This window comes from Camelus bactrianus, chromosome 27 (genome assembly GCF_048773025.1).
Source record: "Camelus bactrianus isolate YW-2024 breed Bactrian camel chromosome 27, ASM4877302v1, whole genome shotgun sequence".
Classification (NCBI taxonomy): Eukaryota; Metazoa; Chordata; class Mammalia; order Artiodactyla; family Camelidae; genus Camelus; species Camelus bactrianus.
Genome location: NC_133565.1, coordinates 19,913,210 through 19,985,298, shown reverse-complemented (window position 1 = coordinate 19,985,298; position 72,089 = coordinate 19,913,210). Strand labels below are relative to the sequence as shown.

At 37.5% G+C, this 72,089-nt stretch overlaps 1 long non-coding RNA gene across 1 annotated transcript; it reads left to right on the top strand.

The window, feature by feature from the left end:
- Window positions 1–37,600: 37,600 nt before the first annotated feature.
- Window positions 37,601–51,102, top strand: LOC141575239 (uncharacterized). Its single transcript, XR_012502678.1, has 3 exons — window positions 37,601–37,754; window positions 49,168–49,301; window positions 50,511–51,102. It is a non-coding gene; the product is annotated as an uncharacterized LOC141575239 (long non-coding RNA).
- The last annotated feature ends 20,987 nt before the right edge of the window (window positions 51,103–72,089 follow it).

Here is a 72,089-nt window from a genome sequence, read left to right as displayed (position 1 = left end):
GAATTCTCCCAGGTTTTTTTTTTTTTTTCAGAAAATGTTTTTCATTTTAATAATTCAGAAAGACACACGCACCCCAATGTTCACAGCAGCACTATTATATACAATAGCCAAGACATGGGAACAACACAAATGTCCATCAATAGATGACTAAAGAAGACATGGTGTGTATATATATGTGTGTATATATATATATATATATATACACACACACACACAATGTGTATATACAATGGAATACTACTAAGTCATAAAAAGAATAAAATGATGTCATTTGCAGCAACATGGATGGACATGGAGATTGTCATTCTAAGTGAAGTAAGCCAGAAAGAGAAAGAAAAATGCTGTATGATACCACTTATATATGGAATCTAAAAAGAAAAGGACACAAATGAATTTATCTATAAAGCAGAAACAGACTCAAAGACATAGAGGACAAACTTATGGTTACCAGAGGTTAAAGGGGGTAGGAAGGGAAAAATTAGGAATTCGAAAATTGTACCTCTTGGAGAGTGATGGAAATGTTAGTTATCTTCATTGTGGTGTTGGTTTCATGGATGTATACATTTATCAAAATCCATCAAATTGTACATCTGAAATATATGTAGTTTACTATACAGGAACCATGCCACAATAAAGGTATTAATTTTTTTTTTAAAAAATGGAGTTTCCATCATTAAATGTTTAAATGAAGGAGTGAGAAAAAAAAGAATAAACATTTTATTCAATGAGGTAGATAAAAATACTCAAAAGTAAACTCAAAAGTAAAGCATTTTTTGAAGTGTCCACATATTATGGATTTATAATGTATCTTCGAATTTAGGCAATGTTAAATATTCTCATAACTCTTGTCTATTCAAGTGATTTTCAATGTTAAGCATACTTATTGAAGATTTTCCTTTAGCCGAAGTAACCACTAAGAAGATATAACACAAAATAATTCATTTTATTTCTTAAATGCCTATGTATTTACAATCATAAAATTTTCATGCATTATAACTTATGAGATATCAAATATCAGACACAGCGTAATGGAATATTTTATGCTCACCACAGACTAAAAATATTCCGCATTCCACAAAACCTTCAGAAAGTGCTAAACCACGTGGACTTTTCTACTTGTCTCCTGAAATTTCCATTTCCTTATGCCTCACCGGTGGTCCTGGTTACAGGTGACACTGAAACCACCCTTTCCCCTGTAGAAACAGACTTGCCATTTTTGTTTTCGGGGCGTGGTTCTCTCATTTTTGTTGCAGCCACTTCAGGGAATAGACAACATCCGAGTTGGAAGAAGGCATTTTGATCCGTGGTGGTTTCTTTAAAAAGAAGGAATCAGTCTTTGGCTTGTCTATGAAATACGTTGCTGAAAATCAGGAATCATGGTCGTAATTAGAAGTTGAGTTTCATTATTTCGAGCCACCTCATTGATGGGTACCAGTTGTAGAACGTGTTCTTCCTGCTGGGCATGGTGCCAAGCCAAACTGTGCATTCTTTGTTTTGCTTCCCACAACTTTCCCAGGTGGGTGTTTTAATCTCTGCGCAGCTGAAGAGGTGGTGCTTCGGGGAGATTATTTTACTTGCTGGAGGCCCTGCTGGTAAACACAGGACCTGAATGTTAAACTTAGGTCTGCCTCTAAATCTTGTGTCCCCTCTGGTCATCGCCTCTGGGCTTGAGTATCTTGTACTATCTTGCTACTTCCTGTATCTTTACCCAAAATAACCATCAGAACGCAAGAGAGTATGGAGTCAATCAGCATTTCCTGAACATTAGGTACAGTAGTAGCCCTGACACAAAGACTAGCTCATTTATTTCTTCAACAACCCTGGGAGGTTAAATATTATTAATCCCATTTCATAGGTAAGGAAACTGTGGTTCAGAGGATTAAGGAACTTTCTTAGGCTGCAATCTTTAAGAGGCAGCATACAGGATTTGAACATAGATCTTCCGGCCCTAATTCTGGGACTCTTTCTATCTCTCCTCAACTTCACTAGCTAATAAAAATAATTAGAGAGATAATAATTGCCTCCCACTGTAATAAGCTCTCCGTTAGTGTTTCATATACGTACAGAACAAATGAATGAATTTACCTCCTGCATCTCCTGGTGAACTAAAGTTGTCACTAATGTATTTATTTTTTCTGCTTTTCCTTCATGCTCTCCCTGTGATTTGTGTTACTCCTCATTGGGAAGCTTGATAAAAGAGTTTCCAGAGGAAGAGAAAATCATGACTCTTAGATATAAAGGCACATGAAAAACTTACTTTTCTTCCTTCATTTTCCCTATGACGGAACCAGGCAGCCTTTTTACAACCAGTGCAAAGGAAAAGTCAGGAAATGTATATGGGCTATACACAATATATACAAATGTACATGGAATATATACAACGTGCACAGATGGGAAAAGAAATATTGAGAAGAATCACAAATGGAGACGAAACTGGTTTTTCCCACAAGGGTGGTGGTGGTGGTCAGTGAAGTCTTTACTAAGGAGGACAGAATATGCATTACTGCCATTTCACTGACAGCTCAAAGACAATGAACAAGGCTAGAACTGGGCAGCGGGGTAAGGTCTGCTGTATGTGATGCACGTATTCCCATTGAAACACAGCTTTTTCTTTTCAATAGGCCCTTGGTGTAGTCTTGAGAAACTCACTTAGAGCTTTACATACAGTCCAAGATTGGCCCTTTGAAATCAACATAATTTGATAGTCCCACATACAATAGATTTACGAATGGGTAGGACTTCCCTGACTCTCGGTGGCGGGCTCTGTAATGAACCACCCCTGCAGGTTTGGTGGAAGGCAAACACAGAGGAACCTACCAAATCAGAGGCAGTGAGTTTGAAGTGTTTCCACCCTGGAGATCAGCTCATCCTGGCTCTCCCAGGCACCCCCTAGCTGAAGCTGCCTTGCCCTTGGCCTGGGGCAGGGGCAGGGAGTAGGAGGGCGAGAACCCTTTGGCTTTGGCCTGCCATACCTAAAGGGTCTCAAATCTGCACTTTTAAAATCCCAGTGGTTTCCAAATGAGGTTGAACCACCACAGCCAAGGCTGAACAGCGACAGCTAGACACCAGACACACTTAAGAAAGAGAAATTTCATCGTACAACTTTCAAAGAGTGTGTCATTTCTAATCACCATTGCTTAGAATCAAAGAAAAAATAAACTGATATTTTTTGAAATCCTGCACTTATCTTGTAAACAGCAGCATTATATTGCGTGCCCCGGGTGTGTATATTAAAGGGTTCCTTTGTAGAACGCTTTTTCTTGGGGCGCTGCATTCTTGTTTTGTTTTTTTTTTTTTTTGTATTAACGAAGAGGCTCGTCATTCCAAGTGTCCTTGACTCTCCCAGAACCGAGAACTGAGTGGTCCCACCGTGGCCCCAGGCCAAGGCCATTTTCTCCGGCAAATCGCTGGAGACGCAATCCGTTTGCCAAAGCGCCTTCACAAGCCCTTCGGGGGCACCCGAGGGGCGGCACCTACATCCTTCGGGATCGGGAGCCCCGGGCGGGCAGGGCGGGGCACAGAGGACCGCGGGGCGGCGGCCTCCAGGTGCGGCCGGCGCTGCGCATCGCGCCGGCCGGGGGACTTTCGCTGGGCGGCCGCGGCGCGCAGACAATGGGCCGGGGAAGCGCCTTATCGCGGCGCGCAGGCCTTCCCCGAGCGCGGCGGGCGGCGGCGGCGCTTCCTCGGGCCCCCGGGCCGCCCCCCGGCCGTCCCCCGCCGCCGCCGCCCGCCGCTTCCTCCCCGCGACCCCGCGGCCCCCGGGCGAGGCGCGGCGGGCGGAAAAGCGTGGTGGGGCGGCCGCGGCTGCGACACGCGCGGCCGGGCCCGCGCAAACAAAGGGGGGATGTGGGAGGCCGGGAGGCCGGAAACGGGGCGCCGGTGGGGGCCGGCCGGGCGCAGCGCCCCGCCTCGGGGCCCATTGTTCGCCGACGGCACCGCCACACGCGCTTGACAAGAAATTAACACATCCTGCCGCCGCTTATCAGCCCATCGACAGGCGAACAAACAGCGGGGCGAGTGCGCGCGGGGAGGGCGTTTAACGGGACGGCCAGGCCCGAGAATTCTCTCTCAGGCCCATCCCAGACGTCCCCTTCTTTGTTTCGACACTGCCCTTGTGTCATTTATGATTCTCACGCTACCATAATTGAGATTTTAAAAATGTATTACCCCCCCCCCTTTTTTTTTTGAGAAGATGGTCTTTAAATGTATTGAGTCAAAATTCCAAAGATCTCCAATGCAATGCAATGATGATGCTTTGGGTACTAATATTCAGCTAGTCTCAGAATGTGCCAGACCCTACTAAAATTTTTATTTGTTCTAATTCTTTCCTCTCCATAAGAACCCTGTACATTCGGTGATATTTTTAATTTTTTTTTTTTTTTTTAGGTAAAGAAAGGAAGGCTCAGGGGAAACTGAGAAGCACACAAAACAAGTAGATGGGACAGCCCGGATCGAAGCCTAGGCTGCTGGTTCCAGAATCTATATTCCCGACTTGTGGAATGCCACGGTTTTGGTTTTGATTTTATTTTGATCACTGAAATGAAGGACATTTCTCCCGCCTGTGCTCTTGTTGAGCTGGTTATCTAGGAAACCTGGTGATAAAGCAAAATTTCACGTAGGGTCAGAGGGCTAAGGAAGAAACTGAATCAAAAAAAAAAAAAAAAAAAAAAAAAGAACAAAGGAAATGAATTAAATAGTTACACGAATATATGAATATTATAATTACTAGTTTGTATAATAGGAGGTATATGATATTTTAAGGTATGAAATAGGAGGATTGGAATGGGTCAGGGCAGGAAAGTTTAGGCAAGGAGAGTGTTCCAGGTGGAGAAGTCACATATAAAGTTTGCTACTGTGGTAGGAGGAACATGGTAAGTCTTAGGGGAGAACGATGGGAGGGTAGTGTGGCTGGAGCTCCCGGAGTAAGTATATGCAGGGAGGTGCCATCCACATGATATAGGCTGTGTTAGACATTTGGGTCTCTCTCTTATGATAAATGAATGTCATTAAAAAATTTAGAAAGAGATTAGGAAAAAAAAATATATATATATATCTTCCCATAAGGTGTCTTTGCTGCATGGAGAACAGATTTGAGAGGCACCATATAGTTATGAAGCCCTTGTATTAGTACAGTTCTGAGATGGTGGCTGATTCGATTAGAGTGTCAAACGTGGCAATGAAAAGAAAGGGCTGACTGGAGAAATAGGTGTTCGGGGGGTCAGGTAGACAGAACATGATGAAAGATGGTAGGAAGAGAGATGTAATGAAGATGACCTTAAATTTCCAGTTTATGCAACCAAATAAAAGATGTGGCCATTCCTGAGACTGGGAAATATGGAGAAAATTCAGGTTTGGGGAGGGTGCTTATGAGTTAAGTTTTGAGAATTTGAATTTGAGGTGCCTTTGAGTCATCAAGATGTCATCAGATACAGCATGGCGGGGAGGTAGGGGGATGGGATTGGCCTTACATGGAGGACAGACATCTCTACTGTCACAAAAAAGCAGAAGAGTAGGCTGGATGGAGATATGGTACATTTGTATATTTGCTATATTCTCATTGGGAGAAGAGCCTGTGGGTGGCCTTGGAATCATTGATGGTGAATAATTTCTGAGGAGGATTGAGGACTCATTCATTGTAGTACATTCATCAGCTCTGTTTTATGACTTTCAGCATGTCTGTTGACTTCGGAGATCATCAGTGTGGTGAAAGGCAGGAGTTCAAGGGAGTTTGGGTATGTCCCATGTCACCTAAGGTGTTTAGGAGGAAGTAATAAAAGGAGAGGGCTGATGCAAAAGTAGAAGGAATGGAGGTCCAAGGAAGTTGAGAAACAATTGAAAGAGTCCTAGTTAAGCCTGAAATGTGAAAAAAAAAAAAAACAGTGGGTGATGGTTAGTGAGAACTGGGCTTAATCAGTAAATTCCAAGTGATCGGTTGGTCCGGATGACCCATGGAGTGAGTGAATAAAGTAGGGTAGAAAAGATGGGTATGGGAGACGAAGAGAACAGGAAATTGAGAGTCCAGGCTGTTGGCTAGTCTCCCAAAACACAGGCTGAATTAACCCACGATGACAGTAGGTTTCAGGATGAAATGGAAGAGTGCCAGCCAAGGGCTCTCATCTTTGAAGACAAAGAGGTAGTGGCCAGCAGGTCCATCAGTGGCCCCAGCAAGCAGGGATAAAGGCAGCATAGTGAAAAGGCAGGACATTCAAGGGAGCTGGGGATAAACTGGAAGCCTGACTTCTAAGTCTTCCACTCCCCTCATCTTGCCTCCACCAGCATCCATCCCTGAGAAAAAGCGACAACAAATGCAAACGTTCTCATCTTTGAAGTATGTCATGAAAAAAAAATTCTATGATATTTTATTCTCAAAGACAAGTAATTTAATGGGTTATTTTTCAAGAGACTAGTGTCAAATCAGCAAAGCGAAGGGACAGAGGAAAAACACTGCATGGAAAGCATACCTTTTGGATTTTGTAATTAAATTGAAATTCATGAGTGGACTACTTTTGCCTTGAGGATGACTCTCCTTATTCAAGAGAGAGGACCAGACAACTCTTTCCAGTTCTTTCAAGTTCCATTGCAATTCCATTTCAACATCTTTTCTGACCCTCAAAAATCTTGCCTGTCTCTGCATACATATGGGACACTCCCTGCTTCCACTATGTAGTGTATCCTTTCTTCTTGTTTCTTATTTGTTACATAAGAACCTGAAGGTTGATCCCACGTTATGAAATAAAGAACCCAGTCTTCATGCCAAAAGTTGCTATTCATGGAACTTTCTTTGTATTGCTGGTGGATATTTTAGTTAGCTTGAGAGCTGAATGATAAAATATATATTTCAAAATACAGAAAAAGGAAAAGCTGAGAACTAAAAGCAGACGAGAAGGGAGCAACACAGCCAAGGGCTGTAGATAATTCTGTCATTTACTGAGTTAACTACTTGGCAGGCATTGTTCTAAGCAATTTCATATTCACAATGGTTCTTGGAAGTTAGTACAATTTTTAGCTTCATTTGGATGAGGAAACTGAGGTCCAGAGAGGTTAAGTCATTTGCCTAAGCCACACGATTACTAAAAGTGGCAGTAACAGCGTATGAACTGATGAAATCTAACTCTATTTGGACAGAAATGTTACTGATCAATATTCTTTGAACTCTGCATCAGCTTTTCTGCTTTTTGGGTGTATCACTAGGGAGGCAAAGAGGCAAAAGTCAGAGTTTGCAGTTTTCTACTTTAATAACCCAAATGCGAGCCCACTAGTTTTTGGAACAAGCCATTTCTTACCGTTTCATAAAACCTGTACAGTATGAGTTAAAACCCAGTCTTTGACTTATCAATCAGTGGAGAGTTTTCTCTCTGTAATATTCCAGATAAGTCTCATAAGGTTCTGGGTTGGTAGAAAATGTAAAAGTCAACAGGGCCAACCTCCCATCTGAAGTTTAATTCCTGAGTATCTTCTTGAAAACTTCACATGAAGAAGAGTTTACTATTTTGTGAGACATCAGTAACACTGATGATCTGTTTATTTTAACTGGAGTTTAAGATGATTCAAATTTAAACTGATTATTGATATTGTTGGGCTGAAATTTATCATTTTTATGACTGTTTTCAATCTGTTGCTTTTGTCCTTTGTTTTTGTTTTTTGTTTTTTTTTGGTCCTCACACCCTTGTCTTTTTTCTGCATACTCTAGTTTTATGTAAGCATTTTATATGATTCCAATTTATCTCGTCTCTTGAAAATTATTTGTACTAATTTCTTTTAACTTTTAAGTGGGTCCAAGGAAGTTGAGAAACAATTGAAAGAGTCCTAGTTAAGCCTGAAATGTGAAAAAAAAAAAAACAGTGGGTGATGGTTAGTGAGAACTGGGCTTAATCAGTAAATTCCAAGTGATCGGTTGGTCCGGATGACCCATGGAGTGAGTGAATAAAGTAGGGTAGAAAAGATGGGTATGGGAGACGAAGAGAACAGGAATATATTATATTATATATATATATAACTATATATTATAGTTTGTAATATATACTTTTAACTAATCTAATTCTGTCTGCAAATAACACTGTATCACATCACATGGATTGCAGTATTTTATAAAGAACTATTACAAATCCTCTCTTCCATTTCCTACAAACTTGCTGTTATTTATTTATCTACGTGCTACAAATACATAAATACGTTGTTGCTATTATTCCCTGAAATAGTAGTTAAGTTTTGGATCAGTTAAGAAAGAGAAACACAAAAGAATAATATTCTTTTTATTCTGCCTGAAAAATCTTTTTTTTTTTTAACATTTCTTATGGGACAAATCTACTGGTAATGAATTCCCTCAGTTTTTGATTGCCAAAGAAAGTCTTTGTATATCCCTCAATTTTGCGGAATAATTTTGTAGGGGTATTGAATTCTAGGTTGGCAGGGCCTTTTTATTCCCCCATCCTCCTTTCAACAATTTAAAAATTTCACGTTCCTTCTGCTTGTGTGGTTTCTGATGAGAAGTTGCTCTAGGATGTATCCTTATTCCTCTGCATGTAAGGTTTTATCTCCTTGTCTGGCTTTCTTGGGGATTTTCACTTTGTCTTTGGTTTTCTGAGTTTAATATCATATGTCTAGGTATCAATTTTTTTTTTTTTATCCTTCTTGGCATTCTCTGAGCTCCTTAGATCTGTGGTTTGGTGTCTGTCATTATTACTTTTAAGTTCTTGGCTCTATGTCTTTAAGTTTTTTTTCCTGTCCCACTATTTCATTTCTTTCTGATATTCCAGTTGTATGTGGAGGAGATAAGAGCTGACTCCAACCTTTTTCCTTCTATGTTCCTCCTCTGCAGCCATCCTTGTGTCTCACCTACCAGCCTCTACACATACCATGTCAAACATAGTTCTCTGTTTCTTCTTGTTGTTTCTTATGGTTTCAGTTTGTCTTGGTGTTTTGCCTCCATCCTTCCTCTCTGGAATTGCTTTTCCTGAAGGGAACTGACAATTTAAAGAACCATTTGATTAAATAACAGTCGTCACTTTTACAGATACTTTTTGAGAACCTCCTAAATTCCAAGTCCTCTCTTATGATGTGGAGATAAAGAGGTGATGAAGAGGTGACCCACGACTTACCCCTAAAAAGTTGACCATGTGTCGGAGGAGAGACACAGACAAACACATAACTGCTGTGGCTGTTATCTGCAAAGTTCTGTGAGGACACAGTGGAAGGAGAGGTTACTGTTTCCTGGAGAATCTGATTTGATGAAATCAGACAATCTATTTGTTTGTTTATTGCTTATACTCTTAAGTATCATTACAAAAACAAATCTGAGGTTGTTCTTGTCTGTTCATAAATATAGTTCAGTGGTTCTCAACTTTGGCTCCACATGATAATCACTAGATGAGCTTTTAAAAAACTGCTACCCAAAGTCCCACTCTGAACATTCAGATTTTTAAAAGCTTCTGAAGTAATTTTTTCTGACCAGTTGAGAACAGTTTAGAATCATAGCTATAGTTCATTTTTTTTCATGCCTCGCCTGTAATCTTTGCTAATCTTAAATCCTTCTATTTTAATGACATTCTTTTGCACCCTAAAATTTTAGTTTAAAGCATTCTTGTCTAAGTTAGCATATCACCTGCCAAACATTGTCATTCTTACTTTTTTTTTTTTCCCTGAGATATGCTCTGTTTTGCTGTTAGGAAGTAGTACCCAAGGGTCCAGAAAACTAAATTTATAACGAGCCCACTAGATTTCAACACAGAACTTTCTAAAGTATTTAACTACATCAGACTATGTCATTAAGCGTTCATCTAGCTCATCTTCTTAGCATATTATTAAATATATTATATGGGAGCCAGATTTACCTCTTAAATTCTGTCATTTACGCAAAAATCTTAGCACTGCAGAGATTATAAGTGAGAATAAATATTTAGTTTCTTGGAATTCTTAAGAAACAAGACCACATAGTTCTCTTCACAGATTATAGTGTATCAAGGACATCCAGAAGGTACTGGATGTGAATATTAAGCAAAATGTTCAATAAGGCTGAGGGTAAAATGCACAACAACAACAAATTATAAGAATTTGTGCCATTTTGCCAAAGCATAAAAACGATCCTCAGAAAGTTTACATCAGAAGAGAAAAATTGTTTCCATATGATACTCTTACCTATGTTATCATAACTTCAGCTGCACATCATCATGCGTGCAGATTGATTATGTAAAGTATTGCTACAAAAACATTGCAGAGCAAATATGTATTGAAAAGTAATGGAACCAGAATTTAAAAATAATAATATAATTACCTGTGTTGTGCTAATGCAGCTACTGTAGTGAAAGCTAGACTCAAGAATAATAATAAAAGTGTACGCTATTACATATAAAATAGAGAAACAACAAGGACCTACTGTATAGCACAGGGAACCATATTCGGTTTCTTGTAATAAACTATAATGGAAAAGAATCTGAAAATATATGCATATATATGTATGTATTTGCATAACTGAATCAATTTACAGTATACCTGAAACTGACATTGTAAATCAACTATGCTTCAATAAAAAATAAAATTAAAAGAGAGAGTAATAATGAAAGTCTGTATGTCATGATGTTTGTGTCTGTGGGGAGAGACGTACCAGAGTTTCATCTTCATATACTTTGATCAAGGCAACTGGAAGAACTCATCTAGCAGAGAATACTACTCATATTAAATTTAACAACTTGTAAAAAGTCTTCAACATAACACTAAAAGCAGTGTGTGAACACTTGTTTATATTCACTTCCGGGTTTCTCACTTGTTTTGGGCTACTCGTAACAGTAATGGGAGATCGCTCATTTGGCTTTCTGAACACTCACTTGACTTTTCTACTTTTTGGAAAAAAATAAAACAAAAAACTTCAAGATTTGAGATCATCAGAAACAGTGATCATTCAGGGGATAAGCCCTTATTTGTGCTAGAGCAGGTCAAAAGATAGCCGTGTACAATAAGGCAACTAAATATTGGAAGTTCATGTATTTTCCAATGGGGTGAAGCAGGGTTTATTTGCAAGCTCTTTGGGCTCATTTGCTTTCATGGCCTCTCCATCTGTTTCCATCGGTTTGTCATCTCTAGTGCAGTGAAATGGCAGTCTATCTAATTTAACCTGCAGTGCTCAGTTCATTTAACTAGGTCAATGGCTGGTTAAGGCAGAGGTTGTTTCCTTCCTTAATTTCTTTCTTTTCTCTTTTTTTAATTGAAGTATGGTTGATTTACAATGTTGTGTTAATTTCTGGTGTACAGCATAGTGATTCATTTATGTGCATAAACAAATCAGAATTAGGATAATTGGGTCCAAAGTTAAAAATACATTGAAAGCTCTCGACAGATGTTGGCAAACTACTTAATGGAAAGGTTGTACCAATTTATATCCTGTGTATATCGGTGGTCTCTGAGTTTCTGTCTCAAACTTTTGCCATCGTTAAGTGTTTTCATTTTTTAAAAAAAGTTTTTGCCAAACTGATTAAGGATATTTGACTGTTTAATTGTTATTTCCTTGTTTACTGGGGAAACTGAACATTTTTTAAGGTTTATTTGTTATTTGCATAAAAAGTTATAAAACTTTGTATTTATATTCCTTTTCATATTCTTTTTCATTATATGCCATTACGAGGTATTGAATATAGTTCCCTGTGCTCTACCCTAGGAACTTGTTGTCTATTTTGTATGTAGTAATTAGTTTTTGTTTTTTTCTCTTTTTTAAAATTTTCACTGATCTAAAACTAGTCACCTATTAAGAAGAAAATCAATCTCATAGAAAAAGTGTCCTTTATAAACCCCCAGTCAGATTCAGTTCATATAGTAAGTTTCTGGGAAGTATCATTTGTCTTAAACTGTTAACAGTGTTTCTCTAAGTAAGATCTCAGATCTTCCAGGCTGTCACCTGTCACTCAGTGAAACAAGAAGAAGTCCTGGTTAATTTTTAACAGTAGTAAATTCTGAGGCGTGAAAATAAGGGATAACTTTCTTTTACCATTTTATGCACTACTCTGTTGCTTGAACTTTTAGACAATGGACATTTTATTTGAATTATAAAATGCAGCAGAAAAGGATAGATATGGCTGCGCTGGTTCTGTGCAGTGCCTGCCACGATGGAATTGAAGGGGAACACATAGATTCAGCTTTAGTCTTACTAACAATGAACTTCAGCAAGTCTTTAGGTCTCCAAGCTTCGGTATCCTTGTCCTATAACATAGGACACTCTATAATAAAGGACAGCATTTATGTCACAGAGCACTGAAATGAGTAAATGCTATAATGAATGTTAAAGGGCTTGGATTTTGTACACATTTGATATTTTTTGAAATATGCATTGAGCAGAATCAAATAATTCTGCAAGGTGTAGGAGAGCATTTTTCAGTCTCTTCAACACCTCCCTCCCTACCTCACTCTACATTAGAAATCCACATCCATTAGAACACAATTGTGTGATTACAGCCATATTCAAATTTAGTTAAGAAAGGTAGAGACGAAGAAGAATGAAACATCGGTTTAGTAGTTGTGCTTTACCCAACTTTACTGCTTCTAAGAACTAAAAACATCAGTCTGTTAGGAGAGAAAGTTTGCTTGGAGAGTCTGTAAGTTCTGAGTGATGAACATTTGCTTTCCAGGAATCCCATTCTGTATTCATCGAAAACCGTGGTCACCCTCTACTCGGAATCCTCAAAGGGCACTTCATCCCAATGGGAGGAAAATATCGAGTTGAACCTATGGTCCTGGAGGCTTTCCATGATTTGGTGGACACCCTCTCTCTGTCCTCAGCTTCTTCCACTGTCCCCCAATCTCCTTCTGCCTTATTGAGCTTGCCTTTCCTGCTCCACGTCCAGGACTCAGAATTCTTTTAAATCAACAATTAATTGGTACCTTAACAGAGTTTTCACTGAAAATCTTATATCAAATAATTCCCCACTACTACTTTCCATTCCTTTGATTCTACGTTATTTTTATATCTCTGTCATAGCTCTGGTCGTCTTCTGTGGTGTTCTATGTTCATTTCTTTGTTTGGTTATTGTGTGTCCTTCTCTGCTAGACTATAAATTGATTTCTTTCTTTGTTCACTGCTCTTCACCCAGTGCCTAAAATAAGGCTTGGTACATAGTGTGTGTCTCAATAAATATTTGTGCAAAAATGACCGTGAATGTAATCAATAATATTGCAGAATGTTAACTTACTTTCCCTGAAACATTACACGCCTTATGCAAAAATAAATTGCCCATTGATGCCAAATTAGAACTTTTGTCCAATTCCCCTCTATCTCCCAATGAAATATGAAATATTTAAATAGAGTATGTGCTTATGTAAGTTATAAACTCCCATAAGGCTGAGATTCTGTCCTTTTACATTTGTTATACGAAATAGCCTGTTATGAGTGCTGAATTCATATGGGTCATGATTGATTTAAAATGCATGGTGTTTTGCACTGGTAGTCAGCTAACATCTATATTCAATTAAATAATCATTACAGCGGCCTGCGCTTGTGTATTATACTAATGGCAAGAGCTATACTTGCAAACACTTTTATTTTATTCTGGGATGATATAGGGGCCATACCAAGTCTGGGTAAGATGCAGAAATTTTAAATTCTGTTCTCACACATTAGTTTGTACAGAATGGAGGGTCAAGTCACATGAGCATCTAATTTTAAAATCTCCTCATGCATGTAGAAGAAAACAAAGGAATCCTTCATTTCTACTGAGTTGGGAGCATCATTTGGAGAACAGGTTTGCATTAAATTTAACTGTAAAATGTGTCACTTTTCCTTGCAGTTGAATCTGCAGGCAGCATATCCTTCTGTGGCTGATTCACCTGCTCTGCCAGGTGTCCTCACCCACCATATGTATAAATATTTGTCTGAATTCTTCCTTTTTTATCATTCTGTTTTTGTGTATATTAGAAAAACCAGAGCCAATTTGCTGGGAAAGAGCAACTTTTCCGGTTTTTTTTTGGCTGTTGATGACTTTGGTGACTCTGAACAGTCTCTCTTGTATTGGGCTGGTATGAGACAAATATCCCTGGGCTAAAAACGGGCTCAGGGCATTAGAAAAGAAAAGAAAAAAGGTGGGTCTTTCCAAGTGTCTCAAGTTGCGTAAACATGTGGGTATCTTCTCATCATGTCTGTTTCTCCGGAAGTCATTTCACACCCATATTTTTTAATGTGGTGACAAGATGATTGGCTTTGAAGTCAGATTTGGATTTGAAGATCACCGTTTCCACTCTGTGGTTTTGAGATCTTGAGCAATTTGCTCCATGTCCCTGAACCTCAGCCTGCTCATTGGTAAAATGTGTGGACTTGCAGAACAGAGAGGTCATGCACATCTTCCTTCAGATCCCTGCTCACAGGTCACCTTCTCAGAGAGACTGTCCTTGACCACCCCATGCCAACGCACACCCCTGCCTCCCTGCATGGAACGTGGCGTCTGATCCATGATGGAAGCTGCGTTCCTCAACTCACCTTTGTCTTGGCCCAGGTAACAGAAGGGAATCCTGGAACTCCACAGCCAGGTGGGTTAGCCACGTTAGTCATGTGTTTTGCTGGGTTAATGAATTAGAGGGCAGTGAACCCAATCTGCACATTTATACTCTTGAACATAGGATAGAGTTCTCCATTTGCATGGGGCTTAGGAGAAAAGTAGACCAAAAAAACCCAAGAAGCAATCAAATGAACCAAAAACAGAGCAAACTCATGGAAGTCAGAAAGTTGACTCTCATCAACCAATATTCAAATCAAATCACTAAATAGTTCCTGAACCATTGTTTGTTTTTGGCAAGGAAGGAAAGAATCTCACTAACCACATTATTGATTATATTTTGTCACTGAATTTGGTTTTTGTATAGATTTTGTTTGGAAGCCTTGGGCATAGTGGGAAATGGCAATAAATGGACAGTTAAAAATGGGTTTAGTTTCCCCTTCTAGCAATCAGATGAATGAAATTAAGAGGGTGTGTAAGTCATGTTTCTGAAAATAATTTTTTTTAATTTCTTTTTTGAGTCATTATTATTATTTGAGAGAGACAGATTGATGTCTATTCTGTTTCATCCCTTTTTATTTTTTGGGGGGGTAATTAGGTTTGTTTGTTTGTTTGTTTGTTTATTTATTTTTAGGCAATGCTGAGGATTGAACCCAGGACTTCATGTATGCTAAGCACACACTCTACCACTGAGCTACACCTTCCTCGCATTTCATCCCATAAGTCTCCAACAGTTTTTGACTTCTTGGATGATTTAGGCCTAGAGTGTTGGAAACAAGTTCCAAAGGGGATATGTCTGGTCCTTAGACAGCTTGACCTTTTTAGTGTAAACCTGGAGGAATTTTTTAGAACTTTTGTGAGGTCATTACAACAGTTCTTCTAAAAATGTATGTATTAACGTTGAGTTACATCGTCAAGTGAAATTAAAATATCTGTAGAGACAAATAGTTTTTTTTGAAATCATAGCTTCATTATATATTATTTTGTATGGACTTCAAAGTCAGCATTTCTGAGTCTCGGTTTTCTCATCTGTAAAACGGGCACAACAATGTTCAACTTTAAGGCTTACAGCTAGGATTAAATTAACCAATCTATTTAATACACCTGGACCAAGGCATCTCGATTAACTTTGTCCTATTTTTTTTTAAAAGGAATAATGGAAGCTGAAAGAACTTACATTACATACTATTTAGGTTTCCCTTAGGTTTCTGATTCTTGATTCCTTGTAAGATGCAACTTTATTATCATATTTAACTCTTATAAAAACCACAAGTCTATGTACATGTGCTCAAGTCAGGGAAGCTTAATAGTGAAATGTGAATAACATAACCATGTAGGCAGGTGAGACAACATATTAGAAATCTTCCTGCATCACTTAATTAACAAGAAATGTTTGCCGGTTATGTAACAGGGAGAATGATTTGAATGTCCCAGTATCTATATTTAGAGCCTTTCCATTTATTCCTTTCTGTAGCCTGACTAATATTCTCAGGCTTAATGTACATGGAAATTTCTCTTTGATTGTATATAGGAGGTTTAGGGAATCCTCAACTACGGTTTTTACAACAGGTAGATTTCACCCTCTATGCGTATTTTGGAATTCAATGCTCTTGTAAGATGTAACATTGCACCTGAACAACTAATAGCAAATAATTCCAGATAGAACAGCTCCAGTGCCATGTGAATAGGTGTTTGGCATGGTTTAGAGAGTCTCGTGGCACAGTCTTCAGTTAGCACCAGCCCTCGACTTTAGGTCAATTCAACTTTCCATTTACCCAAGTTGACCATTCTGGTATTAATTCCTTCCTCAATCTCATTCACCCTTTCTTCCCAGTTCTAGTCAAGGCTTCCCCGTCTTTTCTGCCTTCATCTAATACCTTATCTTAATAACCTTGGCAGTTTCCTAGAGTCTTGTCTTGATTTTTCAGCAACCCACTGGTCCAAGGGTTGTCCCCTCTACTTACTGTCCCTGTCTACCAGGTCCTTCCTAGCTGGACTTAACTCCATCCAATATTGATTTCTGGAACTCTGCATATTTCTGCCTCTAGATTCCTTGTTGATCTATTAGTTCTGCTGAAATGTCTCTGAGGTCCCTCCAACCTCCTCCCTGGCACTCACATCTCTCCTAGATACTCAACAGAAAAGGACAAATCCCAGGGAATTTTTTTTTTTTAATTGAAGTACAGTCAGTTACAACGTGTCAATTTCTGGTGTACAGCAACGTGTCCCAGTCACACATATACATGCATATATTCATTTTCACATTCTTTTTCATTAAAAGTTATTACAAGATATTGAATATAGTTCCCAGGGAATGTTTTAATTCTCTCTGTAGACCCACCTTTCCAGTCATTCTACTTACAAGTGGCGTGAGGGAGCCCTACTATAGAGTTCTGCAAAAGAGTACACATCTGACAGCTTCAGTAATTCAGCTCCCTCTCTGAAACAGTAAGATGAATGACTTCAGCAGCCAAATTCTAAAAAGAAATAGATTTGACTCCGATTCTCCTAAATCCATCTGTTCAAACTGGCTGTAGTACAGCTAGCTGCATGTAGTTGTAAATTGGTACACATTAGGACATGCAGCTCTGTGGCTGGAAATAGGGATGATACTAATGAAAAAAAAAATTATTCAGTTTTCATAGCCCCTTTGAGCTAGTCATCCAGGCTCCTGAAGTGGGATAAGTCATAGTCTAAAAGATCGGCGGAAAATCTCACTTCAGGTTAGAAGTCAAACAGCACCCAACCACTTCCGGTTTTCAAAAGTTTCAAACAGTTTATAGATGCTGTTACCTTTACAATGACTGACTAAGATGCATTGGCTACCATTCTTTAGTTTCTCTCTATTTTCACGTCTAGATGTCTTGCTTTGCCAAGGTTGAAAAGGAGAAAAAAAAAAGTCAATGAATCTTCTGGAGCTGAAACAGAAACATTTGGTCTTCTGTAATCCTCTGTTCTTAACCTAATGTGGCAGCTCATAGGGAAGCTGTCGGATCTGCAATCCTAATTACTCTGAGTTGCCTCCCATGTGTACGGATGTAACGGTCAGGGGAGAACGTGCATTGACAACTCGGCTTCTCTGTTCCGTGGTTCTGAACAATCTTACCCTGTGTGGGGGTTTTATCTCCGTCACTCTTTGGTGGGCTCCATATGAGCACCTAAGTAGTTGTGACCAGAGTGGGAACTAGTCTATTCTGAGAATACCCCAGGATGGTGTTGAGACAAACGTGAAACTATGGCACTAAAATGTTTTGTGAAACATGTGCTGACATGAATATAGCTGAACACTGCTTCTTCAAGGCCACATTCACTGGGGTGGTGAAATCCAAAAGCAAAGGACCCCCCCATCTATGCCACATTAAAAAAAACTCTATAACTTTTGTAAGAAAGAGAAAAACAAAGAATGTTCTTATTAACAATTGCTCAAATAATAATTGAGCACACATTTTTAATCTCTATTTGAAAAACTCATATGGGGTTTGTGTGTCTGTGTACATCTGTGTACACATATGGACCCACGTGCACATCTGTATACACACATCATGGGGCACTGTTATGAAATCAGAGTGGGCAGAGAGCAAGTCGTCAATCAATGCGTGTTGAACTGAAAACAATATCACATTTAATTGACCCGCTATAATTTTCTCACTTTACTCCAATTGTAATTGGTGGTGGGATTTTAATAAAATTGACATGGTCACTTGCATGAGGGGAGAAAATCTCCCTAGTCCAGAGCATCAGCAGTAGGTGAGCAATTTATTTACTATTTACTGCAGAATGAGTGAGACTCTGTGTTAGTTATATCCTTGAAAAATTGTGATTTAGAGGGCAGGAACCTGTCATTTCCTGATCTAAACGCTAGTTCTTCATTGACCATGAGGAAGTTAGTAGGTCTTCTTTATAACATAGCAAATGCTAATAAGTCCATCGGTCCTGAAAGTATTCAAAATCAGATGGAGAAGTCAGCTCACACCTCGCTGTCCCTGCCATTCACTTCCCTAGCTCCTCTCCGGATCTTTATATACTCAGTCCTTGCAGAAAGCAAATGCTCCTCAGCAGACTGTCTCAATCTTGTCTCTTAAAATTCTTCTAATAGCAGAGGAAGCTGTAGGAGGCAGGACAGTGGGGGAAGGTAGGCAGATGCTGCAGCCTACCACAACAGCAAAATGTATTTGAGGTCCTATGTATGATTTTAATGCATTCATGTAATGTTTACATTCAACTTTATTACCTAAGTGTATATTTTTATATTAAATAAATGCCTTCCTTCCAACTAAAGGAAGCTGAGTGTTTGCCATGGTTATTTGGTGGCTTTTAATACACTTTGGCAGAGGAATTGACATATATCGAGTTTAAAACCTTGAACATTGTTGATTCTAGCTTCTCGTCCACCAGCGGCTCATCAGTAATCAATTTTGTGATAATCACTGGTCTATGGGTCTATCTCAGTTTCCATTTTGCCTTATGGATGGGCTTTAAGTCGTGACAAAGGAAGAGCAGACACCCTCCCATCTCTTGCTGAGATTCAGAGGAAGTTGTACCCATTGAGTGCACCCTCTAAGGCGCTGGCAGGCAAGAGCCCATCTGACAGGTTGACCTTCATTTGATGGAAACTCCCTCTGTGTATCACCCTGGGACCTGGTATAGCTGGAGTGCTTCCTGGTCCCGTCAGAGGCAGCCCAGGCGGCCTGAGTCACGTAACAGCAGAGCTGACCAATGCAGAAAAGAGTCTTCCTAGTCATGACACTGTGCATCTCAAATATGCTAATTGACCTGTTCAGTTGAAAGGCATTCACTGATTATTTCTCATTCAGTAAATAACATTGACTGTTCCGTAGTGGGATTTATGTGGTTTTTTCCCATTTATTTAAAAAAGCTGGAGGACAGATGGATGGACCCACTTCTGAAGCTTGATGGCGTATATTTTGCAAAGTGAAGATAGGGTTATTTAGAATAAGAAGTCCAAAGCATCTCTTTCTCAGTCACATGAGTACAGGACATCCTGAATTAAGATCGTCTTAAACATCTAGCCATGTTGCCTCATTTGTTTCCACTCACCTGCCTCATACCAAATCGAGCTACAAACCTTAGCTCCTTAGGCTTTTCCACTAAAAACTGCTTCTCCAAACCTTACTAAAGTGTTGACCTGGGCAGAGGGCTGTCACGCACCCCACAGCTTTCTCAGGCAGTGGAGGAAGGAAGTTCAAAGTGCTGACTTTGAAACTAGGGTTCTTGCACTGCCACTGTCCGTGTGACCTGGGGCAAATTACCTCTCTAAGCCTCAGTTTTCTCACCCTTAAAGTGGGAATACAGATAATTTCCATCACATAGGGTTGTTGTGAAAAATCAATCAATGATTACATATGAGGCATATAGAAGATTCCTGGTCCAGAGTAAGTGTTCAATGTGAGTAACTTTTTATAATCTCGAGGTTCTTTTTTTTTTCTTTCTCTTCCTTTCATTCTCCTCTCCCATCAGCCTCAGCAAAACAGATGTATTTTTTTCTCTTTGTTTTAGGACACCAGAGATAACACTTTTTTTTCTTTTTCTTTAAGCATGCCCTTAGGATCTCAGAAGCTTCCCAAGAGATTTACAAAAATATTTATTCAAATAACTCAAAAAAAAAACTGTTCTGGAAAATAAAGATTTTTTTTTTTAATCCTATGCCTGTAGGGGCTTCAAAGACCATGGTCATATTATGTTGGGGCTTCTCAATCCAAGGATCCAATAGCCAATCAGTTTCTTTCTTCACCCTCTCCTCCTCCTCTTCCTTCTTCTTCTCAAAAGTTATGGGGTGACTATAATATTTTCCCTTCCTTTCAGTCTCTTCCCTGAATATACCTCACTTGTTCAGGCCTTTCTATCCAAGTGCATTCTATTATTCTTGCCTGAAATGCCATTTTCCAAGTTTTCCAATAGCCAAGTTATACACATCTTTTATGACCTATTTTTGTATGTTATGTCCTTGGTCGTGCACAATCATTCACAACTCTGCAACTCCCTGGCATTCTGTAAATCTCAGTATTATGTTTACACTTATTTACCTATTCATTACTTTAGTATTAAGCAGTATTTGTTACTTTGCATTTGTGATTAGATGGGTATGAATTTATCTTCCCTTTTGAACGTCTTAAAGGCAAGGATTCTAGGTGTCCATCTTAGTCTTACAAAGTCAACCGCAGTGTACACACTCAGATAAATGTTTGTTGAGTGAATGGATATCTGGGTGTGAAAGGGAGAATTTCGGCCAGCTTCTCATACTAGGAATTGGGAAAGGGGCAGCGATAAACAGTGATTAAAACTACATGGTTTGTGGCCAGTCTAAATGCTGTTCTTCTGTCAGATCCCAAGTGCTTGGATGGAGCAACTCAACGTGGCAACACTGAATTTCATCTCTTCCTTTGCATCCAATAAGCCCACACTTCAACTGAATTAAACTATTTTGGTGACCAGATTGCACCAAATCACTCTGTGTCTCCGAGGAGTAATTGTCTATCAGTCTCTATTCCACTAGAAGACAAGGACTCTGCCTTTCATTCCTATGTTCTCAGAATCCGACACAGAGTCTACTTTTAGCAGGCACTCAATAACCATTTGTAGTTGGACAGATAAAAGGATCCACGCTTCTACATGCTATATAAATATGTAACTGGCAACACTTTGGCCCAAGAGGTAGGGGAAGAGAGTCTGGAAGGGTGTAGCTAAATGATTCTGTAATTAGAACTCAACTGGCTACTTTCATCCTCCTGAGATGGGGAGGAGATGCTAATGAGTCTTTGGTATAATTCGTAGATAGTGATGTGGGATAGTTACATGGGTAACACAGCTTCTTTGTTCCCCTTGCTGGGAGGAGATGGAATTGAGGAGAAATTTGTATTCATACTTTTTATTATCATTATTCCTAAATTACTCAATATTAATTTATAGTTGAATGAACTAGACCTTATAGACATCAAAAAATAGGCAACTTTGGCTAAGAACAAGTTTGATATCAAAAAAGCTTTCCAGAATCTGCTGTTATATATAGACTTTAGGTTTATCTAAGATGTGTGCAGAGCATGGGACATCATATATCTCCTCTGAAAATATCTTAAATGCTATGACATTAGCCACTTGCTTATAATTAAAGTATGTTGCCATTTCACCAAGCTTTCATTTACAGAAGAAAGTGCAAATTCCATTCCCCTTGAACTTTAGCTCCTTCCAACTTTTTTCTTTGTTCTTTTCTTTAAAGCTTTGCAACAAATGCATCTCCATATGCTTATATTAGTTAATCTAGTATTAAACATATTGGCTGTGCAAAATGTTGGCACCCATTAATAAATGTTTTCATTTTTTCATTCTCTCTCTTTTTTTTTTTTTAACTTTAGATTCCTCCTTTGACTACATAAGCAACAGCTGTCTAGCTGCCTGCACAAGACTGGATCTAATGCCTCTATAGAAATCTAGGTCAAAACACTTGGAATGCATGAATATCAAACAGAGTTTTCAAAACAGCAAATGAATACATCTTTAACTGGTGACATTTTCCTGGAGCATATGGCTGCAGGCTCAGGGGACTGGATGCTTTTTTGATGAATATGTTCCATCAAAAACGAAGGGGTGGCAGTAGGCTTTTGCCACCTTCTGTTTTGCCTTATGAAATGATAATGCAAATGCATAGATAAAGGTACCATGATCACAAGGCTTTTACCTCCAGACCTATTCTAAAGATGCATTTTTCCCTCTTGGATGAGTCGCTTTGTCTTTGATTGGGTTTGGGTTTATACAGAGCTGTGACAGGTGACAACCCATGGGAACAGTGGTCTTTCTTGGGCCGAATTTGATTGGTTGGAAATCTTCAAAAACTTGAATGAAAAAGCAAATATTCACCAAAGAGATGAATTGGGGAGTCTGGTCACATGAGTAACTTCTATTCACAGCAGCAAAATATTGATCCAAATCCCTTGTCAAATGTCAATGTTGAGAGGCTGGATAACTATTTCCCAATGAGGAATGCAGAGAAGAGCCCTGAGAAATTGGAGGCTGGCTCCTTAATCATGAATCTGCTGCCAATGATGCCAACTGTGACCTTGAACATGCCCCTTCATCTCTGTGACATCACTGTTCTGTTGTATCAAATGAGAGAACAGGACAATATTATCTATAAGCTCCTTCCTGGTCCTTAAATTCCAGGTCTGTATAAGTTCATGAGGCTATTTTTTTTTGTGTGCGTGTGTGAGGTTAATTGCATCATTTGATTGAAATGGCAGAACAGAGAAGATTAGGCTTTTCTTTCTTTTTTAGTTGGCTGCTTCTTAAAAATTATCCAGAATCCTCCCTTCCCCCATCCACGAAGGAGTGGATAAGGCAACAGTGAAGCTATTCTGTTTGAGCAAGAAAAAGATGGAGAGATGGCCCCAAAGCTTCTCTTGTGTCCCACCTCTCAGGACAGCATCTGAAATCTGAGTAGGGAAAACCTGGGTCTCCACCAAGCCGTTTGAAAACCACCAGCTAAGACAAAATGTGTGGTGGGTATTTTGTTAGTGTCAGTGGTGATAGTGGAGAGAAGGGTTGGAAATGGCATTTCTTTCTGTTTTCACTGAACACGTTTTTATTAACCAAACAGTGCATTCAGTTGTAGGTTAAACTTTAATTTAAGCCCATACTGCTCCTGGTTTGGCTTTAGTTTAAAAGATAACCAGCAAGACTTGTGTGATTGTCAAAAGAATTCTATAAATGGCCTTTTTGTTCACAAAGTGGACTTGCTCCCCCTTTCCTTGATTTGGTAGTGCCCCCAAGAATATTCTTCAAATCATGGTCAGGAACATACTCATTATTTTAGGTGAATTCTTCCATCCAACACTGTTCTTGAGTTAAATTCTGAAAATGCTACTACTGTTACCAGATACTTAGGTAGCCGTTCAGTGTAGTCTATGCATACACACTTGTATGTTTGTGCATGTCTGTTGTTCTTTTTAGCAAAATAGTAATATATGGTACATACATAAAAGCATTTTCCTTATATATCACCTAATAGGGTTGTATAATCTGCATAGTCCCTTTCTGTGCATGTACACATTTTTTAAACCAATTTATCTTAAGGAGCATTTGATTGGTTTTACTTTTTTTCCCCCTACTTATTTATAAGGTTGCAATGAATAGCCACACATGTGTATATTTATGAATACATGTAAGAACATCTAAAGGCTAATCTTCTAGAAATAACAGCTTGATCAAAGGATATGTGCACACTTAATCTAGGTAGATAGCGCCAAATAAAATTTAACTATAGTTATTATTTGTAGTTAAAAATGATAACTGTAGTTAAACATCTTTTCATATGTTTAAAAATTATTTATCTGTTAAAAATTCTGTTCATATCCTTTGTCCGTAAATGGAGTTAGGACAACTTAGCAGCCATCTGGGAAAAAAATAAAATTGTATTCCTACTTTATTTCCAACACCAAAATAAACTCCAGATGGACCAGAGATTTTATGCTAAAAATAAATGCATTAAAGTACTATTAGAAAACATGAGATTTTTTTGTAAGTAATCACAACTAAAAAAAGTCTTTTTTTTTAACTGAAGTTCAGTCCGTTATAGTGTGTCAATTTCTGGTGTACAGCACAATGTCCCAGTCATGTATATACATACATATATTTGTTTTCATATTTAGCGAAGGTCTTTTTAAGCATAAAATACAAAACCAGAAGGAATGATTCTAAAGCTGTCTCAATTAATAAGTCAATATATCTTGAAAAAAATTAAAGATGAATGACAAAGTTAGATGAATGATAATGACACATTTGACCAGAATTGATTGCTTTAAATGGTTTATAGCTTTAAATCTAAGCTCAGCAGGCAGAAAATAGAGAGAGACTGTGGATCCCAACCCAACAAGCAGAATAAGCTGGATAAGCTACAAAATCATAGTTTATTTAAAAACCATCAGAAGTCCAGGAACACAAAAAACCTAAAGAACATTAATTCTAGAAAGGGAAGATCCTTTCACAGATTACAATAGAGCCACAGCTGCTGTCACCCCTAATGGAGCTTCGAGAAGAGGAGGGCAGGCCGTAGGTCAAGGTGAGGATAAACCAGCCGAGCTTCTAATGGTCTGTTAATGGCTCTGTGTGGGCTGTGGGGACAGTGTAGAATTCCAGTGTCTGAATCACAGAGCAAATCTGCCCCCATCTTTCAATTCTTGCCCTATGTCTTCGCTAACTACTCAGGGGTAGCTTACCAAAGGCTGGTGACATCTTGGGATACCTGACAGTGATCTCTGTTGATCAGGAAAAATGGGAGAAACTGTCCAAGACATAACAGCCCTTCAGCGAGAGCAAAGTGGCCACCACAAACCAAAGTACGTGTATCTCAGTGGATAACATAGTGTGGAGTTTCCTTGCTTTGAACTTTATAAAAGGAGTATATCGTTCTGTTGGTAGTCTTCTAGAAATTTCATTTTAACTTATACCAGAAGTCATTCATAATATTAAGTTATTTCATTTTGTTTTATTTCATTATTCTCACTGCAAATCCTTTGTGTAACTGCATCGCAATGTTTATCCATTCGCCTGTGAATGAACCCCTTGCGTTGTTTCTGGATGACCAAAGTGATGCAGGAAACATTCTTGTACATATCTTCTGGGACAATGTGCCAGAGTTTCTGCTCTCTTACCTAAGTGTGAAAATTCTGGGTGTGCAAATATTCAGCTTGATAAGATAATGCCAAATTACTTCCCAAATGGATTGCAGCAGTTTGTGCTTCCACAAGCAAACTACGAGATTCCACTGAATCACATCCTCCCCAACTCTCGGCACTATCAAGAATCACTAATTTTTACAATACAGGTAATAATGAAAAAGTATCTTGTTTTGTTCATGATTTATGCTTCTGTGATTCATGATTCTGATGCTGATTTGTGTAGTTGAGCATCTCATCAAATGCTTACTGGGCCTCTGTGTTTCCCCTTCTGTGAAATGTCTCTCACGTTTTTTGCCAGTTTTTCTCCTGAGTTTTCCTTAATGATTTTTAAGACTTCTTTGCATTTACTAACTTTTTTTAAAATATATATTTATACTACCAACATCTTCTTCCAGTGTGGAGCTTGTAGGGTTTTTTGTTTGTTTGTTTGTTTTTAATAACAACCTCTTTGCTCAATGATCTGACATGCATTTCTGTTATATATCAAAGTTCTGGATATTCATGGAACTATTTACTCCACTGGTCATTTTGTCTGTCTTAGAAGCAATGCCATATTGTCTTAATATTAGAGTTCTATAGTATATTTTATAGCTATAATATAGCTCTATAGTATGTTTTTTATAATACGTTTTAATATCTGCTAGGGAAACCCCCTTTATCCTTTCTTATTCCTTAGAAGTATATTGGTGGTAGACAACAACCTTTGCCCAAATAATCCTTTGTTTTTGATATAAGCTTATGAAAAAACTTGCCAAACACTCTGAAGAAGTCGATTGGAAATTTGATTGGAAATGCATCAAATACCCAGATCAATTTAAGGATATCTGATGTCTTTAAGGATAACTTTTCTTTTTATGAACATGTGCAACTTCTCAGTTCATTTACAGCTTCTTTAATGACCCACACTGAAATTTTGAAGTATTCTGCTTATTTGTCTTTCTCATTTTTTTTAGATTTATGAGATTTTTTTTACTGTAAATGGTGAGTTTTTAAAAAATAGTTCCTAGTTACTTTTGATGGTGTATAGAAATGTAACTGGCTCTGGATAGTCAGCCACCTTTCTAAATACATATTATTCATAATAATTTATGGATATTTTAGCATTTTCTACATAGACCATGTCAACTGCAAAATAATCAGTTTTATTTTCCCATTTCCATCTTAATGCTTTTATTTTTTTCTTTTCTTATTGTACTGGCCGGTATCTCAAAATAGTGTTGAACAGAAGTCGTCATACTGAGCTTTGTTTTCTTTTTCCTATTCAGGATGTTGTTTGTCTTTTTCCAGGTTAAGGAAGTACCCTTCTATTCCAGGTAGAACATTATATGCATATATTCTCCTCTTTTCCAGTGGTTTTGTCTCTGTTTCATATGGCTCACCATATTGTGCTGGCAAAAATAACTATTATTAATAGTGGTGACATTGGGAGTTCTTCTGATGTTTTAACTGTGATGATGGCTCTTGGTTGGAATAGAGACATATGTTTTCTTCCTTTTTGAGTGGGAAGCTTTCCTACGATGCAAATAATTAGAAACTGAAAAATAAAATTTTTATATTGCTCTCAGCTCTCAAAATTTTGTGTAGTATATGATTTAAATTTTATTTCTTTTTTTGTTTTTGAAACTTCGAAGGAATTCACTCAGAATTCTTTTTGCTCAGCACCTTTCTTCTGAAGTTATTCTTTAATGATTAAAAAAATCTTATAGTCAATTTTCCATTCTGCTTTTTTAATAATCTTGTTTCTCCAATATTTTTCAGTTTTTTGACATAAATTCCTACATATTTTCTTATACTTTTAACATTTTCTCAATAACTTTTATGTTCTTTATATATTTTGAGGGATTTTTTTGCTCCTTTTTTGAAATCATATTTGCCAACAAGTATTATTTTTCCTTTCAAAGAATAAACTATCGATTTTGCAAGGGATCAATATTGCCTCTACTTTAATAACCAACTGCTCTTTTAAAAATTATTTTATTTTTAACCTTAGGTTTGCTTTTGTCTTTATTTCCTAATGTGTTTACATGAATATTGATGCTTTATCTTCATTCTCTTTTGTTTACTAAAGAAATATCTTCATAAAGATTTATAAACTTTGAGTTGTGTCTGAAACCAGTGGTTCTCAACTGGAGGCAATCTTGCCTGGCAACGGATACTATCTGACAGTATCTGAAGACATTTTGGAACGTTGTAACTTGCATTGGATGGGGAGAGGTGCTTTTGGCATCTAGTTTGTGGAGGCCAGGGATGCTGCTAAACAGGCTACAAGGCACACAGCTGTTTCTGATGACAAAGAATTAGCCAGCCCAAAGTGCCAACCGTGCTGTGGCTGAGGAACCCTCTTTCAGCCCGTTGAGGTACATTCAGTTCTTATGATCCATAATAAGAAACATAGGCTCCATCTTCAATTTATTTCCCCTTTGACTATGTACTAGAGATCAAAACCTGGCAGCATTCACACGTACTTTCTTTGAATAGCTCTATAGCTTAAAAAAATAATTGAATGCCATTGCAGAAGACATGCATTCTATAGATTTCCACAGTTTCTGCCTGCCACTTAGCATTATACTCCTTCGCCTGGAAGAGTCACACTTTTATATTAACCATCTGACCATTGTGGAAATATGAGTTTGCACTCTTGAATTATATACCAAATGGTCATTAGTCTCTTTCTCTTTCCAAAATTTTCATTTCCTTAAGGGAGACAACACATTTCCATCGGCAATAGTAGCTCACTGAAATATTGCAGCTATGTTTCTCAAATATATGCCAGCCCCAGGGAGGGCTGGTAACATCAAAATCTTTTGATGTGACGTGGGTGATTCTTTAGAAGTGGCATAGTGACCGTTCTCCCCCCTCCTCCAATCAAAAATCACCGATGTATAAAAGTACTGAATTAAATAATGCCCACTCTTTATTTTACATTCATGTACGTAGTGAAAAGTCCATTTTTTTTAACTTGAGGATGATAATAAATGTACATTTATTTCAGGTTTTCTAATATTACTTTACTATGGTATTTAGGGAGCCTTCATGTTATGGCCTTTTTTTCCCAACTTCACTTAACATTCAGTGGGTTTAAATGTTTGATAATTGTTTAGTTAAATGTATAGTTATGTATAAAAATGATTAAAGTTTCCTATTGTTGAAGCAGCATCGATACCAAGATTTACCATTCATGAGTTATGAGATATTGACTTTTTCTTTTTTCATTAACAAAATCTTCCATGTAGGTAGGTTAATGAGCTTAATGCATAGATCACTCTAAACAACTGTAAGTCAGGCAATAGAACTGTGGATAAGAAATGACAGTTCAGGAATATTCTCAGACATTGAGTTTTTTTGTTTTATGTTTCTTGATTTGGCAAACTGTACTATCTAAAATGTCAAGTGCACAACAGCATACAAATCATATTATTCATGTTTACGAAATATAATGACTTATAAGGTCTGAGAATTTCCTCAGCTTTAACTTCAGGAAGTACCTTACTCTCAGGATGCTGGTTTCCTTTCCGTAAAATGCATATAATTATTTCCACCCACATACCCTAGAAAGAACGTGTGAGAATTCATGAGATAATTAGGGAATTTCCACTTACTCCTTATCTTTCTTCCTTTATCTTTGCAGCAAACATCCTTATACCTTTTGGTTCACTGAGAGAGAGAGAAAAAAAAGAAAGATATATGCAAATGTATCAATTTCTCAGGAACAAAGATATTGTTCATTTAAAAGCTAAAACGGTAATTGCAGTATTTTTGAGATGGAAAATGAATCAGCTGCATAAGCTTAATGATAAGCAAGAAGTCAGTGTGGATAGATCAGAACGTGGAATTACGAACTTTATTTCCTTCTGAAGGAAAATGTCATCAATTTCAGTAAGTCATTAAATGGTCTCCTTTGGAAGGGACCTCAAAAATCATCTAGTCTCGTTTTACAGGTGAAGTTGTAACTTTTTCAAGGTCCCACAAGTAGCTAGCAAAGTTGCAGCTGGAATCACATTTCCTGACTCTCTGTAGTCACATAATTACCTCTAGAATCAGAAGCCTAATTATTAACTTGCTGTCCATTCTTCAGTTATAAACGATGAGACTCACTTAGATTTCCTTGGTAGATTTGAGAATATTGGTGGCATTCAAAGAGTCACCAGAATAAAACCAATAAATATCTGCACATTTTTATTTTTGTTTTTTTGCGTGAGGTAGAAAGAGGGCTATGTTAATTTTTATTTTATCTTAAAACTTGTTAACTACTTTTGGTAAATATGAAACTAAATCTTTTCCTGAAACTCAGTATATTAACAGCATGACAAAGACTTCCTGGTTGTGTAAGAAAACACAAAATAAGAAAACAAACAAAACAGCTTGTGGCCTTAGTGAATTAATGAACTGATGACAAGCCAACAAAGTACTGTACTTATCAGAAAGATAAAGGATATATATATATGGCCTGCTCATTGTACAAGTGACACCTGAAGTAAAAATCCCAAATATTTGCCTATATGTGCATTACATTAAATTAAGCATTTCATACATATTATTTTAAGTCCTTACCTTGAAAGATAATCATCCTCATTTACAGATGAAAAAAGGTAGATATCTTACCTGAGGTTACTCTGGCTCATTTTAGTGACCAAATTAGCATTTGTTCCCTGGTCATTCTGGCCCCCAACCTTATAGCCTTTCTTTTCTTTTCTTTTTCCTTTCTATTATGCACCACTGGGTAAGTTTTCTTTGGAGTCTCACGGCAATATTTAAAGACTAGCGTGAGTTCAGATAACGAAGGATCAAGAAACCATGTGAGGAACAGTGGAAACAATGAGCAAGTTTTGCCACGTGAACAGTTGGATGAGAGACTCTGAAAGCCAAACTCTTGTAAGCGCTCTGTCCTGCTGTTTATTCTGTGTAAGGTAAGCATATAGATGGTAGACCAATTACAGGGAGACAAAAGGGAGACCCACTTAATAAAAATGAGAATATTGATTCTTTTCTTTATAGCACTGGAGTAGGATAGAGAAAGAAAGAACGTTTTGAAAACAATTTTTAAGATTTAGGGAGGATTAAAATTGATTGGAAGTGCTCAAACTGAACCTAAACAAACGAGATGTTTTAGACTCTATTTCCGTCTTGGGCATGATACTGAACAAGGTGAATTTAAAGCTCCTGTCAGGCTATTAATCCATGATTCTACTTTCCACCGTAGGTGCGTTAACTTAGCAGAGACGAGGATCATGCTTTAAGACACTCGCTTACCTTCCTATGCACACATGCTTTGCATTCAGTAGATGCAGATTAATTTAATGAGCAGGCAAATGAATAGAAAAATAAAATATAAAATCATCTTCTAGTTTGAAAAAAGGATGCTAAAATATCTTTACAACCATAAGAAGAATCTTCTTATTAAAAGATCTTGAAGGCAATGAAATGGAGCATGTTATTTATATAAAGTATTGCTTTTTTTTTTTTAACATTTTAGTGATATTTTGACATGTAAATGTAACTTATAAGCCTGATTGTAAAAGTAATAGGTTTGATGATCTCAAAATGAAGAGAGATGTTAGAAGAAACAGAAGTTGATTCTTACCCACCTGGAGTTAGAATTAGTTATTTGGTTATTTGGTTAAGAAAGAACCAAGTGCCATCGTATGTTCACTGAGACAATAAAATTAGAAGACTAGTTTGGTGGTGAATATGCCGAGGCCATACCACATTCCTTTAAAATTTAATATTGCATCTTAATTTTGAAAGATATGTAAATACTCAAAGTTCTGTGGAGCCAGATCGCGGCTGGAGGGGCTGGAGAAGGTGACAAAGCACATGGTCAGGAAGAAGTAGACGCTGGAAGCGTGAGTGTAGGGTTAAGTGCTGGGCACCTGTGTGCAGGGGGCAGCTGTGCTGGGAGCCCGATGGCCCAGAAGTGGGTCAGGAGATCTGAGAGGACTGTCAACAATTGGAGACAGAGAGGGCGAAAGAGACAGAGAAGTGTCTAATTTTGATTCCTGCCTTTTAGTTTAGGTCCCTCGAAGGGTGGCACACTTTACCTACTACTGTTTGAAAGCCATCTCTAGGGTTTGACAGATGGTGCTGGTTTCGTAGGAAACAGGATGTTTTCCTAGAGTCCTTAAGATGGTTTTCTGGTGTGGCCTTTCAAGGAATGTTGGAGACAGACGGTGCTGCAAGAGGGGACCGGCGTTCTTTGGATTGATCCACTGTTGCGTAATAAGGAACTTATGGTCTTTGTTTCTGGTTCCTGGGAGGGAGACTCTAAGCCCTTGGTCTTTCCTGAGTCCTGCGGATGTCCTTGCTATTGATCATGGGGCCCTTAGATCACAGCTGAGTTTATGCTACTAAGTTGACACATAGTGGGCCCCCAGTAAGGGCTATTCATGCCAGGAAGACAACCAACTATATGATCAGAGGGTTGAGGCTTTGAAACACATGATATTGGCCTGAACCTCCCACATCCAGAGACTGAAGGGGGTCTGGAGATTGAGTTCATTGATGTAGCCAATGATGCCAATGATTCAATCACTTATGTCTATGGAAGGAGACTCCAAAAAAGGCTCTGGACACCAATGCACTTTTCCTGGTTGATAATCATACATCCATGTGCTGAGAAGGTGACATGTCCTGAGGACATGGACACTTAACATTTGGGACCCCCCCACCCCCACCCCCAGGCTTCACACTATGTTTCTTTTCATTGGCTAGTCCTGGTTTGTATCCATTATAATAACCTTGTAATCATAAGTGTCCTGCTACCCTGAGCTCTGTGAATCAACCTAGGATATGATCAAACCTGAGAGGGTAGTGGGGAGCTCCCAAATTCTTAGCCAGTTGGTCAGAATTACAAGTAACCCGGGATCCGTTGAGTTGGGCTGGTGTGCGAAGTGAAGTCAGTCTGATGGAGGACCATGCCCTTAACTTGTGAAATTTGACCTAACTCCTGGTAGGTAGTGTCAGAATTACAGTGCATTAAGAAATCAAACACTTGCCCTGATGTGTAGCTGCATGAATCAATCCACACTGTGGGAGGGAGTCCTGCATGGGGCTTAAGATCTGAGGGTGAGAGGCTGCTCAAGTCCATCCCATCTCTGCCACTGTCCAGCTGGGACAAATGGCTGCCCTTTGTCCATAGTTTTACCATCTATTAAATAGAAAAAGTAAAAGTAACTATTAAAGATTAATGTGAAACTGAAATGAATTAATATGTTTAAATCATTTACCATAGGAACTCCTCTCATGACTATCTTAAAATAATATTTCATGGTTCCCGCTACCAAAATAATACATTTAGAAAGTATGGCCTAAAGATTAACCTTTTAGTTTCTCAGTAAATTACCTTTTCTCAATGGTTAAACAGTGACAGTGGAAATAATATATTAAATATAAGGCACTGTATTAATATGACAATTATATATATATTTGGAGTAGAAAAAAAATCTAACAATCATTTAATAGATTTTATTATGTTACTAAAAGTTTCAGTTGCCACCTCTCTAATGATATCAGCTTTTTCCTTGTGTGTAACATGCTCTCTTGGGTTCAGGCAAGACCCCAAAACAGAATAACACACTCCAGAGGAAACAGGATAAACAAGAGATGGGCAATCACATCTATCTGGGATAGCTGTGCAGATTTATGTTCTGTTCTTATTTTTAATTTTAATTTTTAAATCAACATTGAGAAAGAAAAGTTGAGATATTAATTACCCGTTTACTGTCAATGTAGCGGAAAATGTAATTTATAGCCGACTTGCAAAGAAAAAAAAAATCTGCGTGCTTAATTTAAGAACTCAAATTATTCAAATAACATTTTGAATTTGATTATTCGTCTAATTGAAATGTCGCTCTTTCCGTCAGAGTTGCTTTTGAGACTCCAATTCCGGCAGTAGTTAACTAAGAGCTCTCTTTGGAAAGGAGAGAGGGGGATTCATGGATTTAAAATGCACGGGGAAATAACTGCATTTGGTGAATGACATTGACCCGAAAGCAATAGTCAAATTCATTAGCAGTCTTTTTTTTTTTTCTCAACCTGGTTGTTGCTCTGGTGTAGAAAGGAATCATGGGGATAATCTGGACCCATAGAATGAGAAAATGAGAGTTCCACACATAGCTCAGAGGTAAAGCCTGTCCAAGCAGGTAGGAAGGAAGGATGCATGGAAATTGCCTTCAGACATCAGTTTAAAATAGAAGGGCAGGAGGCTCTGCCTTAGGAAGACAGTCCCGCTCCTCCTGCTCTAGTCTGTCTCATAGCTGGCTACCCAAGCCAGGGTCTCCACTGAAAAAAGGACAGTAGGTATATGCCCTGGCAGACACTAAGAGATAAATCAGCTTTTTTTGTTTTTTTAATTGAAGTATAGTTGATTTACAATGTTGTGTTAATTTTTGTTGTACAGCAAAGTGATTCCGTTATACACACATATATATTCTCTTTCATATTTTTTATCCTTATAAGTTATTAAAAGTTATTGAATATAGTTCCCTGTGCTATACAGTAAGACCTGTTGTTTATCTATTTTATATATAGTAGTTAGTATTTGCTAACCCCAGACTTTAATTTATCTCTCCCCATCCCCCCCGCCTCCCCCAAATGGCACTAATGAAGTATGTACAAAAAGAAACAGACCCACAGACACAGAGAACAAACTTATGGTATAATAATCTTTTAAATAGTTGCCAGAATTTATTATTTTTACCATTATTAAGGCACAATTTGTATATGACAAAATGTGCAGTTTTTAAACATACATTTGGTGGTGTTTGGTAATTGCATACTATCATATAGCCACTGCCACCATCAAAATATAGAAAATTTCCATGATCCTACGTGGAGAAAAGGGAGCCCTCCTACATTGCTGGTGGGAATGTAGTTTGGTGCAGCCATTATGAAAAATAACGAAAATAGACTTACCATATGATCCAGCAATCCCACTCCTGGGCATACATCTGGAGGGAACTCTAATGCAAAAAGATACATGCACCCCAATGTTCATAGCAGCACTATATACAATAGTCAAGGCATGGAAACAACCTAAATGTGCATCAACAGATGACTGGATAAAGAAGATGTCGTATATTTATACAATGGAATACTACTCTGCCAAAAAAAGAATAAAATAATGCCATTTGCAGCAACATGGATGGACCTAGAGATCGTCATTCTAAGTGAAGAAAGCCAGAAAGAGAAAGAAAAATACTATATAATATTACTTATATGGTAATCTAAAAAAAAAAAAAGACACTATGAACTCATCAACAAAACAGAAACAGACTCACAGACTTAGTAAACAATTTTATGGTTACCAGGGAAAGGGGGTGGGAGGGAATAAATATGGAAATTTGAGATTTACAAATGTTAGCCACTATATATAAAAATAGATTTTTTAAAAAAAACTTTCTTTTGTATGGCACAGGGAACTATATTCAATATCTTTTAATAACCTTTAATGGAAAAAATATGAAAACAAACATATGTATGCATATGCATGACTGGGACATTATACTGTACACCAGAAATTGACACATTGTAATTGACTGTACTTCAATTAAAAAAAAAAAAAGAACAGAAAGTTTCCACGTCCCTAGAGTTTCCTTATAGATTGCAGTCGGTTGCCTCCCCTGACTTGCGGGCGTTGACAACCACTGATTTGCTTCTTTTATTATCGTTCTGCCCTTCCTAGAATTTCCTGTGATAGAATCATATGATATTTTGTCCTTTGGGTTGATTTCTTTGACTTTGCATAGTATTTTTGAGATTTATCCGTAGATAGAACTGTTTGGAACAAACACATGAAAGTATTCCTGTGAAAATATGCTATCATTTCCTTTGGGTAAATACTTACGAGTCAGATCGCTAGGTCATATAATAAATGTGAGTCTAACCTTATAGGAGACTTCAATATTGTTTTCCAAAGTGGCTATGCCATTTTGCAATCTCACCAGCAACATCTGAGAGTTTCAATTTCTCCTTCCTGACAGCCTTTTGAATTTTAACCATATAGGTGTGTAATGGTATTTCACTGTGGTTTTGCTTTGTTTTGTTTTTCTCCAGCTCTATTGAGATATAATTGATTTACATCACTGCATAAGTTTCAGATGTGCAGCATTATGGTTTGACTTACATATATCATGTGAAATAGTTGAGCACCCTCAGAATTTACTCTCTTATCTTTCCTGTACATCATACAGCAATTTAAATTGTAGTCATCATGTTTTGTACATTACATCCCTAGTACCCATTTACCTTACAACTCAGTTTGTGCCTTTTGACCACCTTTATCAAATCCCCTCTCCCTACCCTTCACCTTTAGTAATCACAAATCTTATCTCTGATCTCTCTTTTTAAAAAAATTTTAATTTTTTTAGATTCCACATATAAGTGAGATCATACAGTATATGTCTTTTCTGACTTATTTAATATAAGACCATTTATGTAGTGACAAATGGCAAGATTTTCTCAATTTTTGTGGATGAGTAATATTCCATTGAATATATGTGTATGGTTTTAATTTGTATCACCTTGATCACCAGTGATGTTGAGTATCTTTTCATATTTATTGTCATTCATGTGTCTTCTGTTGTGAACTGTTTGCATTAATCGTTTGCCCACTTTTTAATTGGTTATTTGTTTTATTGTTCAGTTCTAAGAGTTTTTTTAAACAAATTCTTGATATCACAAGATATATATGCTTTGCAAATATTTTCACGCTCTGTTTTCTTAACTGCATTTTTCTAAAAGCAATTTTTTTGTTGTTGTTGTGCAGTCATCATTGTCATTATTATTATTTTCACTTTTTTGGGTTGTGCTTTTTGTATCCTATTTAAACAATGCAGCCTTAGCCCAATATCACAAAGTCTTTTTCACTGTGTTTTCTGCTGTATATTTGATAGGTTTATCATGTATGATCCATTTTGTTTTTTATGTGGGGAAAGAGTTGAAATTTATTTTTTTCCCATGCAGATAGTCATCTGTTTCAGCATATTTTCTTGAAAAGACTATCTTTTTCCCATTGAATTACCTTGGTACCTTTGTTAAAAATCAATTGCTCCCAATTCAAATCTTGCTATCCATGAATCTGGTATATTTCTCCACTGTTTTAGGTCTATTAAAATTTCCTTTTGCAGTGCTATGCAGTTTTCAAAGTACAAGTCTTGCATATCTTTTGTTAAGTTATTTCTAAGTGCTTTTTTTTTTAGTGCCATGGTAAGTAGAGATATTTTTAAAATTTCATTTTCAAATTACTCATTGCTAGTATACAGGCGTACAGTTCATTTTTATTTTTTTTTATATCCTTCAAACTTACTAAGTTTATTTTTATATCTAAAAGATTTTTTCCCCTAGACTCCTTAGGATTTTCGCCCTCAAGCTATTATGTCCTCTGCAAATAAAGAGAGTTTTATTTCACCCTTTCTAAACTGTATGCCTTTTTCTTATCTTTACCTTATTACTTTGGCTAAAACTGTAGGACATGGTCAAAAATAAGTGGTGAGAGAAACATCTTACCTGTTCTTGATTCTAGTAGAAAGCATTGATCCATTCACTGTTGAGGATGGTTTAAATATAGGTTTCTCATATATCTTTTTACTCAGATTGAGGAAGTTTCTTCTGTTTTCAGTTTTTTTTTTTTCCATAAGTAGATCTCAAATTTTTTTAGCATTTTTTATTGATTTATAATCATTTTACAATGTTGTATCACGGAGAAAAAAATGTGACAATGAATATATATATGTTCATGTATAACTGAAAAGTTGTGCTCTGCACTGAAATTCAAATTGTTTTTTAATCATCTATTTTAATGATCATATGGCTTTCTCTTTTATTCTGTTAATTTGGGTAGTTATACTGATTGGTTTTTCAAATGTTGAAACAATACTGAATTCTCGGGATACACCCAACTTGGTTATTTTGTGTTATTCTCTTTATGTCCTGATGGATGTCATTTGCTAGTGTTTTGTTAAGGGTTTTTGTGTCTATATTCAGAAGTGAATTTTAGTATCACGATTCTACTGTCCTCATAAAATGGCATAGTATTTTCTTCTCTATTTTCTGAACAGATTTTTGTAGCGTTGATATTATTTCTTCCTTAAGTATTTAATCGAAATGACTAAGGACACTGTCTGGATCTGCAGTTTCCTTCATGGGTGTGTAGTAAAGAATTTGCCTTATCTAAAGGTCTGGCCTTTGATCTTAGCTTCTGGAAAGTGATCTCCAAACCTTGGAATGTCCTGGCTGATAAGAGTGCTATTGTTTACCTGGGAGCCTTGGGCCACACCAGACAGTCCAACAGTGAAATTTATGGTGGGGCTTTGGGCTACACTGTAGCAGCTCTACCAGCACAAGTGCTAAAGACTAAAGGTCAACCACATGACCACTTGTGTGATCATATCTATGTGAAAGACTGAGGTCAATAAAACTGGATTAACAAGGCTCAGGTGAGCTTCTGTGGTTGGCAATACTCCGTGTATATCAATATACATTCTTGCTGGGAAAAATTAGCCCTGTCCATTACTCCACTGGCTGAGGAAAGTCTGCAGTTTTGTTTTTGGAAATGTCCTGTACTCTGCATTATGGTTTTCTCTCTCTGGATGATTTTTAATCTGTATCCTTTTACTACAGTAAGTCATAACCTTAAATACAGTAGCTTCAGTGAGTTCTGTGAGACTTTCTAGCAAATTACCAAACTTGAGGGTTAGATTGAGGACCCTCAAACTTGCAGTTGGCTTCAAAGTGTGGGTTGTTTTGGGACTCTCCCTCCCCAAACTCTGCAGTGAGAAAGTCTCTTCATTTAGAATTCAATTTAAAAAAATCAATTAGGGCTATTCAAGTTTTATATTTCTTCCTGGCTCAGTTGGTAGTTTTTGTTTTTAAAAAACTTAAATTTTCTCTGATGAATTTGTCTATTTCATTTAGCTTGCCACAAATTTTTGGCATAAAGATATTCATAGCATTTCCTTATCCGTGAAACATCGACATGATCTGTAGTGATGTCCCTTATTTCATTCTTGATTTTGGTAATTCTATTTTTTTCCCTTGGATCTGTTTTTTAAAACATGTTTTTAAAATATTTTCGAAGATATTTCCAATTTTTGGTTTCATAACTTTTCTATTATTTCCTCAGTTTCTATTTCATTGATTTCTGCTCTTATAATTCTTCTCACATTCTTTGGGGTCATTTGTTCTTCTGTTACTAATTTCATAGGATGGAAACTCAGATGATTGAATTTAGATCTCTTTTTCTTTCTAATACAGACACTTAAACCTATAAAATTTCCATAAGTACTGCATTAAATGTATTCCTGAAATTTTGACATGCTGGATCGTCATTCAAAATATTGTCTAGTTTCTCTTGTAATTTCTCCTCTAGATAATGGATAAGCATGTCATTTCTTATTTTTTCATATTATTGAAATTGTGATTTTTAATTTTTATATAATTTGTTGTTTTTATTGCTTTATTACTGTTGTTATTAATTTCTAGTATAAAGCCAATTTGGTCAAAAATGTACTCTGAATTATTATTTTTTTATTACTTATGAAGATTTGTCTTATGGTATAGTATATGATATTTCTTGGTATTTATACTATGTGCCCTTGAAAAGAATGTATATTTTGTAGGTTTGGGTACTTTATAAATATTATTCAAATGAAAGTAGTTAATAGCATTGTTTAGATATTTGTTGATATTTTATCACTGTTTCATTGATTGCTGATGGAATGATGTTAATATCTTCAACTATGATTGTAGAATGATCTATTTCTATTCTTTAATTATATTAGTTTTTTTATTCTTGGCTATATATACATATGTAATTTTATATCTCCTTGATTAATTGATCCGTTTATCATGATGAAATACCCTCTTATCTCTGATAATACTTTATATCTTGAAATCTACTTTATTTACTGTTTGCATTGCCCACTTGCTTTTAGTCTATCTGTCCATTTGCTTTTACTCTATGTCTTTATAGCTGAAGAGTGTCTCTTACAGGCAGCTTAGGTTTTTGATCTTGGTTCTCTCTGAAGCTATTTCTTACTATTTTCTTTTGTTCTTGTTTTTATTCATAGTGAGCATGTCTAGTTTTACTTAAAGGAGGACAGTTACATTCACTGCTTTAAAATCCCTGCTTGTTGGTTCCAACACCTGGCTCATCTCCAGGCTAGTTTCAGTTGATTTTCTTTTCTCTTGGATACATGTTCTATTTTCTTGATTCTTTATATGTCAGGCAGTTCTAGATTGTGTTCTGGGCATTATGAGTGTTAAGATATGGAGATTCTGAGTTCTGAATTTTGTATAATGAATATTCTTTCCATTGTTTTAGCAGAGCATTATTTTGGTTGGATTTGAATTACAGTGTCATCTTGGACATTAGAGCTGGTCTCTACTCAAATCTTTTGACTTTATCTGCATTGCTTTCAGTCTGTTCCATGGATACACTATTTAAGATCAGTCAGAAATGTGGGTGAACAGAATCTGAAGAGTCCATTTCTGATTTTTCCATTCCACGATTTCCGCAATCTCTATAATAGTCATGGATTCTTTGATTTCCAATTTCTGGTTCACCAAGTAGCAACCCCTTTGCTTCGTTATCCCAAAACTTGAAAAAAAATGAAAACTCACTTCATTCACTCCCTCTCCTACTGTGCACTCTTCATCAGGTTCTGTCTGCTGTTTTCTTTTTTTTTAATGAAGGTTTTATATTCATTTTTGCATATTCTATCTGGTGGACACTTTTTCTGCTATTACTGAAAGTAGAATACAGCAGTAGTGATTTTCATTTAGTCATTTCCTCATTCTCATCCAAAGTTTGGGACTATGTGAGTCACTAACGTAACCTTTCCTGCACATAAAGTATTTGTCAATCCCTGCCTCAAGTATTAATTTTTTTCCTCCTCTGGTCTCCTGTAACATTTCATCCATGTGTCTATCATAGAAATCAGAGCATGATATTTCCTTACACATGATATTTCCTCCCTGAGGCTATAAGCAATGCCTGTTTATTTTTTGCCTTTCTTTTCCCAGAATCTGAGATAGTCTAGCATGAACCAGTTATCTGATGAATGTTTTTTGAATGAAAGAAGAATGAATCCCCGTACCAACTGCATGTATATTAATGTGACTAGTACAAAAGTAGTCATTTTCAGCTTTTCTTAAATTTGTCTATGTTGTATATATTGCAAAAAGATATCTTTATACCATAAGCATAGTGATGACATGTCTGCTTCTGCCAAAAAAAAAAAAAAAAAGATATAAAAAGGCTAGTTGAATGCTGTATAGCACATTACTGCCTCTAGGTAAAATTGTGGCACTGGTTCACTGCGGCCCCCTTCTGTTTTGCTGTCTCCATTAATCTGACTCCACTCCTCTCCTCTTGCCTCTGTCTGTCGCTGAACCAGATCACTGGAACCTGGTTTATTGTGAGAAAGACATGAACTCTTAAAAATCTATATGTAATCTACCGTAAGTGCTGTGTAGGGTTTATATTTATGGGAAGGCTCTCTAAGTATATTTTCATGATTTTGGAGACTAAGCAACTTTTGTACACAAGAAAAAAGAAGCATTTGCTTTCATGAATATATTTTCTCATGTAGGAGATAAGCCTTAATATTCAAAATAAAATCCTGTCTTCAGTTTACGATACTATTCTAAACAGTTGGACAATCTTTCTTTTTCCTTCCTCCAATAAAATGGCCAACTTATTTATTTATTTTTAAAAGCTTAATCATAGTTTCTTATGGTCCTGGTTATAAACGAAACACACGCACACAATAAAGAACAAAAAAAAAATGCACAAGTTATCTAATTCAACTTTTTAATTGTTAAATTCCTGTCACTTATTTTGATGCCTACAGTTATATATTTTATTTTTTATTATTTAAACTTAAAAAAATGTATAGCTGTCATTCTAGTATTTTAAATGAAATTCTACAAATCTTATCTTTTTATATTTTAATAAATTGGATTTCTTGAACCTCTGCTTATTTTGTACATGAGACCCGTTAGGAAATACTATACGCTTAAAATAAGCAAAAAGCATGGACACTTTTTATTCAAAACAAGTGAATTTTGTGAAGATGGACTTAAAAGGGATTTATTCTTTCTTGTTACCTAAGCAAGAAAACTCTCAAGGGAAAATCTTTATCCTTGCTTTGTTTGATGTTTGATGAGTGTTTGACATAATATTTTTACATTTTCTTCTCTTGTAAAAATCTTAATTGACATTTCCATATAGGGCTAACCGTATTATTACTCATTCTAAATTCCTTTCTATGCTCTCATTCCTTAACCCAATGCCTCTTTTGGCATGGAAGGGTTAAAAAGGCCTGATTAAGCTGTAAATGGCTGACATTTTGCTATCGAGTGTGAATCTGCAGTTAAAACATTCGTGCAAATGAGTTTCAGTGTCTTTTTTAACACAGAGTGCCCCCGGTTGCTCTCTGGGTTGCTCTCTGTTCCTCCTCTTTCTTCTGTTTCCACACTTCATTATGTAAGGGGATAAATTGCAGTACTTTTTATTTCCCACTCTGTTCCAGCCCCACTGAGAATTAAGCTTCCAGAAGAGGCTCTCATTTTGATGCTAAAAGCCCCTGATATTTTGCCCGACCAACTAAAGGTGGAATTAAAAAGAAGCAAGTGGCTTATCTGTGAAGTGTTTCTACCTCATCTCTGTGCAGCCTGTAGCAGAAAAGCTGGAGAGGCAGACTCAGCCCAGCCCGGGGACCCTGTTAACAATCCCAGTGTCTGAGTGGCAGCTGGAAACAAGGCACTGACTGTTTGCCTGCTGCCCATTCTGACAGTATTAGGTAAAATAAAAGTCCTGTTCTCTGAGAAACTTTTCAATAAAACAATTCTCAGTCATTCACCAGTCAAAGGCGAAGAAGAAAGAGCCCCAGTGCCAAGTGCTGTAAACTAGCACATTGTCTTCAGACATTTTCTCACTATTCACAGCTGCAGGGGGAGAAGATGAGAAGGGAAAAGAAGAGGCAAGGGAAGGCATCTTTCCACAGAGATGTCTGCGCACAGCCAGGGAAGCCTCCAATCACATCCCGCACTTGAACTGTGCAATCTGTCCCCAGCTCTCCAGCCCTCCCTGCAGGTCTAATCCCACCTTTTGCTGCCTCAGCACCTTTTCGGTCCTCAACTCCCTTCATTTTATCTGGTAAGACATTGTAAATGTCTAGTCCATTTCCCTGTTGGAAGCATTCTAACTAATTCACAGTTTGGTTTTTTACAAATATTAGACTGCAATACATCTTGTGATTCAAGATGTTATTTTAAAAAGTCTAGCTGAATGCACCAACCTCATAATTTCCACACTGTGTTACTTTGATGTTGTCGATGGTGACATGACGTCCAGAAAAGCTAAGAAATTTGTGAAGTATCTAAAAACAATGATAAATAGACCATAGGCATTTGCCTTACTTATTGCTTTGTCTAAAGTTCTGTCTTGGTCAGGATGTGTTTGTCCACAGTGATGTCCAAGTGGCCAGGACCTTCCTGTTCCAAGAGGGAGCTGGATCACAGATGATGATCATAGTTAGATGATATAAAAGTTATAGATTTTCCCCAACGTCCCAGATCTGAGCTCCAAGTCTTACTTAGGCCCCATCAGGAACAGCTGGGGCTCCTCTCACCAACTCAGAACCTTGGGATCCTCTTTTGTAGTGGCCTGGAGCTAGTCTGTAACTGTGAGCTGGTTTTAAAACCAGTGGTAGCTTGAAATCAACCAGGGTGGAAGTAGTTATACCACAGAAATTGGCCAGAGCTCCAAATCAGGGCATTTATTTGTTTATTATTAATTTCTTCTCTCTCTCTCTTTTTTTTTTTTTTTCCAGAGAGCTGGCTTACTAGCGCACTACTGCATAAAGCACACCGTTCTTGGGACAGGGCCACCAGGAAGACACCTGGGATTCTAGGGGTGAAAACGTATTTCTTCATCCCTGATATTAGCAAAATTTCCAGAAGTTCTTCCAAATTCTATGCTTTGCCTAAGCCTTGATCCAATGACGGATCCTGAGTTGTCACACAGCTGTCACATGAGTAGCCCACGTGACTCTGAACATGGCCTCCCAGCTGCCGGCTGTCGTATAATATCCCCCCAATTTTCCTGCCTACCAGGTTAACTGCAGCCCCAATCAAGATTAAAAATCCACTAAGTATCCCCACAGTGCAAAGAACATCACCCAAATACATTTTCCTGTCTTCATTTCTAGGCTAAGCACAAGAGACTTAAAACTGAACTACTCCCCATGGGATTAAGTACAAAGAGGGTTCAGTTCACTCAGTGGTTATTGAGTGACTATTATATACGGCATAATAAATACATACAAAATTATTTTTAAATGTCCAACAACTCTGGTGAGGAGGAGTACAGATGTTTAGTGAGTATTAATTAGGAGTATGAATGAAGTTTATACCACAATCAGCAAAACATTTTAAGATCCTTTTCAGATATTTTTTTCTAATTCCTGATTTTATGCCAAATGCCCAAACAAATCATTCTTACCTCCCCACTTTTTTTTTCCCCTTTCTCCATCATTCTGCATGTCTCCACACTCCCTGCCCCTGCCAAGGCCCCCCGCCTTTCCTCTGCTCCCCTATTGTTCCATCTAGATGTCTTCTTCTTTCACAATTTTGAGACAGGAGGGGAGGGTGCTGGGCACAGCCATTCAAGGAATGACATAGCAATTAATACCAAAATGGCTGAACATTCAACTCCCACGTGGCCTTGAGGATCAAGATGGTGGGTGATTTGACTTCTGGTAGACCTTGAGCTTCATTATATGCTCATTGTAATATATTAGCATGATAAATCACATGCCCACAGGCGCCATGACAGTTCCAAGGCTAACCACAAAAGGTCAAAGAGTGAGTGGTGGCCCAATTCCTGGGAGTCCCAGCCCCTTCCCCAGGGTAGTTGGAATGGTCCTCTTACTTGTAGGCGTGTGAAGCTGCTGAGCCCATAAAAACTGGCATCACCGTGTCTCATGGCCACTCTTGCTCCCTCATCTTCAAAGGTGGTCCACACTCCGTCTATGGAGTCTGTATCTGCTTTTACTTTAACCTGAGCACCCAACTCCTACACCTCGTGGCCTTTCACTAGCCTTCTGAAACAGCCTACACTCTATACAGGAGGTATCTCTCTAAGTAAATCTATCTTTACTCCACTGTGGCTCGCTCTTGAATTCTTTCCTGTTCAAAGCCGAAGATCCACACTTGGTGGGGCACGTCCCAGGGACTCAGCTGAGACCTGGGACACAGCCCTTCTCCTGCTCTACGTCCATCTTTCCTGTATCCCTTTCTGATCCAGCAACTTGCCCTCCCTAGGTTTCTCCAGGTGAGGAAGTATTGCATTGCACCGCTCAGCCCAAAGCCTACCGCTCATCAATTCAGATATAAGCCTTCCTTTTCGATAGCAGGAAAGTGAGTTATTATGAATACTTATGATTTTGTTTCTAGAAATACAATTTTTGTCTATGACTTTCTTACACATTCTGCCTTTTATTTTAATGCTATGTTACTCTTTCGTAACAGGATTACTACTTTATTGGGAGCCTATGCAACTAATATCCCATCTTTGTGGCATAATGGACTGACAACCTTTATGTATTGTATGCCTAATACATATCTGTTGAGTGGAAAGAATACAGAGGTGTCCCAAAAGCCAGGCACTTGTGTTGAGTCTATTAAACAAACTTTGTAATATTTACTCTGTACTTAACTAGGATCACTTTTCTAAGGATAACTATACTACACAGGACCCAACAAAAATGAGGTTAACTTTTTAACATTGAAAATAACGCAATGTTCTTACAGTCAACGTACGTGGTATTATGCATATACATCCAATATAAGTAACACAGGAAAAAGAGAAAATATGACTGAAAAATGATTTACTGCAGGAGAAGCTCATAAGAAAAGGCAGTGTTATTGTGGGTTTGACTGGTTATGTGCGGGATGTTGTCCTAGTTAAGTGGCCGTGGCTCACATCTACTCTTTATCGGTTGAGTTGCTGTGAGATATTCACTAGAGGGAGCTTGTGTGAAAGAGCGATGCAGTTCGCACACCAGGAAGATTGATTGCATTCATTCAATCCCCGCAGCCTGAAAAATACTTCCTATTTATTTTATTCAGGAGCTTGTTGTAACATATCCCGCAGTTGCCTAGTCATTTTTTTCCACTAGTGAAAAGTCTAATTTCCTTTTCCATTTTTTATTCTTCTATGCAGTTCACTCAGTCCCCATAGTGGTCTAGCAGTCCACGGTATTGGCTGTCTTAGTTCTTACCTGGTTTTATCACCATTCTTTTTATCCCAGAGAATGGCCAATAAAGGAGTTAATCCAATTGAGGTGCCTGTCGGTTCCATGTTTGAGTGATAGAAGATTTTCCTGATTGTTCAACCACTATTTGAACAGTGAAAAAAACTGAGTTAACCCTTTTGTTTGTAATAAATCTGACATACCTCAGTTACCATTTTAAGAATATGTGTCATGGGTAGGGGGCCTATTTCCCACTGCTGGATTTTTCACTTTGATTTATCTTTCAGTCAGATTTTCAATGAGAGGAATTAGTACCCTTTAGCAAGAATTATTTACCATCTTACCAGTCAGCTCAAATCAAAATAGTAGACAGCAATCCAGATGTCAAACATTAAAGGTTTCATTTTGGTATATGTGTTTGCCTCACCGAAGTGTTTAAGACCCGTGTTGAAAGAGGATTTGCTGTGTGTGTATCCTGGGGTGTGGATATGTTCTGGGTGCACGCATGCCCATTAGAGGTCTTTGCCTTTCAGTTTCATAAACGGAATATCCATAAGCCAAAGTCAAAGTCACCAAAGACTGTTGGTAGGTTTTCCTGTTGTTTTTTTTTTTTCATGTCTTCCCCTAAGTTTCCAGCAGAAAGAACTCAATACTAGCATTATTATCACTCTTTAAAAAATTGTTTTGGAAGTTCAATTAGTTGCAAATGGCTTCAACATTCCCTGTACACCCCCACCCCCCCAAATTCTTTTCTGGGCAACATTAATGACGAGGTATGTCGGAGGTCTCAAAGACCAACCTCAGGCTTGACAAGTTTCCCGAAGAACTCAGAGGACTTAGAAAAGTTGTTGCACTCATGGTTATAATTTATTACAACAAAAGTATACAGATCAAAGTCAGCAAAGGTGAAAGGCGCTGTCTTAGTCCGTCTGAGCTACTTTAACAAAATGCCACGGACTAAGTGGTTTATAAACAACAGAAATTTATTCCTCACGGCTCTACAGGCTGGAAGTTCAAGATCAGCATGGTGGAATGAGGGCCCTTTTTTGAGTGTGGAGTTCTCTTTGTATCCTCATGTGGAAGAAGGGTTAAGGAGTCTCTCTAAGGTATCTTTCATGAAGGCTCTGCCCTTGTGACCTGGTTATTTCTGAAAGACTCTACCTCCTAGTAGCATCCTATTGGAATTAGGATTTCAACATAGGAATTTGGAGACAGGAGGGCACAGGTATATAAGGCAGGGTCCAGGCGAAACCAGGTGCAAGGTTCTAGGTGTTTCTTCCCAGTGGAGCAAAAAACGTGCTTAATTCTCCCAGCAATGATGTGTGACAACACATGAAGTGTGGCCAACCAGAGAAGCTCATGTCCAGAGTTTTTACTGGGGTCCAGTCACATGGGCAATGCAGTTCAGTGCCCACGTGACTGACCTCATTACTCAGACTCCAGCCCCATTAGGGCAAAATAGACCTTCATCATGAATCACAGCTTTAGAATAATCTAATCAGACAGTTACAGTATGGTCCAAGGCATCTCAGGCATCTAAACCACCCTTATCGTGTCTCAAGATCTCAGAGTTTATCTCTCTTGAGCCAGCCAAGGGTGAATCCTGAAGACAGTTCTCTCTTCGGAGTGTTGGGAAATTTGAGCAATCCAAGCCCACCGAGCTCATCTTTTCCTTCCCAAGAGTGTTACTTAACGTTGGCTTTCCTTGGCCAAATATTTAAGATGCACTGAGTTAAGTAATATTAAACAGCTTTCTCCACTGCTCTTAATATGCTAATAACCATTGAAGTATTCCAAGTGTATGAGTGTAAGTGTTTATCATCGCTAAATGGGTTTCAAAATATTTCCCTTCCCTTGAGATCTTATTTTAGGAAATGTTAGTCTAAATGACTCGTCACACTTGAGCAAAGTGTCTGTCTCATCAAAGAAAATGTTAGTTAAAAGGGCAAATGGAAAAACAAACAAGCACAAGAGTAATTGATAAAGGATCCAGTTAGGTATTTGTTACAAAGAATTGTACTTTTCTTAGTACCTGTTTTCTCTACCGTGTTTTAGTTGGTAACTTGCTTCCAAATATCTCACCAACCTTTAGAGTGTATTTTCAATCAACGTATTTTCTTGACCTTTGTCTCTTGTGTCATGAAGATGGATATTGGGTTAATACCGTATTTATCAGAATTACTCTCCATAAGTTTTGAGCTATTAAAAATATAGCAAGATGTCTTAGAAAAATCAGCAGTCCATGTTGATTGAACAAGAAATGAAGTCATCTTCTTGTCTCTGAACAACAGGTTTCCCACATTTTAACTCGCTGGTTATATTTGTAATGACCCAAATCCCTGTTAGTGTTGATGGAGCTACAGCTGGGCTATTAAAATTCATCTTATTGTAGTTGTTACTGCCATTCTTATTCTGTGAAATCTGCAGCAGAGAAAGCCATAAATGAGGAAAATGCGCAAGGTGAAAGGGAATTTGAAATTAGCAAACAGTCATTTGAAAACTTAGTTTAAAAAATCTTACGGTTCCATTAATGCAACGTGATGTAAAAAGACTCTCCCAAGCATTTTCTTCTCACATAAAATCATGCAGTGAACACATGGGTCTTACAGCGGCTGATGACAACAACATGTGGAAAAACTACATAGAAGCTAGTCCAGCTGAAAAGACATGGCTGTTCATCTCACCATACTATCTGCTACCTGCCCAACACCTGTAAACAGGTGTGCTTACAAGCTCCTGGACCAAGTTCACATAGTTACAGTTGGAAAAAAAAAATCTAGAAACAACATATTAAAATGAGTGTTGCATGGGTATTTATGGAACAAATACAATTTGAGATCTTCTCCTGGGAAATTAATATGGACTCTGGTCTATATTCACTTCCTAGGAATAGACATCCGATTTGTCCCTTCATGTGGCTGCATGTGCCTATCTGAGAACTAATGGTAGCTCTTCTAATAGAAAAAGAAAAATGTAATGTGAAAAAAACGAATTACTGAACTTTGGCTTTTGAAATATACCAGGCTTGGTTTACGGGTGGAGAGTCAAATGGCTCTTGCCGTAAGTTTAGGGAAATGCGGGGTTTTAGCACAGCAGCCTGAGGGTAGACCAAGGAGCGTTTCTGTAGGGCTAAGTGTTCCAGGGTGGTAGAGAAAAATCTAAGGGGGAAATAACTCAGTTGCTATATTCCCTGAGCAGCAAATGCCTTGGAGAACTTGAAGAGATCTAATATGCACAGTGAAGTTGCTTCTGGGTCCGTATTAAGCCAAAAGAGTCCGCTGTCATTTCTTGTCCTTCAAAAAGCCTGTTACACAAGAGAGCCTGTTGATAGTGGTGCTTGTGGGAATAAATGGAAAGACGCTATGCCTCTTTCAAGAGAAGTAGGGCCAGGAGGAAATGAGAGCCGTGATGGATCCGGGAAGCAGCTGCATTGTGGTCCTCACGTGGACCAGAGCTTGTGGCACTTGGGGCTGGGTTCTCCAGGAGGCAGAGGCTTTTGTAGCTCTCTCTACTTGTTGGAAGGATGCTGAGCTTACAATCACATGGGAGTCTTTTACCATAAATATTAGAAGAGTTGATATTTCCATCTTGTAGATGAGGAAAATGAGACTAAAGCAAGCTTACTGAATGAAGAGGCTGCATCTAGGATAGGTCTTGAGATACACTTCAAAGTTGGCGTATTTGTCCGAACCTCTACAATAATAAGGATGCTGCTCCCAAGAGTTTGAGAATGAATTCCTTATCCTCAACTCTCAGGTTTAGTGGAACATTTAAAATATATTAGTGCCAAATTATGAATTTCTTTTTTAAAAGCCCCCAAAGAAGGAGGAATTCAAGTATGATGTGGCTCATTGCATGAACCTGTCTGCACCCCAGGGTCCTATTTCTCAGTAAGTTTTTACTGCAATATTTTCAGTATATCCTGTTTTGTGAATCTGGAAAAAAGTAACTGGAGTTTGCTTTCTGCCTCACGAGCTTAGATGTGAAGCCCTTACCAGCTCCAAGTTGAACAAACACACACAAAAAGGTGCCTAATCCTCATGTGCCTTTAATTTTTTTTTTAATTGAAGTATAGTCAGTAACAATGTGTCAGTTTCTGGTGTACAGCATAATGTCCCAGTCATGCATATATATATATATTTGTTTGCATATTTTTTCATGAAAAGTTATTACAAGACCTTAAGTCTTTATATGCCTTTTTACTTGCAAAAGCTGAAGAGTTTGGTAATCACCCCAACTCTGGCACTAGGTGGAGAAACTTAGTGACATGTTGAGTGAAAAGCTACCCAGTGTTAATAACGGTTTTGAAAGAAATCAGGGAAGTTAATCATGTGTAGACACAGGGTTAAGAAGCAATGTAACAGACTATTAAGCTTAATATAGATATGTGATATAAGCATATGCAGACAGCCATTAGCATAAATTCATGTTACAGAAGAGCAGCACGGCATGCCGCTGGGTGGATTTATAACGTCTGCGAGGGGCAGGGTGGAGATCGATGGGAGAAGGAAGTGGGTCAGAGCATCCAGATACAGGTCCTGGATCAGGCTGATAAACCCCCTGCAAATTATAACCACATTATTTCTGAATGGTGTTATTGCTAACTCTTTATTCCACAGACATCAGATGAAGGGATAGGGAGCAGGGGAACCTCCCAGAGTTTCCAGTGCATTCTGCGTGAGAACTAGCCACCTCTCTTAGCAAGACCTGGCTTCCCTGAATGCTCACAGTCATTATTCTGCTGATGAAGAACATTTATAGACAGGAAAATAGAATATTCAGTTAACTTTTGGGGGGAAATTTCTATATCTCAATGTAATTCTAGAGATAGTTATATCTTGACATTCTTTCCTTTTTCATGACACATGATGATCTAAAAATTATGTATGACCATCAAGCAAACTTACTGCAAACATTCAGTGTTTAAAAATGTTATTCTGGGACTCTGCCCTTCAACTAACACAATGAAATCAGTTCTCTCTGTCAGTTTCAATCAAAATCTCCTTGCAAGGCTTTCTGAATTATTTCTGGGAATTCCCATTTTGGAGATGTTCTGCTTTTCTGGTTTATATGGAATAACAAATTGTTTTGTCCTTTAGGTGGTTCTGATATCAAAATCTGGAAAATGAAAAACACCTTCGAGAACAGAAGAAAACAGTTATCATCAATTATCATGACAGAAAAGTTTACTTGGATTGGGTTGCCATCGGTTTTTTGTTTTCTCTAATTTTTTGAATTGGGAATTGTCTGAGAAATTCTTTTGTATGCTGACGTGTTCTTAGACAAGCTGATCAGAATGAGAATAAATTGCTTGTAAAATTTTTGAAGGACTATCATCCTCCCATTTTTCTAGGAGAAAACAAACCTTTGGTTATCAGCCTTTCTTCCTCCCTCTTTCTTTTCTTTTCTTCTCTACTCTTCTCTTCTCTTTTCTTCCTTCCTTCCTTCCTTCCTTCCTTCCTTCCTTTCTTTCTTTCTTTCTTTCTTTCTTTCTTTCTTTCTTTCTTTCTTTCTTTCTATATATAGTGTTTTGTAATAGTCTATAATGGAAAAGAATCTGAAAAGAATATATATGTATATATCTGAATCATTTTGCTGTACACATGAAACTAACACAACATTGTAAGTCAACTATACTTCAATAATAAATGTTGTTGTTAAATAAATAAAAATGCTTGATGAAGAGTGGAAGCCGTGAAGCTTTCTTGCTGCTACCACTAGTACATACAAGTCAAAATCTTAACCAATTTAAATGTTTCATTTAGAAATGAAAAAAACAGCCATTCTCTCTTCTAACTTTTCAGATATGGAGAAAGACATTGCAGAAACAATCAAGATTCTAGAAAAGATGTTGAGACTACTAAATTAATTGCATTTGAAATTTTAATAAAGGTATGGGGGAGCAGTCATACTAAGTTTATTCTAGCTCACTCCCTTGCCTTTGATTAACCACTTGGCACACACACACACACATACACACAGTTCCAATTGCAAAGCCATATTATACATAGCTTAAATATCTGCCACTGATTTTCCATTTAGTTCAAATTAGAGAATTTTTTTTTGCTTAAGTCTTTAGGCAAACACTGCTGTATTTATAACTTCTTTTGCCAAAAATCAATGAAAAACTCATGTTTAATGTTTATATATAAAAACTTTCCATAAATAGGTGAACTTGAACCTTCACCCTGAAGCCAATGCCACGTTCTCTCTGTACAGCTGCTCCTCACTTTAGAAGCTCCTCTCCATCCACACCTGAGACACCTTATCTTCCTTTTTGCTCTGGATTCCTTCTCTACTTGCAGTCAGAGAGGTAAAGATTTAAATGTTTCCTAGAATTGTGATTTGCTTTGCCTTTTTGATTCTTAGGGAAAAAGTGGACATAAGGAAAAGATACAAGGTATTACTGAACTAGGAACAGACTCACAGACATAGAAATTCATCAAGCATTTTTAATTTAAAGTTTGCAAATGGATCCTTTCCTCCTTCAGTGATTGGCAGGACTGGAAATTGAGGATGAGAACCATTGGCTTCATGGTGCTACACCAGGCTCAAGGTAAGACAGTCAGAAAAGGGTTCATCAAAAGTAGGTTGTCAGTGATTTTGCTGCTTGGCTACCTCCTTCCAGGTTACTGTTGAAATTCACTTTCACTTTTCTAGCTTTCTTCTGGGCATCCTGGATTTTCTTAACACCTTTCACTGCTCCATGATGGTTTTCTTTTCCAAATAATAGTTATACTACATGCCTCTGACGACTAGGCAGCAACAGGACAAGGAGAAACAATGAACATTGTCTTTAGTTGGTAATTGGAGTGTCTATCTTTTCTTAAATGAAATATCTTCAAGGTAAATGTGAAATATGTAAATCTTAAAAGTCATTGAGAACACAGCTGTCCCCTCTAACCTTGACAATGAGAAGTATTAGTTAGAGTCCTCAGGCTGCCGTAGACCATGGATGAGGCTAGTGGCAACCCTTAAGAAGAGCATAGAAACTCTCTGATCTCAAGTTCTGACATCCTTGTTCCAGTCCATTCCCCGGAGTCCTACAAGTGTATTATGGGAAATGTAATAAGAACATGATCTAAGAGGTTTAGAAGAAATTCGTTCCAGGCAGGACCACACCACAGTTTGCCACCAGGCCCCTGGCCACTTTTAATTAGCTCTTGAAAAGGAGAATCCTTAATTCCCTTTAAGGAGAAAACCAAGGCAAGGAACATTTGTTCCCTGGTGGGGTCGCAATGAAGGACACGGTCTGTAATCCTGAGGAAGAGTTGAAACATCATTTAACCCATTGACTGTAGGCTGAATTATAAGGGCAGCAGCAAGCTTGTTGAAGTCCACAGCACCACGGTGATGTAATCAAGTCGTGTATGGCCCTACCTCATATATATATACATATAAGTCATTCAGTTTGGGTGGATGAAAGAAGAGAAGGAAGAAGAAAAGAAGGAGGAAGAGAGACTGAGAGAAAGGAGAGAGAGAGAATCTCTCCTATATTAAAAAAAATAGCAATCGCCCATGGACTGAATTGGATTTTTGAAGCTTTTACTGTAATGTCAAACAGCAACATGGGTGACTTGCATTGATCTGACATACAGGATGAGTCTCCAGGAGACTCAGGGGCCAGTCCTGTGTCGCAAACTAGAGCATAATATGAGGTAGACAATCAGATCACAACCTGGGGATGCTTCTTTGCCAGGAAGATGTTGACACCCTTGAGGAAATCAGGGAAGAATAAGAGGAGTAAGGTAGTTGGTCAAACAAAAATAGTGCATTCAGTGACCCTCCAATCATAGAATACAACTCATAATAACGGAGTAACTATGGCCATAGTTGGGTGTAAACTGAACAGGTTGTTTTATAGAACATATCCCTTTTCCATCACTTATGGGAATTGCAATTAAAAAAAAACAATTCCTTTGGTATTGTTGAAAATTATTTGCATGTTACAATTTAATCAAGTCCTGCCTGGGTCCCCCGTGGCCCCGCCATTAATGGGTTAAGTTAGATCACTAACGTGTGTTCCCTGACCCTGGAAAGCTTCATCAAATGTACTCATTACTGATTGAGCAAGAGAATGAATAGTTGTGAATTTCAGCGAAAGCGCTGATGGGATTGTGTGTAAGCCCTAACGTGGTCGAGGTATTTAAATTTTGATTTTTGTAATGGGCTCTGACATGTTTCATTTCCTCCGAGGGAACACTCGAGACCTCTGAAAGTAAATGTTGCTAAAAAGTCATCAAGGCAGAATATTAAAATGCCATCAAATGAAAATTTCACTAATGCAATCCGGCTAGAGTTCCAGGTACTGGAGCGAAAAGGGGAGTGTCAAAGGTCCCGGTTCTTTTAGTGAAACATGATTTGTTCCTCTTCACTGGCTGTTTCTCCAAATAAATTATTTAAAGTCTTATTTCTTCCTTCTCCTGGGTCTCTTAAAGTTCAGCTATACTGAGAGGTGACACAGAAGGGAGAAAAGGTGGTGCAGCTAAGAAATTCAGGAAAGGGGAATGTGATGGGTTTATCTTCACCTTTGAAACCTGTTTCTTTCATTCCCTGGGAAGTTGTCCAGGTGCCTGGTCCTATGAGAGGGCAAGGATCCTCAATGATCATTTTAAGGCGGAAACTGCCCTTACAAAACAAATTAAAAGTTTTAATGTTAGCAGTGTGTGAGGTTATCAAAGAATGTTCATTTGGTGACATGTGGAGGACATTAAAGTCAGGGGGAAGACACTAATATTTTCCTTAACAGTGTGATCCAAACATATTTGCCATTTTCTTTTAAATAACTAAGTTTCAGGCAACTTTTATCCTTATGGATTTGTGGCAGAGGGAAATTAAAGTTAAACTCTCTGGGTTTCTTCTATACAGATGGCCCTGAGTAAGAAATGAGTGGGCTTTATGAGATCGGTCATTCTTCTGGGTTTTATCAGCAATGTTTAATGAGTGTAGTGTTAGACAATAAATATTTTTCCTTGGTTGTTTATTTTCTGATACATGTATTTGCTTTCTAAGATAATGACTTGTATTGGCTATTTCTTGGAAATGGAGAGAGAAACATGGATTTCCCTAAACTGCATTTATGACAGAGTTTTCTTCAGGTGTAAGGAATTCTATTCACTTATCTTTGGGCTGATGTTCCTACTGAACCTAGAATTTCCTTATTTATCCTGCCGGCTGGCAGGGTTTGTGCTGACCAACATCTGGTCTTCTATTATCTCAGCTTGACACCTTCAGTACTGTCCATCTAACCCACGAGGACAAATAAATTACTTTATTGAACCTGTTGTGTGAAATAGCAGGTTTGCCTGTGGGAATCAAATTTCTACTGTGTACTGGTGAAACAGCATAATTTTAAGTGTCCAGAATCAACTGTTACTGAACAAAAGTTCATGTGCCTGATGCACAGTGAGACCAAACAAACTGGAACGGAGTTCGGAGCAGAGAAAGGTTTATTGCAGGGCCGAGCAAGGAGAACAGGTGGCTCATGCTTGAAAAACGTGAATTCCCTGATGATTTGGGGGAGAAAGTATTTATAGACAAAATCTGGGGTGAGGGCAGCAGGGTGGTGCTCCAGGAATCTTGTGCTCAGCCTGAAGTTACCATCTGTGACCAGGGTGGGGGCCTTAGTTCCTGCTGAAGAACTCAAAAATATTGAGTATATTTCCTGAGGAGGAGCCAGGACCCCGCCCCAAGGCTGCACTATTGTTTCTCAACTGTTTTTCTCTTGTCTCTGCACTCCCTCCCTTCCTTGATTAGCAAATGTTTGAATCTGCCCTTTGGAACCCAGGGAAGATCAAGGAGGCTGAATGAAGCCTATTTGCTATAAAAAGAGAAATGAGGGACAGAAGGGATTTGTACCAGGAAAGACCCCACAGGGTCCTGCTCTGTTTCACAATCATCGGCATCCCCCAAGGCTAGGATCTTGAGTTGCTTTGCCATTTCTGTTGGAAAATGAGCCTTTAGCAATGCACGTTTTACACCAAAAGATGATGCGTTTTCATAGTCAGGAGTGTAATCTCTGGCCTCAGGTGGTCTGGATGTACTTCTCAGTTTGTTTATTTTTAACTGCGGGACCCTCAGTAAGAGGGTGAATCTCTGAGTCTCATGTCCTATAAAATGGTAGTGATAGCCCTTACCTCACTGGTTTGTTGTGAGAATTAAATGAGATACATATAAAATGCTTAGCACAGTAGTGGATACATATGTAAGCAGTGGCTATGTACATAACGGTAAATGTCAACTTTTAGAAGAATAGCTGAAGACAAAAATGTCAGAAGTCATGTTTTGCATTTCTGGGAAGGTCTATTTAAAATTCCAAGTCAAGATCTCAACTAAATTTTTGCAATCCCAAAGCGATGGCTTTCACTGGAGAAAAGAAAGTAATTTCCGGGGAAATCGTTGGATGTAGGAAACCCAATCAGGATGACTTCAGAGGCACAATGGAAAAGGCAGAAGAATTTACAAGGCATCATGATTAATATTTTTGAAATGACACATTGCGGAAGAGGTCAGGTAGTCAAGACGGAGATAACAGACCTCTGATAGGCACCTCTCACTGTGTTTTCAGATAAGAGGACTTTATCTTTGAGATAATTGCTCAGGCAACTAAAGCATATAAATGACCAGTGTCACAATAGCCAGGCAAAACATCTTTCCCCTAATTTTTGAGAAAATTCTCTAAAAACTTCAGTCTGAAGTAATTTGCCAAACATGATATGGTTTTAAGAATCTCTGAGAAATCCTAAGACTGTTATCATGGTTAGAATCCACACATTTGCTACTTTAAAAATGGCTTTAACATAAAGCTGTCTCCTTGCATTGTATTTTTAAAGAACACCAAACATTTGTTTAATGATACCTGGTCAAATAATTGTATTAATTAGAAATAGTTTTAATAAGTACTTACTGAATACCTACCACATTCAAACACTGTTGCATTATCAAAGCTCAGGAAGATGTCTGCTTTGTGTTATTTGTGTTTGAGAGTAATTTGTAGAACTTCTAAAAATGACCTCTCTTGTCCACTCCTTAATAATTCAGACTGGTCATTGTTCCATAGCGAGGATTTGTTGCATGTATAGATCCATTTGGCACATATTAGGCACATTTATCACGTACGTACTTGTCAAAAAGCATGAAGATTTTAAAATATTTACTTGAATTTCATGGTAGTCCATCTAGCAATTCTTTTCTAAATGGCTTTCAGAGAACATTTTCATTTCTCTAGTTAGATTCAAAATGCAAGAGAGAGAAGAGAGAAGTGAAGCAGTAGACATGGACTTTCCGGATCCTTCTGGTATCCAATCAAAAGACATAAAATACTGAATGTTGTCCCAGTAGTCACTGCTGAAGGTTCTTGAGGGCTCATTAAATACGACAAGACCAGGAAGAATTTTTTTATGTGTTTTTTTTTTTTTTTTTGCTTTTGTTTTTTGTTTTTGTGTGTGGGGGTGGGGGAGGGAGGTAATTAGGTTTACTTATTTATTTATTCTTAGCTGAATTATTGGGGATTGAACCCAGGACCTTATACATGATAGGCACACACTCTACCCTCCCACCAAGGGCTCATTAAATAAGATATCCTGTAAGAAGAAAGTGAGGACTGGTACCTCTAACTCAGTTACTTCTAGAGTCAGAATGTTTCTCAGGCCAAGACTTGATGGGAACCTGACTGTTGGTGTTAACATATCTAAAGAAAATCTGTCACTGAGGGGGTTGGTAGCCCTGACCGCCAGGGAAAAAGCAAGTTAGAGAATAATCTTTGGCTGTGATCTCTATGTGGTACAGAAGAGAGGGCACCCAGGCTCTTGAAAATGTGTCAAGACAGAGGCACCAGTATATCAAATTGTTTGACACCAGCCATTATGATCTAATAGCTAATTCCTCTTGTTCTAATCCCACAATCTCTAGGCAATAACCCTCTGATTAAAGCTTCCTGTGTAAAACTGTCCACTAAGAGAGTGTATTCTAATTCTATTTGATAGTCATGAGTCTTTGTCGGAATTTACAAATTGGCTTTCTGGTTTTATCTATCAGTCCTTTATGCGTTTGTTTATCATAACTTAGTACCCTGGAGTCCAGTCACTGCTGAGCATGCTAAGAAAATTGAAATGTCATGACTGTAAAGCTAACACTATGACTTAGAACTGGGTAGTCCTATTAAAATACTATAACTGATTGCAACCCAGCTACTGTCCCTCTGAACCAATAAGTGAAATGAATTCTCTGATATTTCTCATTTATAGGATAGAATATCACATTGCTGAATAGACAGCATCAAACAGCAATGTCCACTAGTTATTAATCCCAATTAGTATATAAATATACAAAGGATAAACTTTGGCCTTAATTTTTGTACCATTATTATTATTTTTGTTAAGCACAGGAATTTGGGCAGTTAAGTTTTATATGTATATATATGGAAAGAGAGAGATTTTTGTGGCAGTGAATTAAAAAAAACCCTGAGAATTCATTTCAGTGTCCTGATATTCTGGCTCTTGCTGAGAACTGAAAGAAAGAGTTTGCTGAACAGTATTTTTAAAAGGAGTATCTCAGATGGGTATAGGACAAGTTAAATTTCTTCTCTATGAGGGTAGTTTTTCTTGTTGGGTTTAGCAGATTATTTTTCTTCCAATTTTATGATAACTGACTCTTCACCTCCAAGATAAAACTTCCAGGAAGAGCTGGAATAAATGGAAAAAAAAAACCCAAAAAACCTTCAGTTTGTGAGAAATCATATATTCTGTGACAGGGAAATTCTGCTATGCTGATTGTCTAAAGCTATTTAGGATCTCATCAGATTTCTTGGGGAAAAAGAAAGTATACTGAGTAGGAAGCATTTGTTTGATTAAATATCAAAATGTATAGGCATCTAATAATACTGTTCCACGTATAAAGAAGTACAGTCCTGAGTCAGCACTGGTTGGGTAAATGAAATTGCTGAAGAGAAAAATCTTTCTGAATAGCAGGAAATAAGAGACAGTGCAGTAGCAGGTGAACTTCAGCAGTTCACAGCTTTGGTTTAGGTAATCCCTTTTAAGTTCAAATTCTTATCTGAATTGCTTCAATTAGGGGTCTGGTGTGGGAATTTTGCACCGTTTCCTGTATTTCCTTATTCTGAAGACGAAAATACCAGAGCAGCATTTTCTGTTATGTTCTGATGGTTCCAATCAATGGGAACCCAGGCATAAAGAATTCAAGGAATCAACTACATTTAAAGGAACATTTGTTTGACATTCTTACTCACATCGAGCTCAGTTGGGGACTTAAAAGTATGTAAGACTAAACCATCTTTCTTCCAAACTAACTAACTTATTCATAAATGCACATTTCCCTCCTTTTTTTCTAACAGACAATTTTTAACCTCTTTTCAAATATTTTAATGGACTTGATAAATTCTACAGCATGATTACTCTTTAAAAATGTTATTATTGATTATTTCTGTGAAAACTTGATTATTGCAATATACTTTTGCATAGTTTTTGAGTTCGAATTTTTATTTTCTTCAGCTAAATACCCAGAAGTGGTTTTTGCTGGATTATATGGTAGTTCTATTTTTTTTTTTTTTAATTTTTGGGGAAACTTCCATAGTGTTTTCCATTGTGACCTCACTAATTCACCTTCCCACTAACTCTTGTGTGCAAGAGTTTGCTTTTCTCCACAGCCTCACCAACACTTGTGGTTTTGATTTGCATTTCCCTGATGATTAGTGATGTTGAATATTTTTTCATGTACTTATTGGTCATCTGTATGTCTTTTTGGAAAAGTGTCTATTCTGATCTTTTGCTAATTTTTTTTTATCAGATTGTTTTTCCTATTGAGTTATATGAGTCGTTATATATTTTGGGTATGAACCTCTTATCAGATGTATGATTTGCAGATATTTTCTCACATTCAGTAGGCTGCCTTTTCATTTTGTTGGTGGTTTTGTTTGGTGTACAGAAGTCTTTTTGTTTGATGAATCCTACTTATTTTTACATTCACTGCCTTTGCTTTTGGTGTCAAATTAAAAAAAAAAAATCATCTCCAAGATCGATGTCAAGGGACCACTACCTGTGTTTTCTTCTAGGAGTTTCATGGTTTCAAGTCTTACATTCAAACATTTAATACATTTTGAGTTACATTTTGATACAGTATAAGATAGTGATCTAATTTCTTTCTTCTTTCTCTTTTTCCTGATTGATCTGGAAAGAGAATTAATCTCTTTATTAACTTTTCTCAAAGAATCACCTGTTGATTACGTTGATATTCTCTGTATTTTTCTATTTTCTTTTTGCCTAATTTCCAATCTATACTTTATTTGCTTCTTAAGCTTACATTCATTTAAATTTATTCTTCATTTTCCAGTTTCTTAAGGTAGAAAAAGAGGTCATTTGAAATTTGTAATTTTTGTTCTTTTTTAAAGTATTCAATTACTCCTATAAATTATCCTATGAGTACTGCTTTAGCTGCATCTCACAAAATTTGATATATAGTGCTTTTAATTTTATATAGTTTATTTCTTTACTTATTTTTTAAATTTCTTCTCTGATCTATTTGCTTTTTATAAATTTGTTATATAGTTTACAAACATTTGAAATAGACTACAGGCTATTTATCCATTCTCCTATTTCTGGGCATTTGGGTTGTTTCCATTATATTGCTATCAAGTAATACTGCTTTTTAAAAATATTCTTGTATATGGTTCACAATGTGTATGCTTGAGACTTCTGGGATATGTTGAGTCATAAGGTATACACATCTTCAGCCTTACAAAGTGATGCTACCAATTCCAAATTATACCAATTTACAGCACCTTTGCAATGTATCAAATTTTTCTCTTTTTCTAGTTTCTTATCAATATGTGCCAGTTATAATCATCTTTTGCACATAAGGACTGATTTTAATTTGTCTCTCTCTGATAATTAACATAATTGAGCATCTGTTTGCATGTTATTTTTCTTCCACATAGTATGTATTTTCATTGTCCACTAAAAAAATGTGATCCTTTCACTTTTCCTCCTCTTCCTGCTCCTCTTCTATCTCCCCCTCCTCCTCCTTCTTCTTTACATGAATTCTGTGTTACTTTTTATAATTGAGACACAAATGAAATCATTTGTATACATTACAAATATTGTCTCTTAATTTGTCTTGTTTCTCCTCATTTTTAAAATTTTGTTTTAGCTTTCGTTTGTTTTAGTTATTCTTTTAAGAAAGAAAGGTTTTACATTTTTGTGTAATGTAATTTATAAAAACTTTCTCTATGACTAGGTGCTTTTTGTGTGTTGTTTAAAAATTATTTCCTTACCCCAAAGTCATAAAGATATATTTTTATATTGTCTTCTAGAACGTTTAAGTTTTTATTTTTCACATTCAAAATTTTAATACACTTGGGATTTAATTTTTAAATTTTAACATAGAAATTAAATCCAATTTTACTTTTTACCATCATTTATGAATATTCCCAAGACCCTGTGCTCAATAGTCTGGCTTATCTCCTGTGGATATGCAAAGTTCACTTTATTATTTATCAAGTTTCCATTATGCATGAGTCTGTCATCCTTAGCATAAGCACTGATCCAACTCTGTCTCAGCTAGCATTTCTGTAACTCTTATCTATTATTTTCAATCTTTCCTGCATTATTATTTTTAGTATCAATATTTGCTTTATTACAATATTGTTTTGTTTTTATACATACATGTAAATCATTAATACTGTATTATATTTGATTTGGTATTTGTTTAAAATTAATCATATATTTTCCTGTTTCTCCTAATGACTTCATTTTACTCATGGTCTTGGAAGCCACTTTTGTTGAGTCCAGAATTCTAAGGGGACCCTTATTGTCTCAGCCTTTTGAAATATTTTTTAGTGTTTTTTTTCTTTCACTGTTTACTGCTGAGAAATCTGCTGGCAGTCTAAGTATGTAGTTGCAAATATTATCTCTTATTCCATCTTTTCCCTTGCTGCCTTTAAGATCTTTTCACATTATGGTTCTACATTTTATTTTAATGTTCTGGAAATTTCTTAGCCATTATATTCTCCACATTTTCTCTCCCCTGTCTTGTCCTTTAGAAACTGCAATTAAACATATGACATAGTTCTCATTCTATACTTCATGTTTTAACCTACATTTCATAATTTCCGTATCTTTATTTTCTGAGCTATATTTTGAGTTTATTTTTCATCTCTATCTTCCAGCTCACTAGTTTTTTCTTCATCTTTGCCAAACATTCTGTTTATTTCATCTGTATTTTTTATTTTCAACAGTTATATTTTTATTTTCAGAAGTTTTACTTGATTTCTATCAAATTCTTCCTGATCACTTTGATGATTTTTAGGTATTTGGTAATTTTTTTCCAAAAAAAATCCTATTATTACAAAATTATTTTACACATTTTAAAATCTGCATTTGACAATTAAAAAAAAATCTGCTGTCTTTCTAGAGACCTTAAATTTGTTGTTTTTCTAAATGTGTAATTAAAAATGTTTGCTACTTGTACTTTGTTTCCATGTGTATTTGGCAATTTTATTATATTTATCATTTCCTCATATTTTACTGAATTCAATCAATGGGTATTTTTAGGGTACTATTTTGAAGAGATTTGCCTTTTTTTCTCTATAGAGAATTGGTAAGTTTCCCTCTGTCAGGTACAATGTTGTCATTAAACAGGAACCACTTTAAGTTCTTGGCCTTGGGGTTCTCTGAAGCTTGGTGACAGTAAAACATAGTAGTTGTCTTTTTCATGCTTGCAGAATCAAGCTTGTGGTTATACATTCTCAAAAGAGACAATATTATTTTCACCTGAAGCAAGATTGCAGACAAATTTTCACCTGCCTAATTTTTATCAGTGATTTAACCCTATTAGGTGTCCTTTCTTAATATATTAAGTCTCTGAATTCAAATTCTCTACTTCATGTGGGCCCAAGGCATAGTCTATCTTTTATTCTTTTTTCTTTTTCCTTTTCTTTTCTTCTTCTTCTTCCTTTTTTTTTTTTTTTTTTTGAATAGCATACTTTGTTTCCCAGGTATCATTCTGTCAACAGAATACCATCTTCTTCTGTGTTACATTTGACAACATCTGTGTTTTCAACTTACTCTTTGGTTCTTCACCTTTTCTTGTCAATTCAGACATGCATTTTAAATTATATTTGTTATAAATCCGTTCACCATCCTTGTATTTCACAGGGGTAGAAGACTAATCATCATGCCCACCTCACCATGTTGCAAGAGAAATAGGTCCTATGACTCTTATTCATTTGAAAATATTCTTTATGAACTCACACCTACCTTGTGCCTCTCCCTGATTGAAGGCTAGAAATACAGTGGGCATAAAGGTAGTCTATGTTCTTACTCTCATGAAGCTTGCATTCTAGTGGAGCAAGGGAGACAAACCTTTTATGTGTGTTTTAAACAGCGCTTAATATTATGAAGATAAACAGAGTTAAGAAATGGAGTTGAGATGGTATGATGATGAGGACGATGATGATAATGATACTGGTGATGTGTGTGTATATGCAGTGGGGAGAGGAATGCTTAAGGATAATAGTCAACAAAATCTTCTTGGAGAAGATAGCATTTAATCAGAGACTTGAACATGATACAAATGAGTTCATTTTTTTTTTTTTTAAGCTACCTTTCTAGGAAAAGGAAACACGCAAAAGGGGGAAAGACAAGTGATAGGGTCTCACTCTTACAGCGGCTGTGCAGGTGACGTGATGAGGGTGTAGACTTTGCTGTTAGGAAAAAAAGGATTCAGAAGAGGGAACAAAGTCACATCACTTTTAGATGTTGGAACTCTTTAGAAGGGGAGGGTGGACAGAGAGATTCTGTCCTGGAAGCTCTTGATTTACGCAGGTTAGAAATGAAAATGTTAAGAAGTTGAGGAGATAATAAAACTAATTTGGGTAATTTTAAGTTGGAGATACATACTAGATAAAGGTACCCAAAGAAGCAATATCCATGAAGAAGCTGAGTTTGGGATTCTAGGGGCACAAAAAACAGTTCTTAATGTTTCAACAATCTGTTTTGTTAGGATAAGCAAAGGGTTTGGACTAGCAAGGCAGACTGTAAATAAACATTTGCCTAAAGTTTGAGTGACCTTGAGGAAATAAATTTATTAGGGTTCATATTTTGCACTGATGAAATGGATTACACTCTCCAGCGTTCTTTCTAGAGCTCATCCTTCTCATTTGGAACAATATCTAAATCAAGACTTTGCTTAAATTGTTAACCTATCAACTGTGTTTGGATTTAACATTAGAAGAATGTTTGTAGTTTTATAATCTGTATAAGTACTTTAAAGTTAAAAGGAAACAATATTATTTATAAACTGAAATCACTTTCTATATTTTACTTTTGATACTAATCGTAGAGTTTGCTTACTCCATCTGAATTTGTCTTAATTTTCTTGAATGTCACAAAGGTACCCTCTATTCTGTAAGACTTGAAGGGCAATCACGCAAAGAAATGAGATCTAGAACCACATTCTGGAGCATTTGGTATTTCCACAGAGCTCCCTTCAGTTTGGAGGTCGGGGCGAGCCCTCAATTCACCGGTTAAAGTCACTGACATCAGACACTGGACCAGTAACCTCCAGGGTCTCTTGGTTATTTATTACCATCTCTTAATATCTTCTTTTCTTTAGCCTGTTCTCCTGACTTTTTTTTTCCTTTCTGATCCCACTCGCAAATGGGAAAATTGTCACCCTCTCCCCATTTCAATTTCCTCTAGCATTTTATTAAGCTTATGTGAGTTAACACTCCCATCTCATATACTCTATTAACTTACTGATTCAGTGATTATTTACTGAGCACCTATTAAGTGCCAACACACTGTGCTGGTGTTGAGGATTTAAAGACGATAGAGAATGAAATGGCCCCATTCCTCTGCCCCTGTGAAATGTACAGCCCAGCCCTCCCAAAGAGCCCATAGTGCGTTTTCATTGTGTAATTGGCATGGCGGAGTCATCTATAGTCAGAACCTGCCTGTGCCATCTATCCTGAAAACTGCAGGGAGATTTTAGAGAAATCAAGCGATATCTCGCATTATATATTTGGGATGAGATTTAGAGAGAACTTTAATTTAAGATCATGACATACTTTGCAGGCATTTATTTATTATCACTAATTAAAGTATGTAGAATAACAGACAAAATGAAGAATTGGCCTTATAAGATAAAAAATTAAAGAGAGAAAACATGTGAAGTGGTATGGTATTTCTAGGTATAAAATTTCTGAGGGTTTTTATTTCATAACGATATCATCAAATAAAGGATTTATCAAGAGGACAATTTTAAGCCAAAACTAATATGAAATTCCAGATGTTTTGAACAAATTCTGAAATCGAATAAATATTAATAAAATGCCAAAAGCAAATTTATTCCCTCTACACTTTTTCTTCTGAACATGGTTGTATTCAAGTGTATTGTGAAAGATTCTGTTTTTGCCTAATTTCTCATGTCAAATACACCATTGGTCCTGAAAACAGAGACGGTGAAGTACTATTTTTCAATTATTAAAAAGTTTTTTATATTATCAGGGTATTATCGACCTGCATTTCATTGTGTTAAGCTGAATAAGAATGATTCTAAATCAAAAATTTTCCCTTCAAGGACTCTATCATTCATGTTTTTAGTATAATTTAAGAAAAGATGAAAGATGGGGAAAGCATAGCTCAGTGGTAGAGTGTGTGCTTAGCATGCATGAGGTCCTGGGTTCAATCCCCAGTACCTCCATTTAAAAAATAAATAAACAAACCTAATTATCTCCCCCCCAGCCAAACAAATGAACAGACAAAAAGTCAAAGAGAAGATAAAAGACACTACACTTTCTTGAAACAAATTAAAATGGTTACATCTGTTAACAGTAAACCATTAGGCAACTTGATTAGTAAAGTTTTCTGGATGATAATGTGCAAATAATCTGTTCTGAGACCAGGGCAAGGAGCAGGAGTCGGGCCTCAGGGACTGCCTGGCTCACATTTACCGTGCAAGGTTCTGAGGAGGCTTGCAGATGTGATCTTTATTAATCCCAATATTTTACATTTTACCTGAATTTATAATTGGGTGGTAAAATCAAATGAGATGTCATTGCATCACCATCTGTTGTTTCAAACACAAGAGGCAGGCTCGGATGTTGTCCACGGCCACTTTAGAAAGATGAGTCCTGAGAGGGTCCCAAACCTGTTTCTGCAGCATTTTCAGATGATTTTCCATTTTAATAGAAAGAAAAAGTAGGATTGTGGGTAGAAAAGTTCCCAACAGCTTTGTATTTACTGTTTAGAATAATAAATATGTTTCATTTGTTAATTCTCTTCTCACTCCCTCATCACCCTGGGTGTGATGTCCACGTAGATTGTGTTTTTTTCAGAAGGGGAAAGGGATACAGTCTTCCACAGTCAGGCCTGCCCAGGGACATCATGGCAGAGAGACGGTGACCATCTTGTTCTCAGAGGTGACCGTTCAGGGGTTATAGCTGTCACGGACCTGGCGCGGGGGTAGGGTGAGAGTTTCACATCAGATGTGCAATGTGTGATTGGCGGGGTGACTAGTAAAATGCATACAGTCTCCTTGTCCAGCTCTGCCAATCTGACATCTCACTAAAACATGAGAAGATAAAGAAAGGGATGTTTTCAGCCTTGGTGTGATTTTCTTTAATATAATGTGAATGATTTTATAGCAATTAATTTACTGTCCTCTGAATACTATTCCAATTATTTCTGAGTTGGTACGTCGCATTGGATGTACACATGTGCACACAAGTATTTTTGTGGTTATGGCTCATAAAAATTCTATATGTATATATCCACTATGTATATACATATATCTCTTTGTATTACACATATACATATGCATTTAATCTAGTCAATACCATGCATACATAATCTCTTCAATAACATGAAAGCGAGAATCCCAAATAAAAAGACATTCCTGGAATGTGACGGGTCATGTTTTATTCATCCGTGATCTTAACTCAAATTTGAACCCAGGTTTCGAAAATCAAAAAGTGCAATGCACAAACCCAGCATGTCAAATGCAGGGCGGAGGCAGAGGGATGTTCTGATCATTCTGACCTGGAGAGGGGTTGTATCTATCAGAGACCTCAATTTTAACGGAGCTGAAATCCATCACAAGCATGTAGCTTTCAAATCCCAAAGCTTGCATGTTTCTAAATCATGCCATTAAATTCCATGGAAAGGACCCCATTGGATGGACTTCTGCTTTAATGGAGGCAACGTCTGCCTATCACAAGAAGTCTAAGGGGAAACGATTTTCTCCTTATGTCCCTGTCTTCCTTCACTCACCTGTAATCCCAGGATAGGCAGTTCTAAGTCAAGGTCTGCACAAAGCACGGAGGAAGAAGATTTGAAGAAATAAAAAGAAGGGTGACAAATTCCTGCAGGTTTTTTTTAACTGAATTTTAATGTATATCTGAGAAAAAGTAATAAACCAGCTCTAGTTCATTAGGCAAGAACAAATCTCCCCCCCATAATTTTATCTTTGTTTAATTGAATATTTAATTAGTATACATATGAAACTAATTTGGCAATGTGTTCAGTACATTTAGCAGGAAGGGCTGGGCTGGGCTGTGTCCCGAGGAGCGCTTCTGAGGATGCGGACGGCGCCCGTGCCCTCCTTGTTCTCCCCGGTGCGCTGAGAGGAGTGAGCAGGTCGTTTGGCATTAGCAAAGGAGTAAGTTAGCATTTGCACTGAGCTGGGTCTTGCCAGGCTGTGCATATTGGAAGCCGCAGACAGAGGCTCCTTTCATGGTGATGAATGGGTTTTTTCAAGCGTTCTGCTCCCTAGTTATGAGAAGGGTGACCCGGTCAGGAGACGACTTTATGAAGCTATAAAAAATGTATGTCACTTCGGACTCTCTAATGTCACAGGGAAGGGAAAAAAAAACCCTGTGCAAAAATGGCAGGGTAATAAGGCTGTTTTCAATGCTCGAAATAGCTTTCTGTCTACAGTCATCTGGAGCCCTGAAACTGGGGCAGAGGAGGAGAATGCTCACCAAACATTGTTGGGTGGATTAGGAAAAAAAAAAAATGGGGGCTTTGTTTGGCTTTGCTTGCCTTCAAAGAAATGCTATAGTGCGGACAATAAGACATTTCCGAAGACAAGTCCGGTGGCTCTGTGGCAGAACTGGGGAAGGGGCGACATCTTTTTAAAACCCAGCAATGTACTCAAGGCGGTGATGACTTTTAAGCATGCAGAAGAGCCGGAAAGGGCGTCACTACAAAGCCACCACATTTGGAAAGGGGTCTTTTTAATCTAATATTCTAGAAAGTCTTTTATCTGTATCATAAAGAATTTTTTTTTAAAAAGGGAAGGTTTGCCAGGTACACTTGCCCCTATGCTCTCTGTTGAATACTCTGGAGTTTACAGATAGTGACATGTAGATTTTAACAAAGGCAGTCCTCTCCAGACCCATAATTTAGCATTCATTGAATTCTCTTTTTCTTCTCATCAGTATGCAGATTTCACAGTATCACGTGCTTTCCTTTTTGATATGTCACACATTTCATAACGCGTGTTCAGATGTTAATTTACACAAGGTAGGGCACCCAGACAACCAAGGTCAGAGGTTTCGCCTTTGTTAGGGCTTCAGCTGGTCACAGGTGAACTCCGGAATGTCTTAACTGGATTCAAACACTGGCTTTGTCAGGGTTGAGTTGGACAACCATGGAGTGTCCCCTTCCAAGCCTAGATCCGTCATTTATTTTCTGGCACTTGTAGACCATTTCCATCAACACACCTGGATTGGGGAAAAAATACGTGAAAAGCTATGAACTTGATACTTCAGCTATGGTAAATATCAGGGTCATAGATGGTTCTGAAGAGGGAGGCAGAGATCTAAGTTTTTCACCCATAGAGCATGAGTTTGGCATTTCTCACCCTTTTCTTCATAAAGATGACTGTACGTGTATCAGGCTGGCTTCCTAGCCCCATGCTGAGGAAAATTGGCCATTGTTGATTCTCTGTGTCCTGGTCATTGTACTTTTCTGCCATCCTGGCCACAACTAACCAAAGGCCCATGGAATGTCTAGACCTAAGAATTCTCCCCAGGGTGTAAACTATTTTGTAGAGCCACTGAATCGGTCAACCAAGTCTATACTCTTGAAGGCATCTGAATGTTAGACACATAGAAAGTCAGCAGTCAGTAGAAGCAGGCAGAGTGAAAATGAAAGAGAGAAAGACACCGAATCAGAAGGCGGACAGACTCTACTGAGGCGGTTGCCCTGTACCAGAAAAGCAGCAGTCGGAGAGCTTGTTCAGGCGTTCCCCAGGGCCTGGCTAATTGGCTGCTTGTCCTGACTTCTCTGAGCATTATAAAGACCCGTCAGCTATAAAATCCCTGCCTGTTTCTTCTTTGTAGCCTGAGCAAGACAATCTGACACAACAGCATCCATTCACATTTCAAAAAGAAGCCTCATCTTACTACAGAGTATTTTTAAAGTCAACGTGGAAAGCAACTGAGAAATTCAGAGGGGAGCCCAGAGCTTATCTTTAAAGCGTTTTACAGAGAAGAGTGAGTATATGGCGGCTGAAGGCTTCAGACTGGTTATTCACTTTTATAACCTGGAAACCAAAAATAACTTAATGGAATTGGTTTTTCTACCCAAGGTTTTAAAGTTTTGTTTGTGTATGTGTTTTCCTTCAGCAAATACCGAATCACTTTGCCTCTGTGGATGAGGAGGTTGGGTTTAATCCCATTTCAACCCTTGGAACTTCAGTGCTATTTTATACACCAAAGGATGTGCATCTTCCCAATACAAAACTAAGAAAGTTCTTGAGTAGAAAACGTATGCTCCTTTCCAGACCCCAGGGAACAGTAGGTCTAATTTTGTCACAATGAGCGCTGGGCACTAGCAAGACCTCCTAAGACGGATGTTGAGATAGAAAATTTCATGATTCCTAGTGGGGAGGGTACAGCTCAAGTGGTAGAGCGCATGCTTAGCATGCCTGAGGGCGTGGGTTCAACCCCCAGTACCTCCTCTAAGAATAAATAAACCTAATTACTTCCCCCCACAATTAATTAATTAATTAAACTTAAAAAAAAGAGGAAATTTCATGATTCCTGAGTACTCAAGCTCTCCGAGCATTTGAGCCCAACAGCATAAAACAGGTATTTTTTTTTTCCGAGAAAAATTCCACATCACTTAAGAATTTATTAACAATTTACATAATTGCTTAAGTAATCTGCATAATTGACAGAAAGTTTAATTTGACCCTAGTTCAACTGTAACACTTATGGTCTTAAATTGAAATTGGTATAATTCATTTATGAGAGTAATTAAGCCATGGTGTCTAGCAAATTCGGCGTGTGCTGCCTGAGGCCTCCAAGGCCAGAACATGCTATTAGAATGTTTTATTTAAATATGTCAAATCTGTTCATCTCCACCGTCACCCATGTTAAACTAGGGCAAATGGCATCTTTGACCTTGAGCACCATGCTTCTGAGAGACGGTATCTGAAGCACACAACTCAGCTCTCTTTCTAGAGGGATCCCCAAGCTAAAAGGCGTTTAAAGAAAGGCTAACCTTTACCTAGTTTTTGTTCTTGGAAGTACTCACACGTATCTGATTCTGTGATAATCACAAAAGGCATTAAACATCGGTTTTTCAGCATAGTAGGACTGAAAAATGCTCCGGAATAATGGACTGTTAGCTTATAACAGGATGACAAATTTTCCTAAGAGTGAGGGAGGTGGGGAATCTGCCCACCTTCCTTGAATTGCATGCTTTTTATACTTAAATGCATAATTCATCTAAGTAATTGAAGGGTAGTTATCCCGAACAGAAAATAATAAAATAAAAGCACTGAGAAGAACCCCTGCGGGTGTCTCGGGAAGGGCCGAGACGAACTTGGCCGAGAGCTTGCAGCATGCAACATCTCTTCACTTGGAAAGTATCAGATCTCATGGGTTTACTTAGTCAATGCCACCGGTTGCAGCCCTGGGGACCGGAAGAATATGGACGAGGGTCAGCTGCAGGTGACATGGTGATGTAGACAAAGTCTCTCTTGGGACCACTCAATCTCCATCCTTTTGTAACCGTCCCATGGGGATTCCAAAGAAAATTCTGTAATGCATCATCGCACCTGACAACGTATTTCCAACACCTCTCCCTTGTTCTGCCCTCAGGATTCATTTTCTGTTCCTTTTTTCTCGTTAAGCCTTCACTTGCTCGCTCAATGTTCCTATTACCCCCAATTCTCTCTGTCTTTTTGTTTCTTACATTATTTGAGAATCCAGAGCCTCGACCCTGCCCTTCAGTTTTGCACCATTGAGTTGGTAGTAACAGCAATTGTTCAATAAGTACTACTTCTGTGCCGAACACCAAGCTACGTAGTTGACATAATTCATCTCATTTACTCATCATTGCAGTCCTGCTAGTTATCTTCACTGTGCAGATGAGGAAATGGAGACTTCAGAGGACTTAAGTGACTCCTCTACTTCCCAATGCAACCTGGGGTTGCACCCATGACCATGCGACCATAGACACACACACTTGGAGTGTTCCACTCTACGACATCATCTTAATCTTTTTTATTGCATAACAACAACAACAACAACAAATACAACAGAGAAAGAAAAAAACACAGAAATAAAACTTACAGCTTAATGAATTATGAAAGATCATCAGCCTGTAATCATCACCTTGGTCAAGACAGAACTTTGCTAGCCACACCAGAACGTTGTTGTGTGTGTCCCTTCCCGATCACAGCCCTTCCCCAACATGACACGGCTCCTGAAGAGCCTCCCACTGGGTTTTCCATCTTCCCACGTGCTCTACATTTCCTGAAAAGTGGTAGACGGACACAGAGGCGTGATGAGACTCGGATTTGATTCCTTTGGATAAAAAATGGTGTGGCTCACTTTCCCTTTCCATGACTTGAATATTTGATCCATTTTCTTCTAGAATAAGCATTACAATAGAAAAAAACTGACATAAATGTTTATCTATGTTTATTTCCCCTATTTGTGAGTTGCTTTTATATCAAGGTGCTCCAATTAAAATTATTTTTAAGTCTAGTAATTTTACCAAAATAAATCTTTGTGTTGGTCATTCAAGATAATATCCTCAGTTACATGAAATATTCTTTCAATGTATAGTTTTAATTTTTTTCTTATATTCCAGGGACTTTTTACTTGAATTATAATATTTGTTCTGCCTCATGGCTTTACTTTTCTTTGTTGGAAAATCCTATTGTTCACATCTTTTATCTTCTTTGGGTAAGCTCAATATCTGCCATCTTCTTTTGAATACTTTTAATTTCTTTTTATTTAAATTTTTTTTCTGGTTCACTTAACTTTTTCATGAAGACATGCATGTTGTGTTTATTTGCTCTCATGTTTTTTCTAGTTTATGTCTAGTTCAGTCTTCAGGTTTAAAATAAATTTTTGTCACTTATATTTAATTTATTTTCCCTGAATTCTGTTCTGCAATTTTTCAATTAGAACATTATTTCTATTTCTCTTCTTATATATCTAATGTCATTAAAAATATTTTTGTCTTCTTTTGAAATAGTAGGTTATAAATTGAACCTCTTTGTGAGCCTGTCTTTCTGGTATGCTGTCAGTGCCTATAGGAATGTTATTCTGTTTCTTGTTAAGCGTTTTCCTTATAATTTTGTATGGTATTTAAACTAGGTACTTTTTGTTATTCATATTTATGTAAATTTTGTTTTTTCTA